Genomic DNA, 72,089 nt, shown 5'->3' with positions numbered 1-72,089 from the left:
AAATACATGACATTTTTTTTTTAATCTTCAAAACATTAAACATAAAAATGAAGAACATCATTTGTAACATCACTAAAGCAATGCAGACAGAATTAGAAATGATGGGGAAGAAAAAGTAAGGTAGAGGACAGACCACTTTTATTCAAGCTTCCTTTATACTACTGAGGAGGGAGCAGAAGGCTGGCTGAGGATAAAGCAAAAGGCTGACACCTGGCCATCTCCTCCTCACTCCCACTCCTGGGTGGGACCAATGTGACATTCTTTAAGTCCCAACTATGTTAATGATAATGGCTTGTTGCTGGCAAGACCTCAGGTATCAGGTACCTTGTGGATCCTCTTTAGCATATGAAAGTTTTATTGAAAACTCCCTTTCCCTTACCTTCCCCCAACCCCATGGTACATAACCTGCCATCCCTCACAAATCAGGGCAGCATCTCTTCTTGTCCGTGGGTCCTATCCCTGTGGCCAAAAGAGGAGGCTTTAACCCATTGAGCCACCCAGGAGCCCCTGAACACTTAATTTTAAGAAAATGGTCTTTTTCCATGCTACCAAAATTAAATTAAAAAGCCAGTCTGTAATTTTGTAGTCTGCCTAACAGTCCTGTACTCTCCTTATGAGTTACCACCAGCTTTGTAAAACCTCATTCTCCTATACCTTAACCCGGGTAAGTCTATACTAACTACATATATTTCTATTGATGTACTCAACATGTGCCTTACTACAAACTTACTTTACCTGATTCAGGTGAATCTAAAAAAATTGGAGAGATGCTAATTTCAGGGATGGGATTTTCTTCAAAGATTGGAAGCTGGAAAGTCACTGGCAGTCTAAAGATTTCACTATGTTCACATGTATTTTTCAAAAACACAAATTCTGTTTGTAATATACAATAAAGACTAAATATTGCTTTTTCTTACTCTTGTTTAAATCTGAATATACCACACCAGAAAGTATCATGCTTAAGATAACAGAATAAGTGTCAAATAGATCTAATGAGCCTAAAATAGGAGGTTATAAGTGTGATTACCTGAGCATCAGTTGTGCATGTTCTTCAGGTTTTCAGTTAGTCAGGAAAATGTCTTGGTCACACATATGCCCCCTTTAGTTACATAGTTTGTTTGCCCTTCACTGGCATTTACATCTGAAAATGTGAGAATACAAAGCACTGATTCAAACAAATCTCAGTAAATTCTCTAAAAATATCTATTATTATCACTTTCCTTGAATTTGCAGGAAGGAAGTTCCTATCCTTTTGCAAAGAGGGTGAAAATATAAATATCACTGCAAACTATCCTGATTCACAGAGAAATATGTGTCCACTTCACAGGAAAGTGATCTAAGATTTTAAATACAGATATAATTTCCTGACCCCCGTTCATACTTAGAAGTAAACAAGAGCATTTTGGATTGTCTGCTAGGGCATCCTACATATCTTTGCCCTAGAAGTCAGGTCTTTCAGGTTTATGCCTGCAAGCCATTTGCTCTCCAAGGGCCAAATACAAACTGAGAAGAGATCATAAGAACTTTTTTATTTTGAAATTTACAGACATTGTGTTCCCAGGAGTAGTTCTTAAAAGATTCTCAGTAAAGAACACTGTCCAAGTTTATATTCCCTAGCCTCCTGGGAATTGTCAGGCTTTCAATTTATTTCCATTTTTACATTAGCCAAGCTCTGGGCACTGTGTCTCTAGAGATCACTATTGTTATACAGATCCAGAGTAGTTAAAGAACTTCTGCCTGTTTGGGCTAATTTCTTCCTCTGAAAAGCCAGAGGGAAAAATTGGTAACACTATGAGAGCATTGGTTTGTTTTAGAGAAATCTCTATTTCTACAGTGGAGAAGGTAAAAGAAAATCAGAGAGATAATGTCCAGACAACAAGAGTCATTAACAAAAAAAACATGAGATGAATCACAGTGAACAAGTCAATGACTTGTCACACCACTTTTCTCCTGGACCAGCACCCACACCCAATAGTAATTAACTCTCACTGCTGCAATGGAGGGTTGGATTGTTAAGAAGAAGGGAAAAATAAATAAATAAAAAATAAAGAATAGATTAAAAATTAAAATAAATCCCCATTCTTATTTATCTATGAAAAGCACTCATAGGATTTGTTGAAAAATATTGGAGAGGATAACCAACCAAATAGGTACAGCTCTTATTCTCATTACTACCAGGCACTTTCCTTTGTGTGGTTGCAGTGCTGCAAGGTACACAGACTCAGAATCATGTGCACTGAAATTCAGGTGGCCTCCCTTCTTGGAAGGCAGCCATGCTCACCACTATATGACCAACGCAGGTGGCCTCCTTTCTTGAACAGAAAATCCATATATGTGTGTAGTCATATGACTTCAGATAATCAGTGTTTTATAGCATCCCATCTAGAACAACTCACATAGTAAACTAATCATAATATTTATAAGCATTTTTAAATTCCTATATGTTAATCACTGTATTAAGCATTTCAAATACATTATCTGATTTAATTATTAAAAAATTTTCATGGGACTTATTGCCCTTATTCCTCAAATGGGGGAAAAAAGGAATCTTCTAGAGATTAAATAGCTTGCTCAAGATAACAGAGCTGGTTTCCAAAATAATAACAATATATCTGGTCTTCATAACTTTTGTTGCACTAAAAGGTATGGCAACATTACATAAAGGTTGGGAAGAGAGAAATGGAAGGATATTATTGTAATGCTATTATACTATACATAAAGTGGTATCATGAGAATGCTCAATTGATTCAAGGGAAGAGAAGCAAAAAAAAAGAACAAATAGAATTAATAGAAATTTATTACAAGATGATAGACTTACACTCCAACTTATCAATAATCACATTATATGGGAATAGTCTAAGCAGTAAAGTTAAAAGGCCTCATAGGATATACAAACAAAACAAAGCAAAACAAAAACAAACAAAAAAGCCAGGCAACTTAACTATACTCTGGAAACAGAAAATTATGTATTTTACATAGGAAGATACAAATAATAGATTAGAGGTAAAAGGACGGAAAAGATAAATAATGCTAATGCCAATGAAAGAGGGAAAGGCTTTTCAATTATCAGAGAAAATTTAAGAGCAAAAAATATTATGAAAGATAAAAAAATTCATGTCATATGATAAAGGGGCCAACTAATCAAGGAGACATAACTACCTAAATATTTATGACCCTAATAACAGGGCTATCAATTCATAAAACAACAACTTACAGAATCTTTAGGAAAAATAAACAAATTCACAATATGGTTGAATATTTCAGAATACATCTATTAATAATTAATGGAACAAGTACACAGAAAATCAGCAAAGATATTAGTAGACTTGAGCAAAACCATCAACTAACTGGCTTGACTTGATTGTCTCTATGAAATACTTCATCTAACTCTAGCAGAATACATATTCTTGTCAAGTTAGCTAAAAGCTTTGACTAGGATACATCATTGTTCTGGTCCATCAAGTAAGTCTCAGTAATAAAAGGACTCTAACCCTTCTTAGTATTTTCTCTGACCACAGTGGAATCAAATGAAAAATATTAAAAAGAAATCTAGAAAATATCTGGAAATTATATAAGGCACTTACTTCTAAGTAACTTCCTGGATCAAGAAGAAATCAAAAGGGAAATTAGAAAGTAGCTTTATATGAATGAAATTGAAAATAAAATATATCAGAGTTTGGGGTCCTGGTAATACAGAACTTGGAGAGAAATTTATTGCATTAAACATCTAAACTGGAGGGGCACCTGGGTGGCTCAGTTGGTTAAGCAGCTGCCTTCGGCTCAGGTCATGATCCCAGCATCCTGGGATCGAGTCCCACATCAGGCTCCTTGCCCCTCAGGGAGCCTGCCTCTCCCTCTGACTCTGCCTGCCACTCTGCCTGTGCCCTCTCTCTTTCTCTCTCTCTCTCTGACAAATACATAAAATCTTTAAAAAAAAAAATCTAGACTGTAAAAGAATAAAGGGTTCAGATTAATGTCCTCAGCCTCCAGGTTTAAATTAGAAAAAGAAGAGCAAATTAAGCCACGTGAAAAGAAGGGAATAATGAAGATCAAAGTAAAAATCCATGAAAAACAAAAGAGAAAAACAATAAGGAAAATTGAAAGCAAAAAAATCTGTTTGAGAAATTCAATAATGTTGATAAACCTCTGTCCAGAGTGATGGAGAGCAAAGGGAAGAAGACACAAATTACCAATATCAAGAATGAGAGAAGTGATATTACTACAAATTTTGCAAATACTGAAAGATTAATCAGAGAACAATATAAGCAATTTTATGTCTAAAAATTCAACAATTTAAGGGTGCCTGGATGGCTCAGTCACATAAGCATCTGCCTATGGCTCAGGTAATGATCCCGGAGTCCTAGGATCAAGCCCCGCATCAGGCTTCTTGCTCAACAGAGAGTCTGCTTCTCTCTCTCCCTCTGCCTGCACTCTGCCTTCTTGTGCTCTCTCTCTCTCTCTCTGTCAAATAAATAAATGAAATCTTTAGAAACATAAAAATAAAAATAAAAATTCAACATCTTAGATGAAAATCTTTAAGATGGGCAAAAGATTGAAAAGACATATCCCCATAAAACACTGCACTCTTTTCACCATGTCAAGTAAGTGCATGAGAATCTGCTCAATATCACTAGCTATTTGTGAAACGCAAATTAAAACTGCAATGAAAAGCCAGTTCACACCTTGTAAGATGGCTAAAAATAAGAAAATTTGTATAGGAAGAGTGGAAGAGAAGTGGGAACACTCATAACCTTCCTCTGGGGATATAGCTTTGAAAAGACAGTTTTGTGGTTTCTTCACATGTGAAACATACAGCTGCATATGATCAACCATTCAACACCTTAGGATTTACCTGACAGAAGTGAAGCATACAATTCACACAGAAACTTGTGCATAAATGTCTGCAAGCAGGTTTGTTTGGAATAGCCTAAACTTGGAATGAGCCAAATTCCAAAGAGCAGAACTGTGGAATTTGCAGGGTAGAATCCATGCAGCAATGAACATGGAATGCCCATCTGATGTGTGTAATGATATGGATTAATCTCCAAATAACCATATGGAAAGAAGCTAGTGAACATAGATTATATACTGCATGATAAATTTATGTAAAAATCTAGAGAACACAAACTAATCTATAAAGACCCAAAGCAAATCACCAGGTATCAGGGAAAACTTTTCAGAGGGCTGGATACTCTCCCAGTCTTGATTATGGTGATGGAGTCACAGGTTTATGCTTGTGTCCCAACTTGATCAGATTGTACATTTTAAATATGTGCAGTGTATTGTAGAGCATTTATACTTCAATGAGAGTTTTAGAAGTAACCTAGGACTGAAGAAGAATACCCAAAGAATGAACTTGGAAAAGGGGTACCCTCCCCAAAATTGGGATTGGAAGAGTAGAGTTTGAAGCCATGGCCAGAACAGTCAGTCACCCAGCAAGTGGGAAGTGCTTTGGGAAAGCAAGAGCACAAACTGTTGTTTTTCTGATCATTTTCTTCCAACCACAACCCATGATGTTGTGGACAGGATCTTTCTTTTGTTTTTCTAGGCTTTATCTCACATGTTAGATAAGATGGCCTAATTTAATGTAATTTTAGGCTTACAAATACGCCTACTACTTCTCTCATTCTCCCTTCTGCCTGGCATCTATCTTCCTTCTCAGACTTCCTCCCTTTTTAATGAAAACATTCTGCACAACTTCTTTTACTGAGCATAGATTTGTAGTCAGATCTTGGTTATTTTTCATTGTTGTTCCATTGTACTGAAAAATCCTAATTTTACTCTTCTTGAAAAATTCAGAAGTCAAGGATAACGTTTTCCTTTTAGTGCTTTCATGAAGCAATTCCATTTTCTTCTGTTTTCTACTCATATTATGATTGAAATATTGACTGGACATAGTGTTTTCTATGATTCTTGTTAAGAGCAAATCTTTTTGTGGGTGCCTGGATGGCTCAGTTGGTTAAACATCTTCCTTTGGCTCAGGTTCTTGGTCCCAGTGTCCTGAGATCAAGCCATGCATCAGGCTCTCCCTGCTCAGCAGATAGCCTGCCTCTCTTCTATCTTCCTCTGCTAACACTCTTGCTATCTCTCACTCTCTTTCTCTCAAATAAATGAATAAAATCTTTAAAAAGAGACAAATATATTTCTTTCCTGCAATTTTGTAAAGATTATTTTCATCAGTTTTCAGAAATTCCCAATTATTATATTTCAATTTTTTTTTTCCTGTTACCAAAATCCTGGAATCCGATAGATACATGTTGTTTTCTCTTACTTCATTCATAATGTATCTACTTTTTTCTATCATTTCTTCTTTTGAATTCAGTGTTCTGGTAAATTGTTAATATTAACATTCCATTCACCCTATTTTTCTTAAAATATAGCCGCTCCTTTTTATCCATCAAAGTACTAATTAGAATATCCTATATTTGTTTCTTACTTTGTCTTTTAACATGTTGGAGAACTTTCAGATTCCTGTTCCAATATCCTGCTTTTATTTGTTTATTTTTAAAATATTGTATGTATTTATTTGAGAAACAAATATAGGGAGAGAAAGCACAAGCAGGGGATGGGGCTAAGAGGGAGAAGTTGGCTCCCCGCTGATCTGGGAGACTGATGCAGGCTCCATCCCAGGACCTGAGATCATGACCTGAGCTGAAGGTAGATGCTTAACCATCTTAGCAAACCAGGCACACCTACAGCATACTTTTAAAATTATTTCTTACTTTTTCTAATAAATATACTCATATTCTGTCTGTGTCAGAACAACACGCAAAGTTGCCATTGTATGACATATTCTGCAAAGCTGTTTTCACAATATAACTTCCTCTTTGTAATTTTTGCTGTGTTATCATATGCTTTGCACAGAAATTAAATATTTTCTCCCTCTTTCTACATGGTCTACTCAAGTCTCTTTATTCTGATTACAGGAGACATAGAAACTCAAGGAAGATCTTATTTCCTATACTGTGTACTTCTGCACATGTGTGTGAATGTGTGGCAATCCAGTGTTGTATGTACAACATTCCTTCTTCACCTAAAACCACTGCCCTTATTTGAAGCCTACCAAAATGTATTTGTTTTTCTTCCTAGGAGCTAAGTAAAGAATTTTATTTGTTTTGCTTATTAGGACAAACAACTTCATATAGTGCAGTGAATACCCTATGTATTAAAATTTCCCAATTGTGATCACCAAAGTGTTCATCTTGCTAACCTAACCTAATGCCCTGTTCTGGGAAGTTTTTCTGAGCTGCGCTGTAGGGACTATCTTCTTTCATTTTTTTTTTTTTAATATATAACTTTTTAACCTATTTACCATCACAGTGAGATGTCCAGTGCATTAAATTCCATAATAACTTTTTAACCTGACCTTTTAATCATATACTGGTGTTTTGCTTTTGCTTTTCTATTTTTTTAATTTATTTTTTAAATTTTATTTTATTTCAGGTTAGCTTATTCTTTTTTTTTTTTAATATTCATATAGAGATAAGCCTCAAGGTAGTCCCCTTTCCCCAATCAATGCTACCCCTATAGGTAAACCAGTTTTTAATCCCCCTTTATCTTAGGAAAGTTGAGTCCTTTAACAAAGATATCAAGATACATCCAGGAAGAATCAAAACAACCTTCCTCGCACACACTGAGAATTTATAACAACTCTCCCATCTTCTTCTTCCACCAGTGTTTCTGTGTTTTTGTGTTTGTCCTAATAGCATATAAATCTTACACGTGGGGTTCTTTTTGACGAGGTTCTTCCTTTATTTGCATATTTTTTTTTCTCTTGTCATATACTTGTATCAGTCTTTCTGTTTGTCTGTTATTGTTTGTCTACTTCATAAATCATACCTTGGGGCCCATCTGGGCTGAACCTTCTCTTTCATCTTCCCTTTATTTCCTGTATCTCTCTCTCTCTCTTTTTTTTTCTTTTTCTTTTTCTTTTCTTTTGTCTCTCATTTGGGTGGGGAATCCTGATTGCTCAGAAGTGTTCCAGGGTGCACCTTGACTGCACCACGGTTGATACATCCAGCTACATCTGTTCAGTCATCTCCCACCAAAATGACTAGGACGAGGAATACCCAACAGAAGAAAAATACAGAGGATAGACCTTTTGCAACAGAGCTAATGGCTATCAACATAGACAATATGTCAGAAAGAGAATTCAGGCTAACAATTATCCAGGCAATAGCTAGGTTGGAGAAAGCCATGGATGACCAAATGGAATTGATTAGGGTCGAACTGAAAGTGAACAGACAGGATGTTCACAATATTAGGGCGGAGCTTAAAGCTACCAGAAAGGAGGTTCACAATGCTCTCAATGAGTTCCAATCTAATCTAAACTCTCTCAAAGCTAGGGTAACTGAGACAGAAGATAGAATTTGTGATCTGGAAGACAAACAGATAGAGAGGATCAGGAGGAAGCCTGGAACAAACAGCTTAGAAACCACAAAAACAGAATCAGGGAAATAAATGATGCCATGAAGCGTTCAAACATCAGAATTATTGGAATCCCTGAATGGGAGGAGAAAGAAAGAAGTCTAGAAGATATAGTGGAACAAGTCCTTCATGAAAATTTTCCCAATCTCGCAAATGGAACCAGCGTTCATGTACTAGAGGCTGAACATGCAGCCAAGAATGCTTCATCCAGCAAGACTGACATTCAAAAAGGTTGGAGAGATAAAGAGTTTCCACGATCAGCAAGGCTTAAAAGACTATGCAACCACCATGCTGACACTGCAGGAAATATTAACAGGTGTTCTATTAAAGAGTAAAAATCCTAAAAATAGCATTGAACAGAAATATAGAGAAAGTCTACAGAAAGAAAGACTTCAAAGGTAACTCAATGTCTATAAAAACGTATCTATCAATAACCACTCTCAATAAGAATGGCCTAAATGCGCCCATAAAATGGCACAGGGTTGCAGATTGGATAAAACGACAGGACCCATCCATATGTTGTCTACAAGAGACCCATTTTGAACCTAAAGATACACCCAGACTGAAAGTGAAGGGATGGAGAAGCATCTGTCATGCCAATGGGTCTCAAAAGAAGGCTGGGGTAGCGATTACCATATCATATAAATTAGACTTCAAACTAAAGACTGTAGTCAGAGACACAGAAGGACACTACATAATCCTTAAAGGGACTATCCACAAAGATGATCTAACAATTGTAAATATCTATGCTTCCAATATGGGAGCAACCAATTACTTAAGAAAACTGTTAATCAAGATAAAGAGTCATATTGATATGAATACACTAATTGTAGGAGATCTTAACATGACTCTCACAGAAATAGACAGATCATTGAAACAGAAGATCAATAAACAAGAGCATTGAATGAAACATTGGACCAGATGGACCTCACAGATATATACAGAACATTCCACCCTAAAACAACAGAATACTCATTCTTCTCAAGTGCACAGGAAACCTCCAGAATAGACCACATACTGGGTCACAAATTAGGGCTCAACAAATTCCAAAAGACTGAGATTATTCCTTACATATTCTCAGATCACAATGCTTTGAAACTGGAGCTCAATCACAAGGAAAAGTTCAGAAGGGACTCAAACACCTGGAAGCTGAAGACCACCTTGCTTATGAATGCTTGGATCAACCAGGAGATCAAAGAAGAACTGAAACAATTCATGGAAACCAATGAGAATGAAGACACTTCGGTCCAAAACTTATGGGATACAGCAAAAACGGTCCTAAGGGGGAAATACATAGCCATCCCAGCCTCCCTCAAAAAAAAATTGAAAAATCCAGAATATATCTGCTGTGTCTATACCTTAAAGAACTAGAGAATCAACAACAAATCAAACCAAGTCCATACATAAGAAGGGAAATCATCAAGATTAGAGCTGAGATAAATGAGGTAGAAACCAAAGATACAGTAGAACACATCAATGAAACTAGAAGGTGGTTTTTTGAAAGAATCAATAAGATCAATAAACCATTGGCCACACTAATCCAAAAGAAAAGAGAGAAAGCCCAAATTCATAAAATTATGAATAAAAAGGGAGAGATCACAACTAACACCAAGAAAGTAGAAACAATCATCAGAAGTTACTATCAACAGTTATATGCCAATAAGCTTAGCAACCTAGATGAAATGGACAAATTCCTGGAAAACTATAAACTCCCAAAATTGAACCAGGAAGAAATTGACAACATGAATAGACTGATATCTAGTAATGAGATTGAAGCACTGATCAAAACCTCCCAAAAAACAAGAGCTCAGGACCTGACAGATTCCCTGGGGAATTCTACCATACTTTCAAAGAACAAATAACACCTATTTTCCTGAAGCTATTTCAAAAAATTGAAGCAGAAGGAAAATTTCCAGACTCTTTCTATGAAGCCAGCATTACCCTGATCCCCAAACCAGGCAGACCCTAACAAAAAGGAGAATTTCAGACCAATATCACTGCTGAATATGGATACTAAGATTCTCACAAGATCCTAGCAAACAGGATCCAACAGCACATTAAAAAGATAATCCACCATGACCAGGTGGGATTCATCCCTGGGCTACAAGGATGGTAAAACATTCACAAATCAATCAATGTGATACAACAAACTGATATGAGAAGAGAGAAGAATCACATTGTCCTCTCAATTGATACAGAAAAAGCATTTGACAAAATCCAGCATCCGTTCCTGATTAAAACGATTCAAAGTATAGGGACAGAGGGACCATTCCTGAACCTCATCAAATCTATCTATGAAAGACCCACAGCAAATATCATCTTCAATGGGAAAAAACTTGCAGCCTTGCCGTTGAGATCAGGAACAAGACAAGGATGCCCACTTTCACCACTCTTGTTCAATATAGTATTAGAAGTCCTAGCAATAGCAATCAGACAACAAAGAGAAATAAAATGTATCCAAATTGGCAATGAAGAAGTCAAACTCTCTCTCTTGGCAGATGACATGATTCTTTATATGGAAAACGCAAAAGACTCCACCCCCAAACTACTAGAACTCATACAGCAATTCAGCAACGTGGCAGGATACAAAGTCAATGTACAGAAATCAGTGGCTTTCTTATACACTAACAATGAAAATACAGAAAGGGAAATTAGAGAATCGATTCCATTTACTAAAGCACCAAGTACCGTAAGATACCTGGGAATAAACCTAACCAAAGAGGTAAAGGATCTGTACTTGAGGAACTACAGAACACTCATGAAAGAAACTGAAGAAGACACAAAAAGATGGAAGACCATTCCATGCTCTTGAATAGGAAGAATAAACATTGTTAAAATGTCTATACTGCCTAGAACAATCAATACTTTTAATGCCATTCTGATCAAAATTCCATTGGTATTCTTCAAAGAGCTGGAGCAAATAATCCAAAAATTTGTATGGAATCAGAAGAAACCCTGAATCTCTAAGGAAATCTTGAAAAACAAAAATAAAGCTGGGGCCATCACATTACCTGATTTCAAGCTTTATTACAAAGCTGTGATCAGCAAGATAGCATGGTACTGGCATAAAAACAGACACATAGACCAGTCGAACAGAGTAGAGAGCCCAGATATGGACCCTCAACTCTATGGTCAATTAATCTTCGAAAAAGCAGGAAAAAATATACAGTGGGAAAAAGACAGTCTCTTCAATAAATGGTGCTGGGAAAACTGGGCAGCTATATGTAGGATAATGAAACTCGATCATTCTTTTACACAATACACAAAGATAAACTCAAAATGGATAAAGACCTCAATGTGATATAGGAATCCATCAGAATGCTGGAGGAGAACATAGGCAGTAATCTCTTCGATATCAGCCACAGCAACTTCTTTCAAGATATGTCTCCAAAGGCAAAGGAAACAAAAGCGAAAATAAACTTTTGGGACTTCATCAAAATCAAAAGCTTCTGCACAGCAAAGGAAATAGTGAAAAAAACAAAGAGGCAACCCACAGAATGGGAGAAGATATTTGCAAATGACAGTACAGACAAAAGGTTGATATCCAGGATCTATAATGAACTCCTCAAACTCAACACACACAAAACAGGCAATCATATCAAAAAATGGGCAGAAGATATGAACAGACACTTCAATCAAGACATACAAATGGCTATCAGACAAATGAATAAATGTTCATCATCACTAGCCCTCAGGGAGATTCAAATTAAAACCACATTGAGATATCACTTCGCTCCAGTTAGAATGGCCAAAATTAGTAAGACAGGAAACAGCATGTGTTGGAGGGGATGTGGAGAAAGGGGAACCCTCTTCCACTGTTGGTGGGAATGTAATTTGATGCAGCTTCTTTGGAGAACAGTGTGGAGATTCCTCAAGAAATTAAAAATAGAACTTCCCTATGACCCTGCCATTACACTCCTGGGTATTTACCCCAAAGATACAGATGTAGTGAAAAGAAAGGCCATCTGTACCCCAATGTTTATAGCAGCAATGGCCACGGTCTCCAAACCATGGAAAGAACCAAGATGTCCTTCAATGGACGAATGGATAAGGAAAATGTGATCCATATACACTATGGAGTATTATGCCTCCATCAGAAAGGATGAATGCCCGACTTTTATAGCAACATGGACAGGACTGGAAGAGATTATGCTGAAGTGAAATAGGTCAAGCAGAGAGAGTCAATTATCATATGGTTTCACTTATTTGTGGAGCATAACAAATATCATGGAGGACAAGGGTGTTAGAGAGGAGAAGGGAGTTGGGGGAAATTGAAGGAGAGGTTAATCATGACAGACTATGGACTCTGATAAACAATCTGAGGGTTTTGAAGTGGCGGGGAGGTGGGAGGTTGGAGTACCAGATGGTGGGTATTATAGAGGCCACGGATTGCATGGAGCACTGGGTATTGTGAAAAAATAATGAATACTGTTATGCTGAAAATAAATAAATTAATAAAAAATAAAATAAAAAAGAAAAAGAAAAGAAATTAAAAATAGAGCTTCTGTATGACCCTACTATTGCACTATTGGGTATTTATCCCAAAGATACAGATGTAGTGAGAAGAGGACTATCTGTACCCCAATGTTCACAGCAGCAATGGCCACAGTCTCCAAACTGTGGAAAGAACCAAGATGCCCTTCAATGGACGAATGAATAGGATGATGTGATCCATATACACTATGGTTATGATGCCTCCACCAGAAAGGACGCATACCCAACTTCTGTATCAACCTGGATGGGACTAGAAGAGATTATGCTGAGTGAAATAAGTCAAGCAGAGAGAGTCAATTATCATAAGGTTTCACTTATTTGTGGAAGAAAAGAAATAACATGGAGGACATGGGGAGATGGAGAGGAAAAGGAAGCTGAGGGAAATTGGAGGGGGAGATGAGCCATGAGAGGCTATGGGATCTGAAAAACAATCTGAGGATTTTGAAGGGGCAGGGGGGTGGGAAGTTGGGCCAATCTGGTGGTGGATATTGTTGAGGACACGTATTGCATGGAGTACTGGGTGTAGTGCATAAACAATGAATTCTAGTACAGTGAAAAGTAATTTTAAAAATTTTAAAAAGAATTTAGAAATCACATTATTGTATTTTAAAGGATCGAATCATAACTTTTTTCTTTGTATTTTTTAAATTTTGATGACATTACTATATTGAGAAAAAACATTATTTTGGATATTAAAAAAAAAACATGGATCCAGGGGTGCCTGGGTGGCTCAGTCGTTAAGTGTCTGACTTCGGTTCAGGTCATGATCCCAGGTTTGTTGGATCAAGCTTTGTATTGGGCTTTCTGCTGGCACGAATCATACTTCTCCAGCTCCCTCTCTCACTCCCCCTGCTGGTGTTCCCTCTCTCACTGTGTCCCTCTCTGTCAAATAAATAAATAAAATCTTTAAACAATAATCTCTGTCTCTTGCTCCTTCTCTCATGTTAACTAGATCCCATACTTGCAAGATAAGCAAATATTACAATGACTTCCCTTGCTACCCTCAGCTGAATTTCTTCTTGGTAATTCTCCAAAGTATCATCAGATACCCAAAGAATTCATAATCATGCTATTTAAATTAGAACATTTCCAAACCTTCACATTATTTACAATGTCTCCTTTATTAATATTAAAGTTACTGAATTTGAGATTTATAAGATCCTGATTTTACATCTGTGTGATTTAAAGACAGAATTTATCAGAAGCTACAAGGACTAATTCCACTATTAAGGAGGATAGCAATGGGGCCATATGGCCTGTAGTAAAGTAATTAACCTGTCTGACAAACAGTTTCTTCATTTTTAACATGGGAATTCCTAAGATTGATATTCCATAGATGTGTGGATTGAATAATATGGTGCAAAGTATACAATAGGCACTAATTAGTTTCTTTTTCACATTGCTCTTGCTCATATTATTTGGTATAAATTAGGTACCCAATATATAAAATGAAAAATAAGCAGAAGTACACTAAAGTGTTAATAAAGAAAAATACAGGCTATTAAATTTATATAAAATAGGTTGCTATTATCAGCAGTCTTAAACAGACATGAGAGAAATAATGATAATTTCTAATATTATTTAGTACTCACCATCCTCTGCAGACAGTTCTAAAACTTCTATGTGTATTAAACTGTAAAACCTAAAGAGGGCAATGATTCTTCTGTTATTTATATTTTGTAAAAAGGAAACCACGTCTCTTTAAAATTTGAATAAAATACTGATGTTCTAAACACTAATTTTATGCACATTTTAGTTATTTTTTATTAAGTGATACTGATAAATTTGGTTAGTAAATCCACATTATTCTGAGAATTATTCTAGGGGCATATTACCCTTTTTTTGTTTTTTTTCTTTCTGTAACCAAGTTGGCTCTCCCCAAGTCAAGGTCCAGCTAAATCTTTGCTGACAGCCTCAAAGTTTTCTCCTAGCACCAGCACCCAGGCTTGCCTAAACTAATTCTATTTCCTTTCTTTTTGTTTACCCTTTTCTCCTTCCTGATCAGATTTGCCCCACATTGACGTGCAGGATCCTCTGATTGAGGTTTTCCAAATCACAATGCATCATACTCTTAATTATTCACTGTACTTACAGAGTAGCAAAGTAGAGAAGGAACCTATCTCTACTCTAGTGCATTCTTTTCATTATATTTAATTTGTACCTCTTTCCTATTTATTTTTCTTTCAACTGCTTAAAATTCAGGTTGCTCACTTGATTTATCTATCAATTCTTTTTCAGATACACCCTATATAGGCCATGAATAATATTATTATTTCCTTTATGAATTTCCCAAAATCAAGCCAAAAAATGATTTACTTCATTTTGACATCTGCTGAGGGACATAATATTAATCAGTCATTGAATTGTACTAATGTAATGGACTGTTATGTTATAAAATTTTGCAAAACTTGAAGAGGGATATGCACCTATAATATCAACAGACTTAAACATAAAAATTTAATATATATATATAAACTTATTATATCTGTGTGTATATATCTGTATATATACTTTTTAATATATATAGTTTTTTTTTTAATTTGAAAGTCATTTGTTAACTATGTGTTGGTTGGATTTTTACTTAACAGGTGATTATCTCATTAGATAAATTTTATTATCTCTGAGTAAAGGGTAGAATCTGGTGTTTTCAATGGTCAAAATAAGTGCTTAATTTTGCTGCTGAAGATTACTGAATTTCATTGGGAACATAGCCCATGTAAGTCCTGGTTCTGGGAATTCCCTATTTCCCTTACAAAAAGAAGCATTTTCTTCTGATTTTTGAAACTAGAAAGAAATAAAATCATCATTGGCATTTATTTTGAAAAATGCTTTGGTTTGTTTTCTACCCAAAAGTTGTATATTCATTGGTTTTAGTGTTGGAAATATATACAAGTTTTCTGTTTAAATTCCAAGTATCATTTAAAGTAGATTACATGGGAGAATATAACCCCAAACCTCCCTCTCAATCTTTCTATGGGATGATACATTTCCCAAAAGAAAAGTAGGGCAATGTATAGCTGAGCAATACATTTCTAGTAAATACATTTCTAAAGCAATCCTTTCTAGTCTTAAAACAAATAGCTATGAGCATCAGAGGAGTCAAGATGGCGGAGAAGTAGCAGGCTGAGAATACATCAGCTAGCCGGAGATCAGCTAGATAGCTTATCTAAAGATTGCAAATACCTACAAATCCATCGGCAGATTGAAGAGAAGAATAGCAATTCTGGAAACAGAAAAACAACCACTTTCTGAAAGGTAGGACTGGCGGAGTCATGAATCCAAAGTGACGGGAAGATAGACCCCGGGGGGAAGGGCTGGCTCCCGGCAAGCGGCGTAGCAATGGAGCACAAAATCAGGACTTTTAAAAGTCTGTTCCGCTGAGGGACATTGCTCCAGAGGCTAAACCGGGGTGAAGCCCACGCGGGGTCAGCGTGGCCTCAGGTCCTGCAGGGTCACAGAAGGATCGGGGGTGTCTGAGTGTTGCAGAGCTTGCGGATATTGGAATGGGAAAGCCGGCTACAGAGACAGAGCCGACAGTAAGCTCACAGCTCAGGGTGACCTTGAACCAGCCACAGGCTCGGTGAGCTCGGAGCCCAGATGGAGGTCAGGCAGACAGGAGTAACTGGGCGTTGTTCTCTGAGGGCGCACTGAGGAGTGGGGCCCCGGGCTCTCGGCTCCTCCGGGCCAGAGACCAGGAGGCCGCCATTTGTATTCCCGTGCTCCAGGAACTCTATGGAAAGCGCTCAGGGAATAAAAGCTCCTGAAAGCAAACCTGAGCGGATTACTCAGCCCAGCTCCTGGTAAGGGCGGTACAATTCCGCCTGGGGCAAAGACACTTGAGAATCACTACACCAGGCCCCTCCCCCAGAAAATCAACAAGAAATCCAGCCAAGACCAAGTTCACCAACCAAGGAGTGCGGTTTCAATACCAAGGAGAGCAGCAGAATTCCAGAGGAGGAGAAAGCAAAGCACAGAACTCATGGCTTTAACCCTGTGATTTTTTTTTTTTTTTTAAGTCTTGCAGTTAATTTATTTTTTTTTCTTTTTCTTTCTTTTTTTTTCTTTTTTCTCACTTTTGGGTAAAAATTTTTTTTTAAATTTTTACCCTTTTCTTTTTTAACGTTTTTAAACTAGTTTATCTAATATATATATTTTTTCTTTTTTATATTTTTCTTTATTCGTTTTCTTTTTTTTTTAATCTTTTCTTTTCTTTTTTTTTTTTCTCTTTTTTTTTCTTTCTTCCTTTTGAACCTCTTTTTATCCCCTTTCTCCCCCCTCACGATTTGGGATCTCTTCTGATTTGGTTAAAGCATATTTTCCTGGGGTTGTTGCCACCCTTTTAGTATTTTACATGCTCCTTCATATACCATTATCTGGGCAAAATAACAAGACGGAAAAATTCACCACAAAAAAAAGAACAAGAGGCAGTATCCAAGGCTAGGGACCTAATCAATACATACATTGGTAATATGTCAGATCTAGAGTTCAGAATGACAATTCTCAAGGTTCTAACTGGGCTCGAAAAAGGCATGGAAGATATTAGAGAAACCCTCTCGGGATTTATAAAAGCCCTTTCTGAAGAAATAAAAGAACTAAAATCTAACCAAGTTGAAATCAAAAACGCTATTAATGAGGTGCAATAAAAAATGGAGGCTCTCATTACTAGGATAAATGAGGCAGAAGAAAGAATTAGTGATATAGAAAACCAAATGACAGAGAATAAAGAAGTCTGTAATATACAATGGTAAAAATATTAGATTGGCAGCTGACTTACCCACAGAGACCTGGCAGGCCAGAAAGAGCTGGCATGATATTTTCAGAGCACTAAACGAGAAAAACATGCAGCCAAGAATACTATATCCAGCTAGGCTATCATGGAAAATAGAAGGAGAGATTAAAAGCTTCCAGGACAAACAAAAACTGAAAGAATTTGCAAACACCAAACCAGCTCTACAGGAAATATTGAAAGGGGTCCTCTAAGCAAAGAGAGAGCCTACAAGTGGTAGATCAGAAAGGAACAGAGACCATATAAAGTAACAGTCACCTTACAGGCAATACAATGGCACTAAATTCATATCTCTCAATAGTTACCCTGAATGTTAATGGGCTAAATGCCCCTGTCAAAAGACACAGGGTATCAGAATGGATAAAAAAACAAAACCCATCTAATATATTACCTCCAAGAAACTCATTTTAAGCCCGAAGACACAACCAGATTTAAAGTGAGGGGCTGGAAAAGAATTTACCAGGCTAATGGACATCAGAAGAAAGCAGGAGTGGCAAATCTTATATCAGATCAATTAGATTTTAAGCCAAAGACTATAATAAGAGATGAGGAAGGACACTATATCATACTCAAAGGGTCTGTCCAACAAGAAGAACTAACAATTTTAAATATCTATGCCGCCAACGTGGGAGCAGCCAACTATATAAACCAATTAATAACAAAATCAAAGAAACACATCAACAATAATATAATAATAGTAGGGGACTTTAACACTCCCCTCACTGAAATGGACAGATCATCCAAGCAAAAGATCAGCAAGGAAATAAAGGCCTTTAACGACATACTGGACCAGATGGACATCACAGATATATTCAGAACATTTCATCCCAAAGCAACAGAATACACATTCTTCTCAAGTGCACATGGAACATTCTCCAGAACAGATCACATCCTCGGTCTTAAATCAGGACTCAACCGGTATCAAAAGATTGGGATCAATCCCTGCATATTTTCAGACCACAATGCTCTAAAGCTAGAACTAAACCACAAAAGGAAGTTTGGAAAGAACCCAAATACATGGAGACTAAACAACAAATCCTTCTAAAGAATTAATAGATCAACCGGGAAATTAAAGAAGAATTGAAAAAAAAATTATGGAAACAAATGATAATGAAAATACAACGGTTCAAAATCTGTGGGACACAACAAAGGCAGTCCTGAGAGGAAAATATATAGCAGTACAAGCCTTTTTCAAGAAACAAGAAAGGTCTCAGGTACACAACCTAACCCTACACCTAAAGGAGCTGGAGAAAGAACAAGAAATAAACCCTAAGTCCAGCAGGAGAAGAGAAATCATAAAGATCAGAGCAGAAATCAATGAAATAGAAACCAAAAAAAACAATAGAACAAATCAAGGAAACTAGGAGCTGGTTCTTTGAAAGAATTAATAAAATTGATAAACCCCTGGCCCGAATTATCAAGAAGAAAAGAGAAAGGACCCAAATAAATAAAATCATGAATGAAAGAGGAGAGATCACAACTAACACCAAAGAAATACAAACTATTATAAGAACATACTATGAGCAACACTACGCCAACAAATTTGACAATCTGGAAGAAATGGATGCATTCCTAGAAACATATAAACTACCACAACTGAACCAGGAAGAAATAGAAAGCCTGAACAGACCCATAACCAGTAAGGAGATTGAAACTGTGATTAAAAATCTCCAAACAAACAAAAGCCCAGGGCCAGACAGCTTCCCAGGGGAATTCTACCAAACATTAAAGAAGAACTAATTCCTATTCTCCTGAAACTGTTCCAAAAAATAGAAATGGAAGGAAAACTTCCAAACTCATTTTATGAGGCCAGCATCACCTTGATCCCAAAACCAGACAAGGATCCCATCAAAAAAGAGAGCTATAGACCAATATCCTCGATGAACACAGATGCGAAAATTCTCACCAAAATACTAGCCAATAGGATTCAACATTACATTAAAAGGATTATTCACCACGACCAAGTGGGATTTATTCTAGTGCTGCAAGGTTGGTTCAACATCCGCAAATCAGTCAATGTGATACAACACATCAATAAAAGAAAGAACATTGGGCGCCTGGGTGGCTCAGTGGTTAAGCCGCTGCCTTCGGCTCGGGTCATGATCTCAGAGTCCTGGGATCGAGTCCCACATCGGCCTCTCTGCTCAGCAGGGAGCCTGCTTCCTCCTCTCTCTCTCTCTCTGCCTGCCTCTCTGCCTACTTGTGATTTCTCTCTGTCAAATAAATAAATAAAATATTAAAAAAAAATTAAAAAAAATAAAAGAAAGAACAAGAACCATATGATACTCTCAATAGATGCTGAAAAAGCATTTGACAAAGTACAGCATCCCTTCCTGATCAAAACTCTTCAAAGTGTAGGGATAGAGGGCACATACCTCAATATCATCAAAGCCATCTATGAAAAACCCAACGCAAATGTCATTCTCAATGGAGAAAAACTGAAAGCTTTTCCGCTAAGGTCAGGAACACGGCAGGGATGTCCATTATCACCACTGCTATTCAACATAGTACTAGAGGTCCTATCCTCAGCAATCAGACAAAAAAAGGAAATTAAAGGCGTCCAAATCGGCAAAGAAGAAGTCAAATTATCACTCTTCGTAGATGATATGATACTATATGTGGAAAACTCAAAAGACTCCACTCCAAAACTGCTAGAACTTGTACAGGAATTCAGTAAAGTGTCAGGATATAAAATCAATGCACAGAAATCAGTTGCATTTCTCTACACCAACAACAAGACAGAAGAAAGAGAAATTAAGGAGTCAATCCCATTTACAATTGCATCCCAAACCATAAGATACCTAGGAATATACCTAAGCAAAGAGGCACTGAATCTATACTCAGAAAACTATAAAGTACTCATGAAAGAAATTGAGGAAGACACAAAGAAATGGAAAAATGTTCCATGCTCCTGGATTGGAAGAATAAATATTGTGAAAATGTCTACGCTACCTAAAGCAATCTACACATTTAATGCAATTCCTATCAAAGTACCATCCATCTTTTTCAAAGAAATGGAACAAATAATTCTAAAATTTATATGGAACCAGAAAAGACCTCGAATAGCCAAAGGGATATTGAAAAAGAAAGCCAACATTGGTGGCATCACAATTTCGGACTTCAAGCTCTATTACAAAGCTGTCATCATCAAGACAGCATGGTACTGGCACAAAAACAAACACATAGATCAATGGAACAGAATAGAGAGCCCAGAAATAGACCCTGAACTCTATGGTCAGCTCATCTTTGACAAAGCAGGAAAGAATGTCCAATGGAAAAAAGACAGCCTCTTCAATAAATAGTGCTGGGAAAATTGGACAGCCACATGCAGAAAAATGAAATTGGACCATTTCCTTACACCCCACACGAAAATAGACTCAAAATGGATGAAGGACCTCAATGTGCAATAGGAATCCATCAAAATCCTTGAAGAGAACACAGTGCAACCTCTTCGACCTCAGCCGCAGCAACATCTTCCTAGGAACATCGCCAAAGGCAAGGGAAGCAAGGGAAAAAATGAACTATTGGGATTTCATCAAGATCAAAAGCTTTTGCACAGCAAAGGAAACAGTTAATAAAATCAAAAGACAACTGACAGAATGGGAGAAGATATTTGCAAACGACATATCAGATGAAGGATTAGTGTCCAAAATCCATAAAGAACTTAGCAAACTCAACACCCAAAAAACAAATAATCCAATCAAGAAATGGGTAGAGGACATGAACAGACATTTCTGCAAAGAAGACATCCAGATGGCCAACAGACACATGAAAAAGTGCTCCATATCACTCGGCATCAGGGAAATACAAATCAAAACCACAATGAGGTATCACCTCACACCAGTCAGAATGGCTAAAATGAACAAGTCAGGAAATGACAGATGCTGGCGAGGATGCGGAGAAAGGGGAAACCTCCTACACTGTTGGTGGGAATGCAAGCTGGTGCAGCCACTCTGGAAAACAGCATGGAGGTTCCTCAAAATGTTGAAAATAGAACTGCCCTATGACCCAGCAATTGCACTATTGGGTATTTACCCTAAAGATACAAACGTAGTGATCCAAAGGGGCATGTGTACCCGAATGTTTATAGCAGCAATGTCCACAATAGCCAAACTATGGAAAGAACCTAGATGTCCATCAACAGATGAATGGATCAAGAAGAGGTGGTATATATACACAATGGAATACTATGCAGCCATCAAAAGAAACGAAATCTTGCCATTTGCGACAACATGGATGGAACTAGAGCGTATCATGCTTAGCGAAATAAGTCAAGCAGAGAAAGACAACTATCATATGATCTCCCTGATATGAGGAAGTGGTGATGCAACATGGGGGCTTAAGTGGGTAGGAGAAGAATCAATGAAACAAGATGGGATTGGGAGGGAGATAAACCATAAGTGACTCTTAATCTCACAAAACAAACTGAGGGTCGCTGGGGGGAGGGAGGTTGGGAGAAGGGGGTGGGATTATGGACATTGGGGAGGGTATGTGCTTTGGTGAGTGCTGTGAAGTGTGTAAACCTGGTGATTCACAGACCTGTACCCCTGGGGATAAAAATATAAGTTTATAAAAAATAAAAAATTATAAAATAAATAAATAAATAGTTATGCCATGGTTAATAACTTTTTATACCCTGAGGAACTGGAGCACAAACTAAGAGTACATGTCTACTCACTTTTGATAGGCTATAAATCATGTGCTTCCTGTTGAAAAAGATTCTGAGGTACAGTAGGGAACAATGTCTCAGCAGAGGTTAAATTAGAAAATGGCAAAGATGCCTAAGGCCAGGTTTTGAAGTCTGCTTTAGCAGAGAATAAATGAATTGAACAGTGCATGACAAATATCTGTGTGCAACTTCATACCCCAATAGCCCTACTTCCTCCTAGATCCCCCACATTTGCAACTGGTTTTCACAGACTTAACTCTGAGAGCTGGTACAAATGTATACACTTCTTCCTACAAATACCACAATGAGGATTTTGTTCAAAAAAATTAATTCCTCTAAAAATGAGTTCCTCTAAAAGTAATAAGATGTGTTTGTAATCCAGGCAATCCAATTAAAAAAAGTAAATGTGGTTAAAATAGCTAGAAAGGGTCACATAACTGAGGGAAGCTTGAGTAGTACACGATAATACCATTGACCCTTGAACAGCCTGGGCCGGAACTGTGAGTTGTGTTACATGTGGATTTTTTTCAATAAGTACAGTACAGTACTGTATTTTCTCTTCCTTATGAGTTTCCTTCTATTTTGTTATAAAAGTACAGTATATAACACATATATCATGTATGACATACAAAATATGTGTTAATGAACTGCTCATGTTATTGGTGGGGCTTCCAGTCAACAGTAGATGATTAGCAGTTAAGTTTGGGGCAGGGCTCAAAAGTTATACACATCCCTAATCCCCACATGTGCAAGGGTCAACTGTAGATTATGAAAGGTACAACTGAGAGACTTTGTGACCTGAGTGAACAATATGAAGAAAGACTTGAGGCAGACAGAGAATGTCTGAAAATGATGCATCGATTATTATCAGGACCAGATAAGGACAGTATGCAGACTCATATGGGAGAGAAGTGAAGAATTTGGTTGTTACGAGGGCAACCATGGTCTAAATAACATTGAAAAACTTAAAGCTGGTCATCATTCTATGCAAGACAAAAATATTTTTTATATGGAAAAACACATAAGTTAGTAATCTGAGAGAAAACTCATAATGCTTGTATATAAACAACTTGACCTTATGTTTGGAAAGAAACATGTTTCCTATTTTCCACACAAAAAAATTTACCGATTTTCCATAAACAACATTGATGTGCTGGGATTTACAATGACTGTGGAGCTTGAATGGTGTGTGGATAAGACGCAGTTATAAGGATTGTGAAGTAAACTCACTTCTGTTGGTGACGTCAGTAGGCTAACATAAAGGATAAGGTAGTTACTACTTGGTCTACACAACTGCAGGCAGACCATCAGGATGAGAGCTTTTCTGTTGCAGTTCGGTCTTCAGAAGCCCAAACACAGACCCTGATGAAAATTAAGTCATGGGTTTGATCATAGATGTTGGAGGGCTATAAAGGGAACAGAAAACTCAGCCTCTAAGGTCCCTTATGTCAACAATAGAAACACAAAAAGAAAAAAAAAATAGATTGATTTGTCTGAGATGGTGAGGTCTGGGAATGAATCGGAGAATTTTGGGAACCCAACTTCCCTGAAACCTCTGCTCAAATAGAATTCCCTCCTCCGTATTTCTAGAGGAGAACAGATTCTCATGACCTGGGATGATATAATAACATCACCTGAGTTATTTCCTTACAAAACCATGCTTTTTTTCTGATAGGCTCTGATAGCCCAGGTCTGATAGGCTCAAGAGATTTTGACAAAATTCCTGTGAAATCATCTTCCACTCAGTCATCTTCTGTTACTTTAGAGGAAATTGGCTGAAGAGGAAATATATGATTGCATCTGATTATATTTAGTTCTTTCTGGCACTAACTGAAATGGAATGTTGCAGCATTAAAAACCCAAATAAAAAAGTACTAAAAAAGATGGGGGTTAAGGAAAATATTATTAACAAATCCTCAACCAGTGCATGGATTGTCTGCCTTGCACAGACCAAAGATAACTAGAGGCCTAGATCTATTCCAATTTGTGACAGTTGCTAAAGGTTTTACTTGTGTTTAGGGTCTTTGTGTGGGTAGAAAGTGTGACTATATGGGTAGACCTTATGGGTAAAATATAAGTCATACAAATGTTCACTACCTGTTGTACACTGTGGAGGAAATTCTCAGTGGTGCTAGATGAGATGAAATGTTTTGTGGATACAGCCACCCTCTTTTCCCAACTACCCAAGTTCTAACTAATTTGGTCTAAGGCTAAAGCAGCCATGGATGGGGCACCTGGGTGGCTCAGGAATTTAAGACTCTGAATCTTGGTTTCAGCTGAGGTCGTGATCTCAGGATTGTGAGATCGAGCCTGGCATTTGGCTCCGCTGTCGGTGCGGAGTCTGCTTGAAAATCTCTTGCCCACTCCCCCCGACCCTCGCCCTGCTTTCTCTAAAATAAATAATTAAATAATCATTAAAAAAAAATAATAAAGTGGTCAAGGTGGTTTAGAAAGTTTCCCTATGAAGGCTATTGCTAGGGTTGAACAATATTAAATTTCCCTCTAAACTTTCATCTGGCTTCTGTGACTACTGAGTACCAAATGTTTGTAGTTATTATTACTGCAAGAGATAACCGCAAATTTCATGCGTAAAACAAGTAATTTACTATAAACTTAGGCTCAACGGATCAGGAATATAAACATAGCGAGGATGGCTTCTCTATGCCACATGATGTCTGAGGTCTCAACTGAGAAAACACAAGGACTGGGAATACCCACTAGCTAGCAACTGAAAAGATCTGGAGTCATCTTGACTTACATGTCTGGCAGTTGCCACTGGTTGTGGGCCCAGACATCAGATGAACTGTTGGCCATAAAAGTCTACGTCTGGCCTCTATATACAGTACCTCCATATGGGCCAGTTAGGAAATATTGCTATGGCCTTGTTTGGAAGCTAATTTCTTTCTTTTTTTTTTAATTTTTTATTTTTTTATAAACATATATTTTTATCCCCAGGGGTACAAGTCTGTAAATCGCCAGGTTTACACACTTCACAGCACTCACCAAAACACATACCCTCCCCAATGTCCATAACCCCACCCCCCCTCCCGACCCCCCTCCCCCCAGCAACCCTCAGTTTGTTTTATGAGATTAAGAGTCACTTATGGTTTGTCTCCCTCCCAATTCCATCTTGTTTCATTTATTCTTCTCCTACCCACTTATGCCCCCATGTTGCATCACCACTTCCTCATATCAGGGAGATCATATGATAGTTGTCTTTCTCTGCTTGACTTATTTTGCTAAGCATGATACGCTCTAGTTCCATTCATGTTGTCGCAAATGGCAAGATTTCATTTCTTTTGGAAGCTAATTTCTGTCACACCAGCATTGAATGCCCAACATATTCGCTCCCCAGGGAGTCCACTCACTGCTGAGATAGCAAGTTGATTACACTGAAAACCTTCCATCATGGAGGAAACCAAATTTGTCTTCACTGAAACAGACACTTATTCTGGATATAGATTTGTCTTTCCTGCTTATAATACTTGTACCAGCAGCACAATGCATTGAATTCTGGAATGCCTTATTCACCATCATACTATTTCACTTAAGATTGATTCTGATCCAGTAATGTATTTCTTCCAGTAAAGATGCTTGGTAGTGGACATACACATTGAAATTCATAGATCCTACCACATACTCTATTCTAGGCCAAATTGAGTTCCTGAAATTTCATATATTGAATACCTAGATCCAAGTAACTCAGAAGATGACTATTTAGAGATAGGCCATTAAAGGGGCAATTAAGTTAAAATGAGGCCTTTATGGTGGGCCCTAGTCCGCTGTGGTAAGCATCCTTATAAGAGAAAATTTGGACACAAAGAAAAGAACGCCAGGAATGTGTGTTCACAGAGAAGACCCTGTGAGGACATATGGAGAAGGCAGACCTTTGAAGAAACTAAACCTGTCAGTAGTTTGACCATGGTCTTTCAGACCCCATAAGTGAAAGAAAATATATTTTTGTTGTTTAAGCCATCCTATCTATGGTATTATTTTATGGCAACCTCAGTGAACTCATTCATATCCCATTTATCTTAGGTAACTGCTTAGATACAGTGAACAAATGACTTCCAAACAGACCACCAATTGAGAAATAGCATCCTGAAAAGCTTGAGCTATATTTTCAAGGATGTGTTGGCCAACATATCGTTATATCTCTCCCAAAGCCATCATAAACAGTTTTAGAATCCTATGGAACTGAAGAATATATATGGAAGTGCTTCCTTTATTATTACACTAAAGTCCTTTATAATTCTGCTTCCTGTACCAACAGTTTTGAGCTCATCTGGCTTTTAGGTTTTAGTTATAGATGTTATGGTTTCATGAGGGGCCACAACAATTACTTTATTGAACTGGAAATTGAAGTTGCCACCTGGATACCATTTGGGGTCTTCATACCTTTACTAAACCAAAAGATAAAATGGCGCTGGAGGGGGCACCTGTGTGGTTCAGTGGGTTAAAGCCTCTGCCTTTGGCTCAGGTCATGATCCTAGGATCATGGGTTTGTGCCCTACATTGGGCTCTCTGCTCAGCGGGATCCTACTTCCCTTCCTCTCTCTGCCTGGCTCTCTGCCGACTTGTGATCTCTGTCAAATAAATAATAAATGAAATCTTAAAAAAAAAAGGGGGGGGGAGTGGTGGAATTGGTATTGATGATGAGGTGACATTTGTTTGTTTGACACAATGGGACATGAATGATCACTATTTGGAACACAACCCATTTCTTAAAATTTCTATAACTAATAGTAAGTGTTCATTTAAAAAAAATGAAAAGAAAAACAAGAAAAAATGGCAGGACCATTAAAGATTCAGAATGTCAAGAATGAAGATTTGGTACACCTTAGTAGATAATGAGCCCCAATATTAAAGGTTAACCTTAAATCAAAGGGAAGAGTGAGTAGGCAGTGCAAGAAAGAAAGGGATAAATGTTAACTTAAATCTAATGACCAATCATAGAAACAAGGACCCTTGTAGCAATGTAACAGTGTATTGAGTGATTTTAAAGCCTGTTCTTAATGTTACAGGTCTTTCCGGAAGGATTATAACCTGAACCAGAAGAGAAACTAACACAAAATGAACTTTGTCCAAATGTTGAGGATATTATGTTTCCTTTCTGAAAGGGAGAGAGGGAAACTAGGCTCAAATATCATACAGAAGAGTGTTTATGAATGCTGAATAGCTCATGTACCTATTACCCTCAGCTCAAAAACCTACTATATATGCTCTCTTCTGAGATGCTGGAAGTAAAAACTACCTATATTTCTAATCTATCAGATGATTTCCTATTGTTTCTATCAACAGGGGTACACACTCCAGTGATAGTGGAAGTCAAGAGGAGGAGAAAAAAGACTTCATTACATGTTGAAGATAAAGTATTTAATCAAGGAATACTTTGGACTAGCATGTGAGAAGATTAGAAGCAGAATGAAATGAAAAAATAAATGAAAATTGTCTAATCATCAATAATATTATAATAATGTTGTATGGTGACAGATGATAATTAGACTTCTTGTGAGGATAATTTCAAAGTGTACAAAAATGTTGAATCACTGTGATGTATACCTGAAATGGACAGATGCTATATGTCAATAATACTTCAGTAAAAAAGAATAAAAAAAGTCTTTAGAAAATAATAAATTTATCCAGTCAGGAGAGGTCTGAGGAAATGCTAAAGATTCTGAGCTCCAACTGTGGCTGGCTTTTGCAGTCATGATATACTCTGTGTATATCATTTCTTCTTACTTCTAAGGCTCAAAGTAGAACCCTAAAATGAAATTCTAGAATGTTCTTAATACAAGTTACTTCCCTCCCCAAAATAAATGATGATACCACATTTTCTTCACTGCATTCTTCATTTCCATGTTTCTCAGTGTGTAGATCAGAGGGTTGAACATGGGGGCAATGATGGTGTAGAAAAGAGCAAACACTTTGTCTTCTGGGAAAGTTGTGGCAGGCCGAATGTAAATGAAGAGAATAGGCACAAAGAACAGAACCACAACTGTGACGTGGGAACTGCAAGTGGAAAGAGCTTTGGAGCGGCTCTCTGCAGGGTAAGCCCTAAGGGTGTATAATATCAGAAAATAGGACACCATCAAAATCACAAAAGTCACCAGAGCAATCAGTCCTGAATTAACAACGACCAAGAGACCAATTCTGTCCGTGTCCGTGCAGGCCAGCTTTAGTAAAGGATACACGTCGCAGAAGTAGTGATCTATCTCATTGGGGCCACAGAAGGGTAGGAAGATGGTGAGGAGGAACTGACTGGCAGAGTGGATTAAGGCCCCAGTACAGCAGGCTGTGATGATTGCGTGACACCTCTCTTTGCTCATGATGACGGTGTAGTGCAGGGGCTTACAGATGGCCACGTAGCGGTCATAAGCCATCCCTGTGAGGATGAAGATCTCCACACCTCCAAATAAATGTGTGGTAAAAAGCTGTGTCATGCAGTTACTGTAGGAAATGGTCTTCCTTTCTGCCAGTAAATCAGCCATTAGTTTAGGTGTCACTGTTGAGGTGTAGCAAAGGTCGGAGAGTGAGAGGCAATTAAGGAAGAAATACATGGGTTGGTTCATTAGTGGACTGCACGTGATAGAAATTATTATGAGTAAGTTTCCCACCCAAATAGCAATGTAGCAAAATAAAAATAATACAAAGCAGAGGATTTCAATGTTCTCATTTTGAGAAAGTCCCATGAAAATAAACACAGTGACGTTATTCTTGTTTTCCATGATCCAGTGCCATAAAAATGCTTAACAGTCTCCTGAAAAGACATATTGCACAAGTTAGTGCCGAACATGTGCATGGAGAATATAGATGATGACACTGACATCATGAAGCTCTATTTAATGGATATGATACGATATGATATAATTTTTTTCTGATTAGTCTCATGAAGATTTCCATAAGTCAGTTTTTCAGGATATTATGTTCGATCTTGACATTACGTTTTATGAATGAATTCAATCAGTAAATTAAAAAAGTTTAATAATTATTATTAGTTGCCAAATGTTTTCTATTCTAAAGAAATATACAACAAAGTCCTTATAAAGGAAATTTTTCTGGATCCTTCCAAACACACATTTGTTTTTGTTTTTGTTTTTGTTTTTTTTAAGATTTTATTTGACAGATCACAAGTAGGCAGAGAGACAGGCAGACAGAGAGAGGAGGAAGCAGGCTCCCTGCTGAACAGAGAGTCCCATGCGGGGCTCCATTCCAGGACCCTGGGATCATGACTGGATCCTTAACACACTGAGCCACCCAGGTGCCCCCAAACACACATTTGTTAAAGAGGCAAGTATAAGTCATTAAAGTTGCTGTTAAATGATATCGAAGCAAATGTTAAGCTTGGCAATGGTCACTAGTGGACTTATATGCTTCCCCAAAATAGTTTCAGATTGAGGTAGAAAATGAACTTAGAGATTTATATGATAGAAATATATGTACAAAGTGGAAGATAGAAAATCTCTGCAGGAGGCCTCTGAGTTGGTTTGAATAATTTTTTGATTGCTTGTTTATCTTACTTAGTGATTTAGGACAGTAGGATGCTGATCTTTTGTATCAAATGTTTATTTTTATATCAGATATCAATACAAATCATATATTTAAAGGAACCACAGAATAAAGAGAGAGTTAAAACTAAAATGATGAGGCACCTGGGTGGCTCAGTGGGTTAACCTCTGCCTTCAGCTCAGGTCATGGCCTCAGGGTCCTGGGATCTAATCAGCTGTTGTGTTCTCTGCTCAATAGGAAGCCTGCTTCTCTCTCCACCTCTGCCTGTCTCTCACCCTACTTGTGCTCTCTCTCTCTCTCTCTGCCAAATAAATAAAATCTTCACAAAAAATAAAGCTAAAAAGAAGAACTGAAGGCAGTTTACCTTTGTGGTTTTTCTCCGACTCAGTGTACCATAATTCACAAGTCAATTTCTTCCCATCAGTCCAAATTATAGTATGAAATTATTTTCGATATTCATCCAAAACATATCTTTTGCCAAAACCTTAAAGAATATTGAAACTTCATAACTCAAAGAAAAAATGTATAAGAAAATGTTTATATGAAGACAAACATTTGGGACCTAGACCCCATTACTAATTATACCAGTATATAACTTTGGATACCAATTTTTTTTTTTTTTAATTTAAATCATCGTGTTTGGGGTGCCTGGGTGCCTCAGTGAGTTAAAATCTCTGCAGTCAGCTCTGGACATGATCCCAGGGCCCTGGGATCAAACCCTGCTTCGGGCTCTCTGCTCAGCAGAGAGCCTGCTTCCTCCTCTCTCTCTGCCTAATTGTGATCTCTATCTGTCAAATAAATAAATAAAATCTTTTAAAAAGTCATCTTGTTTGTAAAATAAAAAAAAAAATGACTGAACTTTGCCACAAAATGGTTGAGAAACTCAAAAAAAAATCAAGAAATGACCCTTGCTTTATTAACCATAAGAGTGTAAGTGCTAGTGTTACCTAATCAGTAAGGCTGTCAATAATGAAGTCTCATAAATATGATTCCATGTAGGAAATAAAATTTTAATGCCTTAAAATTATTTTGAGCAAGAAGGTAACATCGAGATTGGCACTAACTTAATCTCCTAGTTCTAAATAGAAGGGATTTTAATTAAAGGTATGTAGAAAATACAGGGACACCTGGCTGGCTGGCATACTGGAGCATGAAACTCTTAATCTTGATTTGTGAGTTTGAGCCCCATGTAGGGTATAGAGATTACTTAAAGAAATCTAAAAAAAAAAAAAAAAAAAGAAAAGAAAAGAAAATCTTAAAAAATTTAAAAAAATTAAAAAGCATATAGAAAATACATATAATAAATGAAGATAGCTTCAATCTCTTCATTTACCAGTTATATTAAACCTACAGGATTTGATATGTGAAGATACAGGCAATTTAGTTGCGGTTGACCATGGCTTCTGCTAACTTAGACTCTCAGTGCTAACGAAAAAATAACATTGAATTGGTAACCCATGATCCAATTGTTTTTCTATAAATTTTGAACTCAAAAGGCATCATTAATATTTACCATCTTTCTTTAGAAGTTGTGATATATCTTCTGCCCTAAACTTGTTGCTACAGTTTCTCATCAATTATTTTTTAAATTCTCCCCTTATCACTTTCTTTTAGAGGTTAATTGTATCACACACCAAACATAAAATTCCTTTGTAATGGGGCCTTAAAACAAATGAGTTTATTTATTTGGTACAATTTTAAGATTTAGAATTAGTGTAGCAAGAATCACTGAAAAGTTAGATTTCATGCCTCCAATGATGCCATGAAAATTTCTTCTTACCTATAAATAAGCACCCCCTATTTTTGAAATAATATTTAAAACATTTGTTTGGTCATTTTTTAAAGTAATTGCTTGTTCCTTTAAATAGACAGAAATAAAAACATTATCTTAATCATGTGCATAGAAATAAACAACCACCTGAGTTGTTTTTCTTTTTCCCCTTTCCCAAAATTAAACAAAATTTTACCAAAACCTGAAATTAATCCCCTATACAAATTAGTTGTCAGAATATGTAGGTAAAGCCCATCATTCTGTCTTCATCTGATAAAAAATTAATTTTCCAACTGATGAAATGTGGTTTAACCTCATAACAAAACAATAATGTTAAATATGTGGTAGAATTTTCTATTTTCTCCAAACTCCAGTCCATAGATAATGCTTCATTTCACTCTTTTCTTTCTTTTTTTTTTTTTTCATTTCCCTGTTCTGCAAACTTCTGTGGTTTATCAAGTATGAACGACCACATATATTTCTAGCTTTTCAATATTATTTAGTTAAAGATTTATTTATTTATTTATTTAAGAGCACAGGAGCAGGGGAGGGGAAAAGAGAGAGGGAGGGAATCCTCAAGCTGAATTCCCACTGAGCACAGAGCCTGATCCTAGAACCTGAGATCACTACTTGAAGCCAAAACCGAAGAGTTGACGCTTAGCACTCTCTGAACCATGAGGCGCAACTCTAGCTTCTCAATTTTAGAGTGCAAGAGGACCTCTGATTTCTATTGTCAACTTAGTCATCAATTTTCAGTGTGATCCCCAAACTTCATTACCCTCAACACATTTGTTTGTCTAAAATAGAGGCAAATTCTTTGTTCCCTAAATAAATTAGAGAGTTGTGAGTTTCAAATTTAGAAATAGATGTATGAGTACTTTGAAAAAAATACTATCTAAATGAATATGTTATTAAGATCAGTTTGATGCACGTACAAGAGTAGTAATACCTTACGGATATAACAATTAGTTAAAAATGTCCTGATAAAGTATATATAGATCACCTAAATAGTATTTAGCAAAACAGAATTTGAAATCAGAGTTTTCTGAATCTAGAGCTTGAGTCCATGTCCATACCTGGAACAGAAGAAATTTAATGTTAAAGACCCCTTTCCTCCAATTATTTAATTATTTCATGCAAAGCCAGATAACCTCCAAAATCGTAATCCTTAAACCATTTCAGATTTCATGCAAAGCCAGATAACCTCCAAAATCGTGATCCTTAAACCATTTCAGCCATTCTAATATCGATATGCAGATGATAAAATGAGATAATAAATTACAACAAACTATCTTAGTCTATAAAATGCAGAAAATATTCAAACAAAACTGCAATCTCAATCTGTTCCTCTTTCCTGCATATGTAGCCCAATTACAAAGAGTAAGAGTAGAGAATAAAAATCTGTTATTTTAGAGAATGCAATTTATTCTTAGAGAATACAATGCGCTGAATATTGTCATGTCCTTGGATACGCTTCTCCAGCCACAAATAGCTCCTCTGTAAGAGCAGTGGTTAGAAGAAAGAGGTCATCATTTACTCCCTGCTGTAGTTCTCCCCTCACTGTAGGAACTTGTGTTCACTTGTTCTAGAGGCCCCTTCTTAAAGAGGATAAATCTAGTCTTGAAAATTTATATGTTTCAGTTAAGATTTTGCTTAAACTTTGGGCTTTCTGCTATTGTCAAAATTTTGAAAAAACCTTGATCATAATGAACATAATAAATTCGGGGTTTGCTATGAATCATCATATGGCCTCAGTTCATTACTTTACTACACCATCAGTAGGTTTAAAGTCTAATGGAATAATTTGTACATACACATATAACATAAACTTTTTAAATTCTCCTAATAATTCTGAGAAGTAAATAGTTCTAATAAGCTCATTTAAGAAAATGAAACTGAGGGGCGCGTGGGTGGCTCAGTGGGTTAAAGCCTCTGCCTTCACTAGGGTCATGATCTCAGGGTCCTGGGATCGAGCCCCGCATGGGGCTCAATGCTCAGCAGGGAACCTGCTTTCCTTCCTCTCTCTGCCTGCCTCTCTGCCTAATTGTGATCTCTGTCTGTCAAATAAATAAAATCTTAAAAAAAAAAAAGAAAATGAAACTGAGTTATAGAGAAAATAAGTAATTAGCCCAAACCCATAGACATAATTAGTAGAGTTTGACAATCTTAAACAACATGTCTCATTTGCTAATATATTTAGCAAAACATTATGTACTTACCATACTAATTTGATACTTAGTGTATACTCAGTGAGTATTGGATAATCTAATAACTTAAAAAAGTGCCTCACTGACCCCAATATTTCCATTTTTAACTTGTGCCAAACTAAACCTAATATAGTCTTAAGTTTTGTGATCCTAAATTCCCAAAGGACACAGAGAAAGTCTTAAATTCTGTCTTGAAATACTAAGAGTGTTTGCACAAATTTAGCTCTCAGTTCTCACCAAGTATTCCTGATCTGTATAATGCTTGGCATGTACTGTTTTTTTTTCTCGGATCATCATATTGGCAATGGATAAGTACATCATTGGTGGGTACATCTATCTCCTGAGACTGTTGTGGGATAAAATGTGGAAGTTACCCAGTACATTTTAGGAACTTCATAAATATTTCTAATTATTTTATCTTTGTTCTATATCTTGTTAAATACAGGTTACTGATTATTTAACCAATAGTCAGCAAATGTTTGTAAATAATTACAAGAAAAAGCTTCAATGATTTCAAATGGTCTGTAAATAAAATACCCCATAATTGAAATTATTGTCCTAAAGCTTATTCCCAGAAACAAGGGCAGGCAACAAAATTAACAGAGAGAAGAGAAACAAAAAGAAGATAAACAGAGACTCAAGTTTTGAGATATTTGCTTTGATTTTTTTGGCGACCTGAGTAAGGTCTTAGGTTAACGTAATTCTTGAATTATTGGAGCTTGTTTGTTTGTTTGTTTTGAGGAAGGAGTTATCAATACTCATGATAGGGTTAGTGCAGGGAGTTTATTTGTCCTTTCATTTTGGGCTTTATCACTTTCCTAGCAACCTGTGAATCACTTTTTCTTAATCAATGCTTTTTCAGCTTCCCCCCCACAACTTATAATTTTTTTTTTTTTAATTTGAAATTTGTTATCCACCTAAGCATCACTCCCCGTTGCTGTCTGCCTGTATCTTAGACTGTTGTATGGCACTTTCAATGGGCAGTACTTTGAATTTATCACCGCCTCAACCTCAAAACAAGCTAGTCTATAAAATTCAGAGAAGATGCCTGTATTCAACTTTAACTGAAAGTCAGTCAGCTAGCTATACAATGGAGGCAAAATATACTTAGTGGATCTCACACAGTCAGGCAGGATAATGGGAAGGGAAGAGAAATAATTCACCTCATGTTCTTTCACTTTTTGTGGATCCATTCCTACTTCTTCCTTCTGGTGTCCCCCCTTTCTTCACTGAAATTCTGTGAAGCAGGCTCACTGAAAGAAGGCTCCCCACTGACCAGGGCTTGATACTGTCCAGAGCATTTCATGTCAGCTTCTTGAATTCACATGTCACTCAGTGCAACTCATCAGCCATTCACAGAAAGAAAGCTGGTATTATTTTAAAGACAACTGACATCGCTCAACCAACATTCCCACAATGAGACATATATTCAGAGCAACAGTTGGAAGTCAAATGGAATAATTTTATATCCAAAGGAATCAAATCACAATCTATATTTTCATCATTAAAATTACCCCTAGAGATGCCCAAGCTCACATGATTAATTAATACTTTATAGAGAGTACATTATAAATTACATTTCTCTTATCCTAGAGCACTCTTCTTTCCAAGAAATTTGGGTTTACCTTCCCAAATAGAAGTTCACCAGGTTGATTTCCTTTAGATATAAGTTGACAAAGTGCAGCTAGGATTGGATCCGGATTATAAACAGTGTGCAAGCCACAATTAATGTTGCATGCCATTTAGGAATTTGTCATTAGAAATTCCTCCAGGGCACCAGGGACCATATTCTCCTGCACTTAAGGAATTCTGTGATGAAAACAAACTTGAGGTCCTAATCCTTTCTCTGATCTCCATAAACTGACAGAAGTTTAGACATCCTTGGCCCTCATGGTAACAAATGGTCTTCATCTCTGCTCAAAAACTGTCTTTATTGTAGTTTCTAAGAGAATGACAGTGAGTTATAAAGTCCTTCCAAGTATATAGGTAAATTTCTGGGAAAATTATAAACTAATAAAGCTTAATATTATTTTGTATTATTTTTGGTTTAGAGAAAAATAAAGATTTATTTTTAGAGAAAGACTGAAAAAGAGCACTAGCAGAGAAACAGGCAAAGGGAGAGGGAAAGAAACCTCAAGAGGCTCCCCACTGATACAGGGCTTGATCCCAGGACCCTGAGATCATGAGCTGAATAGAAATCGGGAGTTGGACCCTTAAGGGACTAAACCACTGAAGTTTCCCTGATTTAGAACATTTTTTAAAAGTTATATGAAAAAGAACATTTGCATTTGAGCAAAACTTTCATTTGAAAGTCTTTAAATGAGGGTTTGTTGCGTGTTATACACTAAGTGCTCCTGTTTAATCTTCACAAAGACTCACTGTGTTTTTTTTTTTTTTTTTTTTGATCCAGAAGAAAACTCTGTAACAGCTAAGATAAATACTGACTAAGGTTGCTAGACAAGGAGGAGATTGCATGTCAGGGTCAAGAGAATAGTTAGTTCTTAGGAAGGGGAGCGGTGAGGACAGGATGGTTGACTGTGGAGATGTGGCAGTGTTCTATTTTTTTATTCATATGAAGATTACAGGGGTATTTCCTGCCCAGTTCTCTATCCCAACCCCAGCCCACAGCTCTCTCTTTCTAAGTATCTTTATGTATTCTATTTCATAAGTTAAATATGAAAAGAATATATAACAATACAACCCTAAAACCATATTCAAGGCACTGAAGCGACCCAGGGTAGAGTGTGAGGTTGGATTTGCCTTCAAAGAATTAACTTGAAAGCAAGTCCAGGTGTTTCATTTTGGTCCAGTCTATTGCCACTCTCCTCGGGAGATCTGGTTTTTGTGTTTGTTTGTTTGTTTGTTTTTGGTATTTTTTTAACCTTATTGAGGAATCATTGACAAATGTATTGAGGTGGACAGTGTGATGATTTTATATGCATATACATTGTGGAATTATAATGAATACATTATTACCATCACTTTATATTATAGTTCACTACTGTTTGTTTTTGTGGCAAGAATGTTCCACTCTCTGTATTATTAACTGTCATCACCATATTGTGGTTACCTCTTCAGAACTGACTCTTCTCCTAACTGGAAGAATTCTAACACTTAACTCAAAGAAAACTTCCCCAGTCTATGTCATGTTTTCACCAGTATTCTATTCTTAGCCCAGAACGTCCATGGGTGCCCAGGCCTCCCAGTCCTCTCCAAACCATGCCGTCATCTCCAGGCTCTGATGTGCAGCCCCTACCCCTGAATCTTTCTAGCTTTACTTCCCCACCAAGGAAGAGCATTTGCTCCCATAGACTCACTGTCCTCCAACATGGAAGTGTCATTACAAAAGTCTTAATAGTTATGGTAGCACTTAAAAGAGATCAATGTACCATAAATGGGTTATGACTTAGAAATGATGAATGAGTTAATATTCATTCATAAAGCACAGCAGAAAGAAAGTTGTTGAAAGAAGACTATGCTCTTGATAAAGGCTGCTTTGATGTATTGTAAAAAGTCTAGCTGGGCTTATTCACAAAATACATTTTGGATACGCTAAGTTTGGATAGAATCTGGGCAACTCCAAAGATAATTAAATGTGCATTTGTTAGCTGCCTATCTTGTATAGTTAAACCTTGATTTTAGCAGTCTGGAAGAATTCATTATAAATTATGTTTCTCTAAATAACATAGTGTCTTCTCTGTGGGTTTCTTACTTCTAGAAGATGGTCAAGAAGAGAGCATCATGAAGACAGTGCCATTGAGAAAAGAATATGGAAATAGTCATAGGACTTCTTTTGTAGATGATTAATGTCTTAAGTAATAGCTATCCCATGTGTCCTAGCCACTAGTCAATTTCTCAAATGCCATTTCAATTTATCATTTCATATTTAAGTGACACTAATAACTTTACTTATCAGTTTTATATTGTAAATGAAGAATACAAGATGCTAGTTGTTTGCTGATTTGACCAAGAGTCAGGCCATTCAAAAATGGTAGACTGACATGCAAATCAAAGTGTAGGACTCCTGGTTTGATGATCATTATTCTCCCTAAGTGCTATTCAGATGGCTCTTGAGGCTGAGGACAAAATATACCAATTATTTACATTCTGACTTACCTTTAAGTTTTTATACAGATTAATCACTTATGGTATTATGAAATTTTATAATGAAGTAAAACATTTGCTCAAAGAGAACTTGAGGGTAGTAAATATTAGGCTGATATGAAAGTATCTTTTTATTTTTTGCATTAATGAAAGACAACAGGACTAAGAGTAAGATTTATCACTCTCATTCTTTTTCTCTCCAAACCTGTAGATATTCCTACACTGTCTTTTACGATGTGGTACTAGTGATGTAGTTGTAGTTTAAGCCACCACAATATTCATTTTTTTTTCTTAATAATTTGTCTAAGTTGTAACTTATGTGATTCTTCTCGCCCATGAATGTGCTACTGTTTGCACTTCTTATCATTTTTTCTCTCTTTCCTGCCCCTTCATATTTAAAAAAAAAGATTTATTGATTTATTTTAGAGAGAAAGAGAGCACAAATGAGAGGGACAGAGGGAAGGGAGAGAGAGAGTTTCAAGCAGACTCCATGCAGAGTGTGGAGCTTGAAAGCAGGGTTGATGTCCCACCCCAGAAATCGCAACCTGAGCCAAAATCAAGAGTTGGGTGCTTAACCCACTGTGCCACCCAAGTGCCCCACTTTCCCCTTCATTTTATGTAGCTGTTGAAATTATCTTTTTAAAATTCTATTGCATTTTGTTTGAAAATTTTCTTCATGTTTTATTTTTTTTAAGTTTATTTATTTATTTATTTATTTTGATTTGACACAGATAGAGAGTACAAGTAGGCAGAGCAGCAGGCAGAGGGAAAGGGAGAAGCAGGCTCCCCACTGAGCAGAAAGCCCAATGAGGGGCTCGATCTCAGGACCCCGAGATCATGACCCGAGCTGAAGGCAGCCACTTAACCAACTGATCCACCCAGGTGGCCCTTCTTCATGTTTTAGAAATAACTCCCCTTTGTGGTATTACACAATTACTGATCTTCTTTTGAATCTCAATTCTTTTATATAAAGATCCTAATTATTTGCATTCTGTTGATGATAAAAAATACTTTCTTAAATTGTTATCTTGGGAAAATTTTCTCCAAAATACCTACAGACTATGTTCTATTCATGGGTGATGGTAGTATATCTTTTAATATCACAAAAAAATGTGTTTTATTTTATTACTTCCTTTCTCACTTTGAGATGAAAAAAATATATATATAGATAGATATAGATATAGATATAGATGATATAGATATAGATATAGATACACACACACAAGAATTATGCTGAAGGAAAATTTCTATCTTGATAAAGTTCAGTTGGCCCTATTCCTTTTCCATCAGGATGGAAATGGAATGAATTTTTCAGGTCTACGTGACACAGCAAGCAGATATGTGCAGTTTCTTCCAAATGCAGTTTTGAGGTCGCTCAACTAACCCAGCTCTACTGGAAGGGGATAAGCTCTGCTACTTTTCTCATCTTGTCTTTCCACATTGTGAGTATCTGTGATGCAATAAACATGACAACAGAAATGAAAATTTCCCCCTATCCCTTTGTCCCTATCTATGACACGTTAAGGGAGATCGGGTGGGAGGGGGTGCAGCAGCTCCCACAGGGCAAGTATAAGCACCCTTTTTTCTTTGATTTAGAACCAAATTATCTACATGGATTTTTTTTATCACATAATTTATTTCACATAAGATTTAGATGAATTTCCTACAGAAAATAAAGTTCAATAACAAGAAGAAAATTCTTTTTTTTTTAATTTCTGAAAACCACTTTTCATCTCCATTTCTACAGAATAACAAAATGTTGTCAAATCATCATGTATATATTTCATATGCAAATAAATATTCAAGTTTTACAAGCAGTTTCACAGCTTCAGAAATGCTTACTGTATGTGACATAGTCACCATCATTCCTTTAGCCTAGAATATTTTTAATATACTTATGTTCCTATCTGTTAGGGTCCGTGATCAAAGGAGCAAGACTGATACAAAGCGAAGGTCAAGCAAAGCTTTATTTCGCGCCAAGCATCAGAAACCAAACTAACTGGTAAGGGCTAGCTCTTACGAAAAGGTGATGATGACAACCCTGGCAAGGCCTCTCCCAACGTGGCCACTCTGGACGAGGCCGTTCCCTGACGGGGCTGCTCCAGACGAGGCCTCTCCCCAGACCATGCTGCTTCTGACTAGGCCGCTCACCAAGGAGGCCTCATGTCAAGGAAGCTGCTCCCGGAATGAAGCTGCTCCTCAGAATGTTGCTGCTCCCGGAAGGCCGCTTGGTGAGGCCATGGCTCTGGGCAGCAGGGCTGCTGGCGGCTCTGACAGCTCTGACAGCTCTGATGGCTCTGACAGCTCTGACAGCTCTGACAGCTCTGACAGCTCTGATGGCTCTCCCAGCTCTGAGGACTCTCCTACTCCTCTTCTTCCTCAGCCGTTCAAACTAACCTTTATAGGAGTGGTTGAACCCGGCCCACACACAGGTGGCCAGTGGGATTTAAACTCACCTCAGTAAATATATGTGCATCCCACTGATTGGGTGTCTTCACCGGGCCTGACCTGCCCTTGTATCTAGGCTTTGCAAGTAAGTTCCTCTGGGAAGGGCAGGGTCAATCTAAGTTCACTGCATAGGGTCAATCTAAGTTTACTACAACAAAATGGCTCCCTCTGGCCAACCAGGCCCTTACATGACCCAATCCCAGTTCCACTAGTAAAACTGTCACCTTACTCATAATTCCTCAGTTTATCATCTCCAACATTCATTAAGTGAAAGGTTTGGTTTCAATGATCTGAATGATCAGAGCTCTCTGATTTCAAGTTCATTTTTGCTCCTGCATGAAGATTTCAGCATTTATTGAGTAGGACAAGTCAATTGTGTTTTTCTTCTAAAAATATCCTTTGACACCAAACCCTTCTCATGGCTTTTTTCATCTCTGTATTTCTCAGGGTGTAGATTAGGGGATTGAACATAGGCGCAATGATGGTGTAAAATAGAGCAAATATTTTGTCCTCAGGGAAAGTGGTTGGAGGTCGAAGGTAGGCGAAGATTAAAGGTCTGAAAAATAGGATCACCACAGTGATATGAGACCCACAGGTAGAGAGAGCTTTGCGTCTTCCCTCAGCTGAGAGATTTCTTAAACTCAATAATATAACAACATAAGACCCAAACAAGAGAACAAAGGTTACTAAAGTGACCATTCCTGAATTGGCAACCACAAGGACCCCAGTGATGTAGGTATCAGTGCAGGCAACTTTCAGTAGAGGGAAGATATCACAATAGTAGTGATTGATTTCACTGGGGCCACAGAAGGGCAACCCCATTATCAGAGAAAACTGAGAAAAAGAATGGAGAGCCCCACCAGCCCATGCAGCCAAGACTAGGAGATGGCACCTTTTCCTGTTCATGATAAGCAGGTAGTGGAGAGGTTTGCAGATGGCAGCGTAGCGATCAAAGGCCATGACTGTAAGAATGAGGATTTCAATCATTCCCAGGAAGTGCAAGGCAAAGACCTGTAACATGCAGTTATCATAAGAGATGGTTTTTCTAGCCAGTAGCAGGTCACCAATCAGTTTGGGTGTCATACAGGAGGTGAAGCAAATGTCTATAAAGGATAAGTGGCTGAGGAAATAGTACATCGGTTGGTAAAAGAGATCACTGCATCAAACAGAGACAAGAATTAGGAGATTTCCCACCAAGACAGAAACATAACAAAATAAGAAGAAAACAAAGCAAAATTTTTGTATGTTCTGGTTATAGGAAAGTCCCAAAAGGATGAATTCTGAGATGTTTCTCTGACTTTCCATAAATTGTGTATTATGCACAAATAACTGAGTATCTGAAAAAGAAAAAAAAATTGGATGAAAACATTGACAATATATAAATCATAAAATCTACTAACAAAATATAAACCTAATTCAACAAATCACAATGGCTAATTTATAAATCAATATTATTACATTTTTTCCCTTTAGGAATCATAATTGATTTTGTGATGATTTTTTAATTTTATCAAATATTCACTTATTTTGAAGTACTAAATATACTTTTGATTAAATCTTGAAAATATAATGATTTAAAAATCACCATTTTCTAATAAGAAATTGTACCACTGTTATTTATAACCTTTAGATAGTAGGGACATTAATTTATGCACAAAATTTATTTTACATATCAATTTCCATTGTGTTATTCACAGCTGGCTTTTGTTCTAAGTAATGTTCCAGTTCCCCAAAGGATTATGGAACTTCCTCCTAAATTGGCTAGAGACAGAGGATGGAGGAAGGTAGTTGTATTTCAAAAAAAGAGAAACAAAAATCCTGAGCTTAAATTGTGAGTTGGGTGATTAGGATTGCAAATAGTATTCTTTGAACTATAAGGGTGGTTATGGGGTGTGGATTATAATTTGAGCTCCAGAAACCTGTCTTTCTAGCTATGTTATAAAGCAAAAATAGTTGTAAAAAGAAAACAAAAAGTAGATTTCTTTTGTCGGTAAATTTTGAAAAATAATTTGAAAAATATGTTTATTTCTAACTTAAATTTTAGTGTAAAAGAATGTTTGAAGGTAAACTCCATAGCCATTAAACTTAATAATGTAATAAGACACTAAATGAAATTGAAGACATTCTAGTCTCTTTTTTTTTTTTACTTTATTTATTTATTAGACAGAGACACAGTGAGAAGAAATAGAAGTAACAGAAGTAGGGGGAGCGGGAGAGGAGAAGGTAGACTTCCTGCCAAGCTGGGAGCCTGATGTGGGGCTCCATCCCAGGACCCTGGCATCATGAAGTGAGTCAAAGACAGGGGTTTAACGACTGAGCCACCCAGGAACCCCACTAGTCTCCCTTTTTAACATGAAATGATCAAGTTGTATCCTCAAAATTATATACAAGTTATAGTTCTCCCACAATTTAATGTTTTTCTTATACCTTCTAGTATATTGTCACAATTACAGTTGCAAATAATAACTAATTTATGAAACTACAATATTGCATTCCTTTAAATAAGTATGCATAAATCCTGGAACTGAGATAAATTTGAAAATACTTATTAAATAATAAGTAAGTCTAATTATGAGAATTATTTAAATATTAAAATATTCATCTATTCCCACCATAGTCTTTTCAGTGTAGAAGGAACAGATTAAGAAAATTCAAATGAATTTCCCAAATGAAAGAGCCAATAAACTAAAATATTTATAAATTATATGTCCTAATGCTTATTCTTTCAGTGTGGCTTCCCACAGGAAAGGGGCATGCATCAGAGAAGATAGCAGTGGAGGAATTACTACAGCTTTCCTCTCTTGAAAGATGACAGACTGCAAGGTCACTGTAAAATATCCCACAATAGTTACAGGAAAATATGTGATGTTGTCACATGTCTCTGTTTTGAAATCCCTTCACAGCATCAGGCTTTCAGATTCCCCACTACAGCTGTTACTGTTCCAATCTGTGTACTCATGGAAGTATCATCACTCTGGGAGGCACTAGTAGAATAGCAATTTGACCAACTTCCTGAAAAAAAATTTAAGCAAGGGAAATACATGACTTGAAAAGTAAGGTAGAGGACAGACCACTTTTATTCATTATTTATGCACTGATGAGGGAGCAGAAGGCTGGCTGAGGACAAAGCAAGAAGCTGACACCTGGCAATCTCCCCCTCATCCCCACTCCTGGGTGGGACCAATGTGACATTCTTTAAGAAAGTCCCAACTATCTTAATGTTAATGGCTTGCTAAAAGGAAAAGACAACCTTGTTGCTGGCAAGACCTCAGGTATCAGGTACGTTGTAGATCCTCTTCAGCATATGAAAGTTCTATTGAAACCTCCCTTTCCTCTACCTTCCCCAACCCCATGGTACATAACCTGCCATCCCTCACAACCCAGGGCAGCATCTATTCCTGCCCATGGGTCCTGTCCCTGTGCTTTAATAAACTGCCTTTTTGCACCAGAGATGGCTTAAGAATTCCTTCTTAGCCTTCAGCTCCAGACCTCGCCCCACTGAACCTCACCTATATTCTATAACTTTATCACTTCACTAAATTTCTAAGGCTGTTGGTCACTTGGAGGCTGTCAACATTCAGCTGTTTGCATCAAGTGAAATAAACTGAACTGAAGTGAGGTGACTTTTGGGTTTCAATCTTAATATATAAGATTTATTTAAAAGCTGACATCCAAATCTAAGCAGATTATAGGAAATAAAAATAAAGCATGAATTTAGATAATTACCACACCTTATTCCCAAAGTTTTCTACATTTTCCATTCTGTTACCATTTATAATAAAATTTTACCAGAAATAGGACTGCTTTGGATTTCTCCATTCACACAAGCAGTTCTCACTGGTACAAGACCCTAAACCTTCTCATCCTGAGCTTCAACCTCTGTAAACTCTAATCTCAACCCAACACCCGAGTGATGAGGGAGCAGGAGGCTGGCTGAAGACAAAGCAAAAGCTGGCACCTTGCACCCCCTCTCCACCAGCTCCCCTTGGCAAATAGTTAACTTGCAGAGATCACAATCCTGAAAGACAGGATTACAGATGTCCTAGAGATCTACAAACAAAGAAGTTACCTTATCAACAGCACAATTTCCAGAGGCAAATAACTCAGTTCCTCAAGCCCTAAGTAAAGTTAAATTTCTTCTAAACCCAAATCTTACTAACAAAGACACTTGATAGCAGAAATGTGAATGGCTTGCAAAAAGACAACATGGATCAAGCCAGCAAGGCCTCTGATATCCTGGCACCTTGTAGGCCCTCTTTAGCATATGAAAGTTCCCTTGAAACCTCCCTTCCCCTCACCTTCCCCCAACAGCAGGGTACATAACCTGCCATCCCTCACAACCTGGGGCAGCAGCTCCTCCTGCCCATGGGTTCTGTCCCGGTGCTTTAATAAACCACCATTTTGCACCAAAGATGTCTCAAGAATTCTTTCTTGGTCATTGGCTCCGGACCTCAGACCACCGAACCTCATCTAGGTTCTAGAACTTCATCACAAGGAAAGAATGATGAGCTTATGAAACAAAATGGCCAGGGAAAATTGAGACTATGTAACAATTATATATTTTTTCCTTAAAATGTACAATCTCTCTCTTTGAATGACAAGATTAAGAAGTCAATTGTCCTCCAAGCAGACATACATCTTGAATCAATTCTCTGGAAATAAACAAACACAAAATTGCAACAGAGATTTTGGAAGGACAACAGAAGAAAAGGTCAAATGGATAATGTTCTGGTGGCAAGATAAAATTGAACTGGTGAAATTGTTGGCTACCTGGGGGAGTTTCTTAACACTTAATTTTATTTTTATTTTTTCTAAATATTTTATTTATTCATTTGACAGACAGACATCACAAGTAGGCATAGAGGCAGGCGGGGTGGGGGGGCCACGGGGAGCAGGTTGCCTGCTGAGCAGAAAGCCAGATGCAGGGCTAGATCCTAGGACCCTGGGATCATGACCTGAGCCTTAGGCAGAGGCTTTAACCCACTGAGCCACCCAGGTGCCCCTTAACACTTAATTTTAAGTAAACAGTCTTTTTCCATGCTACCAAAATTAAATAAAAAAAAAAAAACAGTTTGTAATTTTGTAGTCTGCCTAACAGTCCTGTTCTCTCCTTATGACTTACCCCCAGCTTTGTAAAATCTCATTCTCCTAGGTCAACCAGGGTGAGTATATACTAAATATATACATTTCTATTGATGTACTCAACATGTGCCTTACTACAAACTTATTTTACCTGATTCAGGTGAATCTAAAAAATTTGAAGAGATGCTAATTTCAAGGATGGGATTTTCTTCAAAGATAAGAGGTTGGAAAGTCACTGGCAGCCTACAGATTTTATTATTTTTACATGTATTTTTCAAAAACACAAATTCTATTTGTAATATACAATAAAAACTAAATATTGCTTTTTTATTTTTACTCTTGCTTAAATTTTAATACCACACCAGAAAGTATAATTGTTAAGATAACAGAATAAATGTCAAATAGATGTAGTGAGCCTAAAACAGGAGGTTATAAGTGTGATTACCTGAGCATCAGTTGTGGATGGTCTTCAGGTTTTCAGTTAGTCAGGAAAATGTCTTGGTCACACATATGCCCCCTTTAGTTACATAGTTTGCTAACCCTTCACTGACATTTACTTCTGAAAATGTGAGACTACAAAGCACTGATTCAAACAAATCTCAGTAAAATCTCTAAGATGTTAAAGCTAAAACGTTTATTCCTGAAAATATGAACTATGAAGTTTATCTCTCCCAATTCTATCGAGGGTCTGAGTGCTGTAAGGATTGCTTTTTACAAACTAGAGAAAGAAAACCAGAAATAGGGATATGTGAGGGTGAATGGGTGGCTCAGTGGGTTAAGCCTCCACCTTTGGCTCAGATCATGATCTCAGGGTGCTGGGAGAGAGCCCCGCATTGGGTTCCCTTCCCCGCCTCTCTCTCTCCCTGCTTGTGATTTCTTTCTGTGTTAAAAAAAAAAAAAAAAGAAGAAAAAAAAAGAAAAAAAAAGGAAATAAGGATATGTAAGATATTATCAAACATGAAAGAACATTCATTTCTGTTCATTTGTACTTATCAAGTCCTAAATATCACAAATGTGCTCAAAGGTTATTATTGAAAAGCTGTATTTCTTGTTCCTCCTTTAAAGCTGCTATATCTACGAGAATATGTGGGAGAAGTGGAAGACTATGTATTGACAAATAACATACATTTAGAAAGATATGTGTGACAAATATGTGATATATAAATATATGTGTAAGAAAGACTTTCCTTATAGGATTGGGAGTAACATATGTTGCATTAATATTCCTGAACCTTCAAGAGCAGTCAAATATATCCTATAGACTGAGTGATGTGTTATACAAAACAGGACCCCAATATTTATTAAATATAAAAAGATGAGGGAAATAATAGAATAGAGCAACATATCTTAATTTTATATCGTTGCATTGGCAAAATTAGTCAGAATCATGTCAAATCTAGGGAGAGGTATATTTGAAGAGTGCTGAAGGAAGGTGTCACATTAGTAAGATACTGTGGGACTGACAGCACTCAATGAAGTGGTCATCAAGAACTGAGAACAGGGGTGCCTGGGTGGCTCAGTGGGGTAAGCCTCTGCCTTCAGCTCAGGTCATGATCTCAGGGTCCTAGGATCAAGCCCTGCATCGTGCTCTCTGCTCTGCAGGGAGCCTGCTTCCCCCACCAACCCACAACTGTCTGGTTCTCCTCCCCACCACTGCCTGCCTCTCTGCCTACTTGTGATCTTCCTTTCTGTGGAAAAAAAAAAAAAAAAAAAGAATTGAGAACATAATATTGCAGTGACATGAAAACACACACACACACACACACACACACACACAGAATATAGCTGATGAGGGGTATTTATTTTTGCTAAAATATCCCACTATATTACATAGTACCATGAATTAATTTGCTTAAATTATTCCATAACATTGCATAGAACATTGTAAATTAATTACTATTGTTTTTTGTGGATAAATCTTTTCACACCTTTCCTTCTCCTCATTCATGATCATGCAGCTGAATAATATGAATATATTTTTCTGCTTGGGTTGATCCAGGATCCTGTTAGGAAGGAAATAGTGTTTTTCATTTTCATGTACTTCTATTTGGGGATGATGTTGAGTAACTTTCTGATTATTACTACTGTCAAGAACAGCTGGACACTCTGGAGTCCAATATACTTCTTCCTTTTCCACCTATCCTAATCTGACATCTGCGTCTGTACTTCCATAGCCCCTAGAATGGTTGTAGATGCCCTTTTGAAGAATACCACTATTGCTTTCAGTGAGTGCTTGGTACATGTCTTTTCACTACATTTCTTTGGCTACCTGGGGATCTTCATCCTTATCCTAATGGCTGCTGACCACTATGTGGCCATCTGTAAGCCCCTGTACTACACAACCATCATGAGGCAAGTCTGTGCTGTGCTGGTGGCTATGGCCTGGGTGGAGTCCTCTGTGCATTCTTTAGCTCAGATGTTTCTGGCCTTGAGTTTACCCTTCTGTGGTACCATTGACCAAAGTTTTTGCAGTCCTTGTTGAAACTTGCCTGAGCAGACATCTATGTGATCAACCTACTCCTGGGGTCCAAATTGGGGCCAAATGCCCATTGAGTTCTGTCCACTGATATGCTCCTATGTTACATCTTGTATCTTGCCCTCTTCCACTTCATTGTGGTCATCCTGTATATTTATATACACACGTCCTGCAAACACCTTCTCCATGGGTAAATGATAGCGGTGTTCTATACACTTGGAACAGCTTGCTCAACACTCTGACACTCTGAGGAATCCAGAAGGGAAAGCTACCATAGGAAATTATGCAGCAAGAAGTGGATTTAAGATGACTAAAGATGAAAGGAAGTTTCAAATATTTTCTTCATAGTTTGGATTTACCTAGAAGTCCATAAAGAATATGATCTTAGTGGCGCCTGGGTGGCTCAGTGAGTTAAGCCTCTGCCTTGGGCTCAGCTCATGATCTCAGGGTCCTGGGATCAAGCCCTACATCTGGCTCTCTGCTCAGCAGAGCCTGCTTCCCACCCCCCCTCTCTCTGCCTGCCTCTCTGTCTACTTGTGATCTCTGCATGTCAAATAAATAAATAAAATCTTAAAAAAAAAGGAATATGATTTTAATGTGGTAGAGCTAATAGAATTCTGTCTTTGGAGATGAGCACTAGTTCCTTCAGGAAAATATCAATATGGACACACACACTGGTTGGGCTTAAGTCAGTTTTATGTAGAGGAATAGACAGCATAAACTACAAACAGGTACATAAGGTCTATAGCCTTAGATGTGTTCCACTATTCTGTCTCTGCCTGTCTCGCCTACCTTATTGCTTGTGGTTTTGATCTAGAGCTTGCCCTGTTCCTCTTCATGTGGACTCCTGGTGTTCTCTGCTGCTCTGTACCACCCTGAATGTTTGCATCCACATACTGGAGACTTTTGGTCTTCCAGTTTCCATTATCAGGCGCTTTTGTGTCATTGCAGCTGACCATGAACCTTCAATGTAGTTGTTCTTCCTGACTTGGTAGAAAGTATCAGATTCAAATAATTATAGGAGTTTTATGTTGTAAAAGACACTATGTAATCTAATAATTTCCATTCCAATTCTTGGAGTTATATTCTGAAATCCCTTCTTTTAAAGATTTTTTTTTTTTTTTTTTTTTTTTTTTTTTAGAAAGACAGAGAAAGAGAGAGAGTGAGATAGACAGCATTCTCATGAGCAGGAGTGGGACAGAGGGAGACTCTCAAGCAGAATCCCACTGATCATGGAGCCTGAGATGGAGATCCCTTGTTACTGAGATCATGATCTGAGCTGAAATCGAGCTTCAGATACACAACTGATCGAGCCACCCAGGCACACTTATATTCTGAAATCTTGTGATATGTTTAAGTACATACTTCTAGAACAGTAACTGAACTTGGTGAGAAAATTCATGTTTCTGAGATAGTTCTTTGATATTAAGAAGACCTTAGTGGCTTGGTTTATATGCCTAGTAGTATTCTTGTGGTAAAATCTACTTTATGCTCCTATATTCGTCCCTTCTAATTTTGGGGGTGCTAGGTTTCTTTTGAATCATACCAATGATAATACTTTGTCTATAATATTAATTATTATAATTATAGCTTAGATGACCCAAGTTAAGGATGATATATTTATGCAACAGAAGAAGAGTGGATAAGCAGTAAGTAATAGTGAATATTAGAATATTAATTACTAAAATAATAAGATAGTCCCAAGGATGATATTTAGCCCTTGAAACAGAAATATTTATATCACAGACATGAATTATGAATTATTTTTCCTGATAAAGACAAACAGGTCAATGTAAATAAAAAAATCATTGGTTTGCAGAAATTCAAGGATAAAGGAGAAGAGGTAAATAAGCAGAACATGGGATATTTTAGGGAAGGGAAACTACTCTGTATGATACTGTAATGATGGATACATGACATAATGCATATATCAAAATCTGTAAAACTTGGTAACACCAAGAGTAAATCCTAATGTAAACTATGGACCTTAAGAATACTGTACCCATATTGGCTCAGTAGTGATGAGAAATGTAGGGCCCCACTGCAAGATGTCAGAGAACAGAAATTGTGAAGAGCATAGAATGTATGTGGAAAATCACTGTACTTTTTGTGTAATGTTCCTGCAAATCTAAATCTGCTTTAAAAAATAAAATATATTAAAAAACATATTAGTGAGAAAGTGCCATTCTGCCATTACAGTGCTTAAAAATATTTTATTTGAATTTTTAAACAAATTAATTATATGAGCCACACATATTGATGCCCAGAAATCCTTTACAGTTTATGCTGGTATGCTATGCTAATCTTATTAGTGAATATAAAATATTATATTATCTGTGGTTATTTCTTAAAAATTGACATATTTTAACATTGCAAGCATGAATTTGAATGCTGTTATACCTCATGAAGAATTTTCAGCAAAATGCATTAGCTACATTACACAGGATAGTCTTTAATATTTTGAAGTTGTATGCTTTTTAATTTTACATTATGTTTTTGTTTCTTATAACATGCAAACTTTCTCAACATTTTCACATCAATAAACATATATGCTGAATTGCATATAGTTTTTGAAAATAGTTTGTGTCAACTAATACCAAATATGCTTGTTTTTTTTCCATTAAAATATCTATATGTATTTTAGATTCTGATTTGGAGTAATTCTGTAATCTACATCTTCATATCCTCAGGCAGGATTTTGTGTAATAAAAATGGCATCTAAGAAGTTATTGTTACATGAAAATAATTTGTAAGTATTTGTGGTGATGGAAGTTAGCTAGACTTATTGCAGTGACTATTTTTCAATATATACTTGTATCAAATCATTATGTTACATACAAGAAATTAATATAATGTTATACATCATTTATATCTCAATTAAAATAAAGACTATATTCTCAATTTATTAAACATGAAAGCCACAGTAAGAAGTCTGGTCATTTCTGTGAAAGTTGTTAATTTTATAGAATGCTAAAGCCTGGTTAATTTGAAATGTGTGTCTAGATTTGTAGCAGAAAATGTCCGTAGCCATAGGTCAGCATCGTGTGCAAATAATAGTTTCAATCACTAATAATATTCTAAGAGAGAAATTCATATTATTAAGGATGATAATGAAAACAAATAATAACCACTATACAAAAGAGGTCTTTAAATGAATCTGTTGTTTAATTTAATTTTCTGAACTACTATTTCATGTTCAGAGACAGCTTTCTTAGGTCCAGCTAGGTAATGATACAGTATAGAACATGCCTAGGAGAAAAAGTTTAATCTGGCAACAGTTATGTTTCTTTGTATATAACTGCAGAGGCCATCTGTCCATTTCCTCTCTGCTCTAACAGCTCTGGTAAATTTCACCTTCCTCATTATTATTGTTTTTTTTTTTCTGCTCTTTATACCTGGTTGTTATGGGCCTACAGACTGATTGCAGCTCTTCCATTTTACTTACATATTCTAAAAAGTTTTCCATGTTTTTAACATCTCCCTTTTAATAAAATCCTACTATCAAACATTCAAACATCTTCTCTATAATGACATTTGCTGTGTTTCTTAAGCAACCTTTATTTAAATCCTATCTCATGCAAAAAAGGTGTGTGTGTGTGTGTGTGTGTGTGTACATATATATATATATATATATTTTCTGTAGAAAATCTTTTTCAGATGTCTCTTATTCATTCCACTTACAAATTCTGGTATATTTCTCATGTCATAATGTATATTAGTAATTAATAAAATTTATTTTTTAAGGCAGCATTAGGTTCACAGCAAAACTGAGCAGAAAGTACGAAGATTTCCCATAATACTCCTGTCCTCACACACAGACAGCCTCTCCCACCAGAGTGGGACCATCAAAGGAAGCTACTCTCACAAGTTATTATCTCTCCAAATATTCTTTTCATTAAGCTTCACCCTTGATGTAGTACATTTTATGGGTTTCAATATACATAAGGACATGTATCCACAACTATACTAACATACAGATATGCTTCCGGTTCTAAAAATCTTCTGAGATCTGTCTATTCATTCTACCCTCCACACTGACCCTTGGCAAACACTGAAGGTGTCAAGTTCTCCATTGTTTTGCCTTTCCAGGATCCATATGGTTGCAAATCACATAATAAGCACCCTTTTCAGATTGCCTTCTTTTGCTTAGTAATACACATTTAATTTTCCTGCATATCATCTTGTGGCTTGATAGCTCATCTTTTTAGCACTGAATAATAGTCCATTGTCCAGAGAAATCACAATTTATTTATCTATTCACCAGTGGAGGGAGGTCTTGGTTGCTTCTGAGGTTTGACAATTATAAATAAAGCAGTTATAAACATCTATATGCAGCCAAAATATGCTTGCAAAATTTACTTTAATTTGCTTTGGTTGGTTGACCATATCTTAATCTGTCTTTTGCTAGGCTTCATTTTGTTTTATTTTTTTCTCTCTCTCTCTATAGCAGAGAAAGTCTTCACTACTGGATTCATTAACGTTCCCCTCATCAACTGGAGATAGGTAGGGTTTGTCAACAATTACATTTATTATTCAGTCCCTTAGGTTTTATCAAAAATGTTTTATATTCTTGTCAATGGTGAAAAAACAAGTAATTATGTTTTTAGCAGCCTGAATTATTGACTCTTGCTCTGTCTTAACTACGCATTACTATTATTTTTGATATGAATTCAGGAGAACTGATTACCAGGAGCTGACTTAAAACAGGTCTTTTATACGGATATCTTCATTGTACAGCTGATTTCTGAATGCACATAGAGGAAGTAGAAATGAATGTGCTATCATAAAGGTACTTGTGATGATTTAAAGTCATTATTTTAATTTTGGATTTCAACCTCATCACTAGTGCAGAATGTGTATCACTATGAGAACTGGCATATAAGCCCAGGATTTTTAATAGAGTTATCATTAAAGTTGTTTTGTCTTTATAATTCACTGACCAAATAGTGTCATTTTATTTGATTTGGCAGTTTTTTCTACTGGCGACACTAATCACACCTCCTTAATACTCCATAAAATTAAGTTTTCAATTAATTCTGGTATGTGAGAATTAGGATTCATTTAGCTATCCCTTTAAATTTCTTTATAATTCCTCTTTCTTTCATGAATTCCATTCACAATAGACACTGTATATAAAGATAATCAAATATTTTTTAGCTCGTTTAGTCACATCAAGCTCATTTTTAAAATAAACTTGCTTAGGTATATGTTTGCTCAAATTAATTGTGTACTTCTTTTGAAAATAATGTTTGACACAAAACTTTCCTCATGGCATTTTTCATCTCTGTATTTCTCAGAGTATAGATTAAGGGATTGAACATAGGAGAAATGATGGTATAAAATAGAGCAAATACTTTGTCCTCAGGAAAACTGTCTGGAGGTCGAAGGTAGACAAAGATCGAAGGCCCAAAAAACAAGCTGACCACAGTGATATGAGACCCACAGGTGGAGAGGGCTTTGCGTCTTCCCTCAGCTGAGTGATGTCTTAGACTAAACAAAATAATGACATAAGAAACAAACAAGACAACAAAGGTAACTAAGGCAACCATACCTGAATTGGCAACTACAAGGACACCAGTGATGTAGGTATCAGTGCAGGCAACTTTCAGCAGAGGGAAGATATCACAAAAGTAGTGATCGATTTCATTAGGACCACAAAAGGGCAACTGGATTGCCATCAATAATTGAGGAAAAGAATGGAGAGCCGCACCAGCCCACGCAGCCAAGACTAGGAGATGGCACCTTCTCCTGTCCATGATAATCACATAGTGGAGAGGTTTGCAGATGGCAGCATAGCGATCAAAGGCCATGGCGGTAAGAATAAAGATCTCAATGCCTCCAAAGAAGTGCACGGCAAATAGTTGTAACATGCAATTACTGTAGGAGATGGATTTTGTCCCTCCTAGTAGGTCACTAATTAATTTGGGTGTAATACTAGAGGTATAGCAGATGTCCATAGAGGATAAGTGGCTGAGGAAGTAGTACATCGGTTGGTGAAAAAGAGGACTACATTGAATGGAGATAAGGATCAGAAGGTTTCCTGCCAACAGGGCACTATAACTGAATAAGAAGAGCACAAAGCAAAATATTTCTATGTTCTGGTCATATGAAAGTCCTAGAAGTATGAATTCTGAGATGTTTCTCTGCTTCTCCATATACTTGTGTTTTCTATATATTCCACACAAATGAGTATGTTTCTGAAGGAAATAAACAGAAATTTGGTGAAAACTTAATAGTATGAACACAACGATATAAAGTTTACTAAGAGTAGATTGACATGAATATTAATATTAATTATTCTTGATTTCTTAAATTAAGCTGCTTTCTCCAGTTTTATTGTGTTTGATTCTATAGAAGTATTGTGGAATAATTTTATAATGGGAATGATTATCTATGTTGCTCAGTTTTACTGATAATGATTTTAACAATATTTAAATTATATTTTAAAAATTAAAGATGATTATTATTAATTATATTATTTAGATAAGAAAGAAAGTTTATAAAAATTCTGTCAAGTCAAAAAATACTTTGTTGTATATATCCTAAATGTGTGTGGCTAATACATGAGGTCAACTTTCCTATTTTCACCCTTTTCTGGTCAAATTCCATGAATTATCTGGCACTGAAACCTCAGGAAATGCAAACATGCCAGTCTGAACTGCTGAAGCTTAATTTGTATAAAGCACACTCTTTTTTTTTGCTATGTGACCAAATATTGCCAATGTGTCATGCTAAACCAATGGAATCACTGTTATTTTATAGAGTGAAGAGTGGGGAAAAAACTATACAGCAAATAGAGAATGTCTATTAATGACGGAAATTGTGGAAATAAATTAGCCATTTCATTCATTTACCTAGTTATATTTCATGTGTTAAAGAGAATTTTAAAAGTGTAAATACTGTGACTAATGGTCGTGATGACAATCATTAAAGGATAGATAAAACCATTAAGTTGCTCAAGTATGTTTCAATAGTGCATTTGTTATGCTGTTGTCAAAAAAAAAAAAAAAAATCCTGTGTTTTTATACAATCTAAGGGACTAGGATCAAAAAAGGGGATGATACACAAGGTAACATTAGTCAAACTTAATGGTCAGGTTGCACTCAGCAATATTTATTGAAACAAAATAAATGCAACATTCATGTATTTGCATCTTTTGTAACTGATGTGTTATTTAAAGACATTACTTAACTGATTCAAAATAATTTAAGAATAGAGAGAATGCACTTGGAGTAGTTACTTGCCTCAATGATGAGGAATTATCTGTCCCTAGTGGGTTTGAACAGCTAGTGTACTTCCTATATTTCTCTGGACCTGCTGGGACAGTCATAACTAGGCCTCCCAATGTCTATTTTTAAAAAAACTCAGAATGCATTTGTAGCAATGTTATATAGAAATCATCAACAGTAGGGAATCTCAAAATTAATATTTATGTGTTAAATAGTCCCAGAGACTATATATATAGATAATATATCTATACACATATATGTATTATATCTCTATATATTTTATATATACTATCTATATATGATATGATATAATATTACATTATATATCATATATAGAGAGAGTTAACAGAGAGGCATTCAGAAAATGGTCCATAAGGTAGGAGAGCAATTCTGCTTTGAATTATTATTCTAAATTCTAACTTCAAAAAGGAGTAAATTTTAGTGTTTTTCTACATTTTTTTGAAAATAATACTGAACTACAGAGTATTCAACGTTTAACCTTAACTACTCTTTAGTTGAAAAGTTTTAGGGAGGTAGAATTCATTGATCTATTTTCTACTCATTGCAAGTGATGTTTACTCTTTGTTAATGAGGTGGGAAATGTTAATTTTTCAGGAACAGTTATTTACCTAAAACAATTTGGTTTAAGAAGAATTATTACTCAAGAAGACTACAAATAATTTAAAGGCAGACTTCACTTGACTAATCCAGATCTCTGATTTTAAAAAGAAGAAACTCAGATCAAGAGAATCTAATCATTTCTCACGATGCAGGAGTAATACTCTGTGAATGTCTAGAGCCAGAAATCCCAATTCTCTCTCAGTCTGGGATGAAAGCTGAGTGGGAAGATGATGGGTGTCATGAGAAAAGCATGAAAAATTATCCTGAATCCATAACCCGAATAGAAAAGAATATGCAAGATGATGGGTGGACAGACATGGAGTCAGTCTTCTTGAGTATTTATGGAGATAAAGATATACGGACTACTTAACATAAATCTTGTCTGGCATTCCCTCATTCTAAAAAAAATTAAATAATTTTCCTTCAGTTTTACGAACATACAGATTGTTTAATTAGGATTCTTCCTTGTTTCTCGACCATCATTGGCACTGAATCCACAATAGTACTACTTACCCATCTCACCCTGTAACCTGAGGGGCATTGCACATGATCACTGCAGACAGCAGATGTAAAAGGGAAAAAAGGGAGGAGATTTATTGCCATAAAAATAACATTTTGATGGCTGAGATATTATAGATACCTCTTAGGTTAAAAACTGAAGTTATAGTTGATGTGTAAAAAATGTCAGACAACCACCGAACAAGTGGTTAGAAGAGCACAACACAGGAAGAGGGAGAAACACTGAGGCGTCTTAAGGAAACCGACCAGTGCAGTCCTTGAGTGAATTCCTTCATCTTTCTAAACTGCATCTTACTCCTTTTACAATGAAGATATCATTACGATATTCAGAATTTTAATGAGGAATTACATGAGCTAATAAGAAATAGCCCATGACACTTTGGCTCAAATCAGATTAGTTTAGAACCACAGAAAGCATCATGCACCTCCACACAACCAAGGCCAGTAGAAAAATAAAGGAAAAAGAATATCATAACATGGACTTCATAACCATTCAGGTAAACTTCAGCTTCAACAATCTGTTGGGGAAAACATTTAGGTTAGTTGGATGCCTCATTGGTCCTCTGAGGGAATGCTTAACCTTAATGCTTAGAGTGATTTCTTTGCACTATAAAAATATAGCTAACTGATTACTTCACTTCCTTGGTTATTCTAAATAAAAATTTTGAGTGTGCTTTTAGTTAAACTATCATATAAGAATAGAAGCTTTTATGTTTAAATTAAAGCTTCCATCATGGGTGTCTGGGAGGTTGAGTCAGTTAAGCTGCTGTCCTTGCCTCAGGTCCTGATCTCAGGGTCCTGGAATCAAGCCTCGAATCCTGTTACCTACTCAGCAGAGAGTCTGCTTCTCTCTCTCACTGTGTCTCTCCCCACTCCGTGCTCAACCCTCACTCATGTTCTCTCCCCACCTCTCAAGTGTATGTGTATATGTGTATATATATATATATTTCCATCACATGTTCATGTTTTCCCTTAGTGTAGCAGAATAGCATGTTATAAATTTAAATTAGTTGACTCAGATGAAACTATTCTAGGATGACAAGTGCTTAAAATATTGGAATTTCTTATCACTGTACATATTCAAGCATACAAGGCTATTTCTTAACAGCAATTATGTACAAACAGAGGTTTGTACATAAGTACAAGAATGGGACACAATGAAATTCACTCAGTGAAATTCAATGAATAATACACAATTAAAACTAACATTTATAAAGCATTTTTATAGGAATGGAATTAGCATATATTTCAAGAGAACTTATAGTATTGGAATGAATTTATATGGAATAAGACCAGATAATTCGTCTAGATTGTGCTTGGTGGAACCCTTCCCAAACCAAGATGACAAGGATAATTCACTAAGCATAAGATCTGAGAGTCTGGCAGGTTAGTTCTAGGCTATATTCCATCTCCCAGATACTCACTGTGCCAAATCATCCCCAGCATCAAAATCTGCAATAAAATGAAGAGAATTATCAATCAGTAATTCACATACTTCCAGATTAATTCTCTACAAATATTTTGAAAATTTCAATATGACTTACTCCTTCTACAGTTTCACAAGGGACGTGGACTTCAAATATTTACTGAATCTATCAAAGATGAAGAAAGGTGTTGTTCTGACCCAGGAAAGTAGACTAGGAATTTCAAATGCTGATTTAAGATCTGAATGCTAGACCACTAAAAAAATAAAAGTATTTTTTTTTATTTTCTGCAAAAGGTAATGAGTACTTAGGTCCTGGAAATCATCGAGCTTCTGCCTACTCCTGAAGAAAATTTGGTTGGGACTAATGAAATATAAACTTTAGGAGACACTACAGTAATTAATAGTTCTTTGAAAGTTGTAAGTAATTACATTCCCAAAGGCATTTCTAGAGAGACCCTGGCCAACGTGCTAAACCACTGCCCAGAATATGTCTCTCTTTGCCCTGGGTGGTGCTTTCCTCCTTTGCATTAGCGTGCCTCAGGCACTACTTCTCTGGAGACCCAGAAAGGCCATAGTCAGAGCAGGTCAAGAAATTTTGACTGTTCTGTAAGTTCATCCAGCTTTCTGAAGAATGAGAGGGAAAGCAGTGTAGTCTGTAATAGTACCCGGTTAGCCACGAGGAAAATGCGAGATGAGATAGAACAAAGAGAACCACACATGAGCACTGACAGTCCAAGTATGCCCCATTACTAAGATGTGATGTGTGTAGAGTCGATGAATCAATACAGTCAACAATCTGCAATATGAGAATGGGTGCAGAACTATCCATGGTTCGGGACTAACTTCGCTGGAAGGGATGGTTGCAGGATAGGAGAAAAAGAAAAGGAACGATAAAACAATAAACACTCTTTCCCCATGAACATGGAAGGTAGGATAAATAAAAAAGATGAAAACTTTAAGAGGAAGTACGCACCTTGATGGATCAATCTTTGAAAGCTCTAACTTTGGCTTAGGTCAGATCTCAGTGCCCAGGAATGATGGAGTCCATCATCAGGGAGTCTGCTTCTCCTTCTCCCTCTGCCCTTATGCCCCACTGCTTCTCTCTCTCTCTAAGATAAATAAATAAAATCTTATGAAAATTCATTAGATGATTTAAAACTTAAAATTTTGCATATTTTGACATAAGTATTATTACCTCTATTATGCATAGAAGAACATAAAAAGTTTTAGAGTTTAAATAACTAATTTGCATAGGCAAAAGTAAGAAAGTGGTATTTCTAAATCTAATGCTGTTTCCAGGCTTTGAAAGTTTTGTAACCCTGAGTAAATGAAGGAGTCTATCTGATGGAGTTCAGGGCAGGCTGTCTCAATGTGCCACTTAGATATGTGGATTGTTTTGAGCTGAAAACAATCAGGCCCAAAGAGTTCAAGAGGAGTTTTTTTCTTCCCCAGTATCTACCTAAAAGAGTTTAGACAGAGGGCCTGGTCTAGGAAGAGAGATACCACCAGGAAAACTACAAAGAGTGTGCGGTAGGCATGGCAAACTTGGGGGTCTCTGCAGGGCTTGCTTGTTCAAATGCCCCTCTGTGTCCATTGAATCCCTACCCCCTTCTCCTTAGCTCAGGAGAACATATACACAGTTGCCTGATTATTAGGGAGTTTCATTTCTTTGGGGTTCCCATATATATGAAATCAAAGTTTTTCTGTTTTTTTGTTTTTATTTTTGTTTTATTTCCCTTGGTTAATCGGTCTTATGTGAATTTAATTGTTAGGTGAGCCAAAGAGCAGAAAAAGGGAAAAGCTTTCCTCCCCTACATAGCCCTTCGGCACAGAGGATATCAAAGCTTGATGATTTTACATTTGTCCATTTTAATACCATGCCCAATGTTGACCAAGCTTTACCCAATCTAGCCTGTATCAATCCACAAAGAGAGCCAGTCATACCTTGTGTATCCTCCCCTGACAGACACTTTAGGACTCCCCTCAGAGACATATACAGGTGTCCCAACAACATCTTCAAATCTTGACTTTGCCCCTCATCATAAACTTGTTCTGCTGAAAAAGTTTTAATCTTAATGAAGTGCATTTTATCTTTTTTTTGTTAATATGGACCACACCATTGTTATTATGTTTAAAATTATTTTTCTAATCCAAGGTCACAAAGATTTTCCCTCTGTTTTATTCTAAATGGTTTATGCATCTCCATTTTATATATTGGTCTACGTTACATTTGGAATTGAATTCGTACAAGCTGTGATGAATGGATATTTGTGGTGTTCTTGCTGTCGGTACATATCAATATCTAACATTCCTACTGTCATTCATTGTGAAAACGATGTTTTCTCCACTAAATTGCCTACAGACCCCTGTTGAGAATTAGTTGACCAATGCACGCAGGTCTGTTTCTGGACTCTCTAGGCTGGCCCATTGATCTGTTTGTCCAGCTTCATGAGAACAACACACTGTTTTGAACACAGCAGCTTTGTAATAGACCTTGAAATGAGATAATGTAAGTTCCCAGCTTTGTTCTTTTTAAAGTTGTGTGACCTAATGGGGTTTCTTTACATTGCTTTACACATTTTTTTTATTTTTTAAAAGATTTTATTTATTTATTTGACAGACAGAGATCATAAGTAGGCAGAGCAGCAGGCAGAGAGAGAGGAGGAAGCAGGCTCCCTGCTGAGCAGAGAGCCCAATGCAGGGCTCGATCTCAGGACCCTGGGACCATGACCCAAGCCAAAGGCAGAGGCTTTAACCCACTGAGACACCCAGGTGCCCTGCTCTATACATTTTAGATCACTTTGGAAAATAATAAACTTGTGCCTATTCATATTTTTATGGGATTCCTTAAATCTAAACACATATTTGAGGATAATTCACATCCAAAGACTATTGACTCATCTGGCTCAGGAGCACAATATTTGTTTCTATTTATTAAGTTCTTCATATATTCTCAACAGAGTTTTCATAACATTTTCAATGTATGTCTTGTCCCTATCTTGTCATATTTTTCCTTAGGTATATTGTGTATTTGATGCTATTAGAAATGGATTTTAAAAATCCAATTTCTGTTTTGTAGTCTCCAATACAAACTATGCAACTGATATTATATATTGTTCTTGTATGGCACAACTATTCTAAACTCACATAAAAAAAAAAAAAAAAGTCTCTCATCTTGAACAAGAATTTGGCGGAATCGGCAGTTTTCACCATGACACAATTGTAGAGAAAATTCTAAGGAATGTATAGAAAACGTCACACTATTTAGAAGATTCAAAGAAATGCTGGACCAATGAAATGAGTTAAGATGAATTCACTTCTGTTTTATTATTTTGAGTTTTGTATAGAATAGAAATTATTTTTTCTCTAATGTTGGGTAAAATTCACTACCAGAGCTATCCAGACAGGGGGTGTGAAGACAATGTAATAAATTCAATTACTTTAAGATGTAAATAAAGACCACTGAGAATATGTATCTTTAACTTTCAGGAGCTTGTGTAGTTTATATCATTAAAAGACTTTTTTGTCCAGTCTAAGGTGTTGAATTTATTGGCCTTAGTATGAACACTATATATTTTGTTATTATTTTAAACATGTGTAGAATGTATAGTATTATCACATCTATTATTAAAAACAGCAATGTTTAGTAATGAATGAGTTATATGTATCTCAGGAATCAAAATCCCAGAAACTAAACCAAAGTAAAATCCAAACAAAATAGAGGTAATGATGTAACAAACTAAGGAACGAAATGGCTGACATAACTAACATTCTTGGGGTGGCACCTGGGTGCCTGGGTGTCTCAGTTGGTTAAGTGTCTGTCTTCGGCTCAGGTCATGATCTCAGGGTCCTGGGATGGAGCCCCATGTCTGGCTCCTTGCTCAGCAAGAAGCCTGCTTCTCCATCACCCTCTGCCTGCTGGTCCCCCTGGTTTGTTCTCTCTTTCTTTCTCTCTCTGTCAAATAAATAAAATCTTTTAAAAATAAAATAAAAAAAAAGATAACTAACATTCTTAAATAGAGAAAGGTTGATCCTCCAGAAGAATTAAGAAAATTCCAAAAATGTCATTGAGATCAATTAAGAGAAAAGAGAAAGAAAAAAACCCTGCAAATTACTAATAGAAGGAATGGAACTCATGTGTTGATGAAAAGTAATGTTCGGTTTTACAAAATATTTGAAATACAGCTGATGATATCTATTCAAGCTAATCATGAGCTATTTTCTAGGGGAACCTGGGTGGCTCATTTGGTTGAGCATCCCACTCTTGGTTTCAGCTCGGTCATGATCTCAGGGTGGTGGGATCGAGCCCCACATCAGGCTTTGCTCTTTGCCTCTGCTTCCCTCCCTGCACCTCTGCACCTCCCTACTCCAAGCTTACATAGGCAAAACTAAATGTTACTTTCACTTAAATTGAGATTACAGAGCATTTCAGAATCAAAAACCAAAAACTCTGAGGCCAGAATTCTTACAACATGTACCTACTTGGATGGGACAGATAGGGCAGGAATCTCAGCAAAATGGGCAGAACTAGCATTCTGGGAGTCTTAAGGGACAGAAGCCTACTTTTAATTGCCCTGATGGTTATTGTGTGAGACATTTTCATTTAGATTCAGAGCGGAATCCATTACAGTTTGCTTATTTGGGTGCGCTGAATGAAGAGCCCACAGAAAGCATATTTGCATGAGGAATAAGAAGCAAGTTGATGAAGAATTATAAGCAAAGAAGGAGCTCTAAAGATAGTCTCAAAATAATAAGCAAACTTACTCAGTTGAAAGAAAAAAAAAAAACAGGTTTCAGTAAACCATATGATATGTAAAAGGTACAGTGAAAGCATTATACGAATATTCTCCCACAAGTTTATCATAGAATTTATAATAGGGGTGGACAGAACTAAATAATACTGAAAGCAAAATGCTAAAGATAAAGAATTTGAGGAGCGTAATATGTTAACGGTGCTTGAGAATCCAATCAGAAAACCTTGCAGCAGCAGAAAGAGACCAATGGCTGTCTTTGAGGATGTTTAGTAAATAGAGGCAGGCCATTCAAAAGCTTCCAAGGTTTTTCCTTCCTTCAAAGGAAAAAGTACAGTGAGGGGCCACCCTTGCTCTCCAGGAAACAAGTTCTAGTCAAGTGAATAGTTACCCACACAGACACCAGCATCACCACCTCCCTTCCTCATCAGTGGGTAGCCTCAGATAGAAGGAACCAAGAAGCATCAGTGCTTTTTTAACTAACATAACGAATTAGAATTTTTGCTGCTGTTAATAGACAGGTAAGGAACACAGTTTTTGAAACTTGAGAGTTCAAACTCAGAGAGCCTGGATATAACCTCTTACTGGCCATACTATTTAACCCCTCTAAACAAAGTCTTTAAATTCTAAAATCCTGAATGTCATGCCAACTATGTTCAAAATCACACAGCTTATGGGTTCTAACAAAGATTTCCTAACTGAGACCACACATTCCTGGCCACCATAATGCATCTGGCACACCATATCCCCTCAGAATCACCTGCATGTGAGAATTTACTCAAACCATGGAGGCTCTATTATATGAACTACACAGAAATGGGTAGGGCCAGAGTTGAAGACAGGCCTTCCATCCTTCTCCTGCAGCCCTGAAGGTTGATTTCAGCTCTTCCGGTATTCTCGTCATCACCAGAGAGCCCCATGATTATGGTGTCACATAAAATAGATATTTCAAAGCAATTAATTCTAAATACTTCATCTTCCACTCTACCTAAACCATCAGCCTTTTGAGACCATTTCAATTTTACTAAATATCTCTTAGTGGATGATTTAGGTACAGTATCTGAATCAGTCCTCACGATGGATGCCTTCGGACAAATATAGGGTTGAGCACAAGGTGAAGGATTAGGAGAGGGGGCTGGGCAGGGAGTCATATAAAATTCTTACAGCCACAGCTAGTTTAGGCCTCCGGTCTTCCGCTTAGGCCCCTGACAAGGTATCTAAGCTTCTTCCAGCCTGGTGTTTTCTGATAACTCTGGGGCATAAAGAAAAAAGCTGTGTAATAGATTTCTTAGTTGATGACAGATATTCCTTTAATTAAAAATGAGATTTTAAATAAGCAGTAATTTCTTATGTAGATGAATAGAATCTATTAATAAATTGATACATAATTTAATTTGTTATATTTTATTTGTCAGTTTTTTATACAGTGTACTCCGTTTTTGCCAATAAAACCTTTGGATCCTTGGGAAAAGAATAGAAATAAATTTAAATTTTTTTGCATAACATTCTTTTTGATGGGATAGGAATTTCCCTGACCTGTGCTAAAATATTCCAAGAGCCCCAAGAATCCCAAACAACACATACACACACACACACACACACACACACACACAGGCACATGGCATTTATATACTTAAAAAAAATTCCAAAACACTTTTGACACAGTCTACATTAAGCCATCAAACAGATAGATGAATAAGCTGTCAAAACCAATTTCCTATGGGACAGACAAAATATTTTCCCATCATATTGTGGAGGCTTGCATGGCTCTAGTAGGAAGAAATAAAATATTAGTTATATATGTAAAAGTTCCTAAGATTTGAAACATCCAAAAACTGGTGCCAGACACTAAGATAATACCTACTACCTCCATGACTTATCTTTGATTTTTGCCTTGACTCTGGGGAAGAAGTAACTGAATCAAGCTAAGTTTGTATGGAAGCAATGTAATCATTCTGCTGAGAAAAGACAAATTCTGGGCTGAGAGAAACTGGAAATGATTGGAAGCATAGAGCTGAGATTAGGTTACAAGATCAATGGACAAAGAGGTAACCAATAATTGAGGGAGTAGTGTCGCCTTAATGCAGAAAAAAAATAAAAATAAAACTATTCTAAGCATCTGGTGGTCTGCTAATTTCATTATATCCTTTATAGGCACATGGGATTATATGATAAATTCTTAGCCTTTGACATCACTTATCTTATGGTTAATGCATGATTGTTTAAGACACAAGGACAAATTCTAGATATGTAAGAACAATGCATATAGTCACATAAAAAATAAAGTATTATCATAGAATTTAATTCAGCTACTATTTGTTTACATCTTAATTTGTCCTCAGTTTATTGATAGAAAGATAAAAAGAAAAATAAAGCTATACCACATACTCCTCCTTCTCAGACAAACTAGTGAAAGCACAGTTCATAAGAAGCAGCACTTAGGACATAGGGTTATGTGGAGAAAACATACTGCTGAAGAGCAACAAAAGAACAGGGCTGGAATCAGAATGACTTCTAGTCTGTTGGATCTGCCAAGTCTTCCTGAATAGGAAAACATGAGCAGTGTGAATTAGAGTTAAGACATGGACCCTCAAGCATGGCATGGGGACTCCTAAGCAGAGGAGATAGCTGTTATACAACCATTAAGTTGATAGATTGTAGGGTGTGTTTGGAGAATGTAGATGGACCCAGTGTAGCTGGATGAAAGTATCTCAGAGGGGCGCCTGGGTGGCTCAATGGGTTGGGCCCCTGCCTTCGGCTCCAGTCATGATCTTGGGATCCTGGGACTGAGCCCCGCATCAGGTTTTCTGCTTGACCGGGAGCCTGCTTCCTCCTCTCTCTCTGCCTGCCTTTCTGCCTGCTGGTGACCTCTGTCTGTCACATAAATAAATAAATTAAAAAAAAAAAAAAAAGTAACCAGGAAATGGGACACACAGGAGGAAAGACAGGGAAGGAGAAAATTGCATAACTTGGCTTTTCAATGTGTCTTATGCTGTTTAAATATTTCACATGTGTTTGTCCAAGTGATAGTATATCTTCATGAGCTATAATATTACCCCATTTCATAGCAATACACAAATAAATCAAATTGCCAAAACCCAAAGATAAAAACTTAGAGTCACTATGTCACCCAACTTTCCTTGACCCCAAAGCCTGTCACTGTAACACCATACTTTCTTCCAGTGTGATGACCTCTGATAGTACCAGTTAGAGCTGAACCCTGAACCAATGTGGGGACATTTATGATAAACAAATGAGAAGGTTGGATTTTGTTGTAAGGAAACCAGGGATCCATATAGATGTTTTTTTGAGAGGCAATTGATTTGATCAGAGATGAGCTGTGGAAGGTTATTTCTTGATTTCCTCAAATCCAAGTGCTCACACCTGGAACTAACTGGACTCTTTCAAGTGTGGATTACAATCTAAATTAGAATTACTTGCTTCTTTGGCTCATACTAACTTCAGAGGCTCTTTAGCCCAGCTCCCCAAAGAGAACTCAGATGCTTTTATAACATCACAAGTGATCAACTGTCTGGGGACAACGGATTGAATGAAAGCACAATGAAAATCAACCTCTTGACTTGAATTCTGAATGTGCCATTTTAGACCACACTTTCCCCATGGCGATTTTCATCTCCATGTTTCTCAGGGTGTAGATGAGAGGATTCAGCATGGGGGCAATCACAGTGTAAAACACAGAGACTTCCTTATCCTTGTTCTCACTCCCGGCAGGTAGAACATAAGTATAGATACAGGGCACAAAGAATAAAACCACCACCATTATGTGAGAGCTGCAGGTGGAGAGAGCCTTGCGTCTCCCTATGGAGGAGTATGTCCTAAGATTCCATAATATGAGAATGTAAGAAACCACCAGGACAAGAAAAATGACAACCACCACCATTCCTGAATTTGCAATCACTAAGATACTAACAGCATGAATGTCTTTGCACACCAGTTTCAAAAGAGGCTTCACATCACCTATGTAGTGATCGATCTGATTAGGACCACAAAAAGGTAAGTCGAGTAACATGAGCAATTGAGTGACAGAGTGCCAAAACCCCACACCCCAGGCCATGAAGACCAACGTGTTACACCTCCACCGGTTCATGATGACCATGTAGTGCAGGGGCTTGACAATGGCAACGTAGCAGTCTAAAGCCATGGACACCAAGATGAATATCTCCACACCTGCCAGCAAGTGGGCAGTGAAGAGCTGGGTCATACAGCTGTTATAAGAAATGTTTTTTCTTGCTGTGCCTAAGTCCCTGATTAGCCTGGGGACCACAGTGGAGGTGTAGCAGAGATCCATGAGAGAAAGGTGACAGAGAAAATAGTACATTGGTTGTTCAATTAGATGGCTGCAAGTGATGGTGAGTAAGATGATGAAATTTCCCATTAAGACAGCCAGGTAGCACAGCAGGAACAAGAGAAAGAACAGTAGCTCTAGTTGCTTATTTTCCCATAGTCCCATGAAAACAAATTCTGTGACATTGTTCTGATTTTCCATGAGGCTGAGGTGAGTCCAGAGACACAACAGAAACTTACTTCACCTGAAATGATATGGAACATATGACATTTTTTGTAGCACTGTAAATATTTGGAGTATTTTTGTATGAAAAAATATGTAGATCACAGAGGAATTTTTGCACTTAATGTTTACAGTTTTTCTGGTGTAAGACATATCATTATTCAAATGATGTTTGTGAGAGCATACTAAATCCTGGGAATTTAATGAACATTTTGAATGCATTTAACTCATAATGACCCAGGAGTGACTCTGCTGATTTTTATACATGGGGGAACGCAACTGGATGGCTTCCAACAATAACACCAATTCATTCAGATAGTAAACAGTAACATAAGATATGGACCTGTATCAAATGCCAAATTCTGTGCTCTTGAGAGTTATGTCACATTATCCACTGACCAAAAGGATTTTGTTCTGTTTTCCACCTCCTGTCTCTGCCATTAACACTCAGATAAACTTAAGCAATTCTCCTCCATTCCATATGCTACTGACAATAACTTACAAAGCCCCAATCCAACATCATATTCTATACATTCAGAAGTAAATATTTATTCAAGATATAAAATCACAATCAAGATGCTTAATCATAGCAGATAAATAAACTGAATTAGTTGACCACAAATTCAGTGACTCACCTTCTTGGTAGTTTTGTTGAGGTTCAGTTTGAACCAGATTTTGTCATAATTCAGGAGAGGCAGGAAATGGAAAACCAGGGGCACAATCTGGGCATCTGGATATAGGAACATGGTGCTGCTTTTATATAAAAGCCTTCCATTTTCCCAAATCATTCTGAAGACACATTTTAGAGGTTGCTGTTTAAAATGTTAGAACACTGCAGAGAGCCAGTTGTTTTCTGTTGACATGTTGAAGAACCCTAGTGATGAAAGAACATCCTGCATGTTTAACCATGCAGTTAAGCAGCATAGCCACTTAGATGCAGTCGATCTAGGAGAAGAGAAAGAATATGTTGAGCCATCACATTTTACCCATTACCAAGTGTCTAGCACAGCAAAATCATGATTTTCCTAAAAGACGGTTAATGCCAATTCATTATTTTCATGGTACCAGAGGGGAAGAGTGTGTTGAGGAGAACAGATCTCTCATCTACTGCTCATAAAGTGGAGCATCCAGGGTCCTATGTCTTGTTACCTTTTCCTTGTTAATACTGAGAAATTCATTGTCTTATATCCTCCCTCCCTGGTTGGTAAGTGGAAGTAAAAACACTGGATCTATTTGTCTTGTTCTGAGAGCAAAATGGAGTTCATTGGGAATATACAGTGAATGGTCTCATGGTTCTAACTTGTTAAGTCCATAGATGAGTACTCCCAAAACTGTGTGGAGAGGAACACACAGTTGTATAAGAAAATAGAAAATAGGATGATCTTCATCAATTAATCGGTTTTACCTATTGGCTTTGTATTCTTCCATAATGGTGTGGGTTGAAGATTTTATGCTAGACATACATTTAGGATAAGGAAAAAACATTGGCATTGGTATAAATTTGTTCTGGTTTCAATATAGAACTTGGCATGTCCTTCCTTATGTTTCAGGCGAGAAGATCCAAGCCTAAACTTTATGTGGAAGAATAAGATCAGTTAAAGGACATATATAAATCCCAGGGTAGCTTTTCAGTAAAATCAGAGAACAAAAACTAGAGAATCTAAACAGTAGGAAATGCAACTCTTGGTTTAGAGTGTGTTCTGAACACTGGTGCAAACCTGAACATCTCTTCCCACTAAGTCCAGTGCTGCTCAACCTACAGCGCTTAAAAATAAGTTGTGAAAATACCAATTTATAGAAAAAGATGTGTAGCAGCTTTTATAAACTTACTGCTGGTAATCCCCTGGGAGGGGGGGGAAATCCACAGAACCTGCCTTTGCGTCTTTCCTTTCTTTCCCTTTTCCTTCATCTTTCTCTCCCTCTCTCTCTTTCAATATATCACAGTGTAGCAACCCTTATTGTACTCACACTTCTTCTTCTGATGATGTGAGATGATAAAATACCTACATGATGAGATGAAGTGAGGTGAATGAGGCAGGCATATATATATATATAGCAGCCTTAGGCTGCTACTGACCTTCTCACAGCACATCAAGTAAGGTCATCTGCTTTTGCACCATGGTTGACAGCAGGTAAGTGAAACCATGCAACTTGAAACATGGATAAAAAGCACTACTGTATTGTTGTCCTTGTTTTTCAAATAAGAAATCTTGAATTCAAGGTTGCTCAAGTACTAAGAGGGGGGGGGTCTACATCTAAATCACCAGTTTATACCATATGATTTGGAAGCTCATACTTTTTTTCATTGTGCTTAGATGCCTTCTCCCAAATACAAATGAAGGCACAAAACTTTTATCAGTTGCACTCCATATATTCCTGAATACCTTCTCTTAAAAATATCTACCAACACAATTATTACATAGGAAATTAAAAATTTAAATTAGGAGATCAAATTCTGTATAAAACGAAGACTGGAAATTACAATTATTTTCTCTCTATCCTATATATTCATATATAGGATATGGTGTGTGTATATATATATATGTGTGTGTGTGTTTATATCATATATATATATATATATATATATATATATATATATGTCTCAAAGTGATCCTTCAAGTGGTACCTCTTACTTTTTGTATCTCTGCTATGTAATAGCAAACAGATATAGAGTACCTCTGACCCTCCTGTTTATCTTTCATCCAAAGAGCCTTTCAGGAAACATTGTTGGGAGTAACATGAATTAAAGTATGTGCATGTCCTCAGGAGAAACCTTCCACAGGCGTTTTACATCAGCCAACATGTGTGTGATTAAAATTTGAAAAATAAAGCTCATATTATTATAGTGATCATATTGATGGCCTTGAGGTTTATTTGATTTATATCTTTTTTGGAAGATTTATATATTTGTTTGTTTGCTTATTGATTTATCTGAGACGGACAGGAATAGCCTAGGTGAGTCAGAGACAGAAAGAGAATCCTGAAGCAGACTCCCTGCTGAGCACAGAATCCAACTCCAGCTTGATTGCAGGACCCAGATAGCATGACCTAAGCTGAAATTCAGAGTTGGATGCTTAACAGACTGAGCCACCTAGGCACCCCTTGATGTATCTCTTGAGGGTGATTAGCTGAATTATTCAATACTTTTGTATTCTTCTAGCACTGATGTAATGTATTGTGAGAGAATATGTATTATTCTCTCCATCTCCTCCTAGAATAATTTCTGGGAGAAAGATTTGCTTTGCCAATAAACTTCTTCAAATTAACAATGTGTTCCCTTTGACAATAATGGTGGGTAACATAATTTTCTCATGTTTAATTTTCATCTCTGAATTTCTCGGAGTATAGATTAGGGGACTGAACATAGGAGCAATGATGGTATAAAATAGAGCAATTTTTTTTGTCCTCAGGAAAAGTAGTAGGTTATTTAAGGTAAATAAAGATTGCAGTTCTAAAAATAAGAAGATCACACTGATATGAGATTAACAGATGGAGAGAGATTTGTGTCTTCCCTCAGCGGAGAGAGATTTCTTAAAGTGAGCAATAGTATCCCTTAAAAAACAAATAAAGACAATGAAGGCTACGAAGCAAACCATACCTGAAAAAGCACTCACAGGAATACCAGTGATGTACATATCAGCACAGGCCAACTTCAGCAAAGGAAATACTTCACAATAGTAGTGATCAATCTCATTAGGACCACAGAAGGGCGAACTGATTACAGTAGAAAAGGAGGAAAGGCATGGATGGCCCCACCAGCCCAAGCAGCTAAGACTAAGAGATGGCACCTTGTTATTTTCATGATAATCACATAGTGGAGAGGTTTGCGGATGGCAGCATAGTGATCAAAGGTCATGGTGGTAAGAAAGAAGATCTCAGTGCCTCCAAAATGTTCATTGTTAAGACCCATAACACGCAATTACCATAGGAGATGGCTTTTCTTTCCACTAGCAGGTCTGTAATTAGCTTGGGTGTAACCTTACGGTGTAGCAAATGTCTGTAAAGGATATGTGGATGAGGAAGTAGTACCTGGGTTGTTGAAAAAGAGGACTGCATTGAACGGCGACAAGTATCAGAAGGTTTCCTGTCAAAAGGGCAACATAACAGACTAAGAAGAGTGCAAAGAAAATATCTGCTTATCTGGTCATACAAAAGTCCTAGAAGTATTAATTATGAGATAGTTCTCTGGCTTTTCATATATTTGGCATTGGTGTAAGCTTCCAAAGAACTTATATTTCTGAAAGAATAAAACATACTTCTAGGTGAAAATTAACTGTATGAACACAATAATATAAAATTTATTAAAATGCACGTTGACATAGTTAAGAATAATTATGCTTGATTTATTATATTAAGCTGCTTTTTATTGTCTTTTATAATTCTATCATGATTTAACTTTATAATTACATATATCCTCAAAAGTACTAGTAATTATTTAAAATACTTAAATATTATTCTAAAATGTATTTTACTACTATTATATATTTAAGAGATGGTTGATTATATTATTTAGTCTAAAACAAGGGAAGATTTTTTCCTTATTTACCAATTCTTTTAGTCACATGTAAAATCTACTTTCCTTCTTTTAAAATTATCTGAATAAGTTCCCTTAATTTTCTGGGAATGAATCCTGAAGAAACACACATTTGTTTGGACTACTGAAATATAATTTGGGTTAGAGCATACTATATTTCCTTTCCAGTCAGACTTTGTCAATGGGTCACATTAAACCAATGGAATTGCTGTGACATTAAAAAGAAAAGACTGGTTAAAATAATACATCAAAAGAAAGAATATCAATTAATGACTTAAGTCTTGAAATAATATTCAGGACGCTTATTCATTTGTCATTTTTATATTCATGAGTTAAAAAAATTAAAAATATATATGCTGTCTGATGCTCGTAATAGAAATTTATAGAAGAAACATAAGATTGTTGCATTTGCCTAAGCATACTGGAAATATGCATATGCCATGGCTTTTGTTGAAAATTTTATATGTTAGATACAATCTAAAGATCAAGTGCCAAAAAAAGGAGACGA

At 36.7% G+C, this 72,089-nt stretch overlaps 3 protein-coding genes and 2 pseudogenes across 3 annotated transcripts; all 5 read right to left on the bottom strand.

The window, feature by feature from the left end:
- Positions 1-28,174: 28,174 nt before the first annotated feature.
- Positions 28,175-29,104, bottom strand: LOC132010149 (olfactory receptor 4P4-like). Its single transcript, XM_059388113.1, has one exon. The coding sequence runs from the start codon at positions 29,102-29,104 to the stop codon at positions 28,175-28,177; it is 930 nt and encodes a 309-aa protein (XP_059244096.1).
- Positions 29,105-40,784: 11,680 nt separating this feature from the next.
- Positions 40,785-41,720, bottom strand: LOC132010352 (olfactory receptor 4P4-like; annotated as a pseudogene).
- Positions 41,721-53,192: 11,472 nt separating this feature from the next.
- LOC132010340 (olfactory receptor 4P4-like) lies at positions 53,193-54,128 on the bottom strand. Its single transcript, XM_059388235.1, has one exon. The coding sequence runs from the start codon at positions 54,126-54,128 to the stop codon at positions 53,193-53,195; it is 936 nt and encodes a 311-aa protein (XP_059244218.1).
- Positions 54,129-66,087: 11,959 nt separating this feature from the next.
- Positions 66,088-67,026, bottom strand: LOC132010043 (olfactory receptor 4P4-like). The gene has a single exon (XM_059388051.1). It carries the CDS (start codon positions 67,024-67,026, stop codon positions 66,088-66,090), a length of 939 nt encoding a protein of 312 aa, XP_059244034.1.
- A 3,278-nt stretch (positions 67,027-70,304) lies between these two features.
- The window catches only part of LOC132009935 (olfactory receptor 4P4-like), a 4,877-nt pseudogene continuing 3,092 nt past the window's right edge, over positions 70,305-72,089 (bottom strand).

This window comes from Mustela nigripes, chromosome 1 (genome assembly GCF_022355385.1).
Source record: "Mustela nigripes isolate SB6536 chromosome 1, MUSNIG.SB6536, whole genome shotgun sequence".
Taxonomy (NCBI): Eukaryota; Metazoa; Chordata; class Mammalia; order Carnivora; family Mustelidae; genus Mustela; species Mustela nigripes.
Note: the sequence above shows the minus strand (reverse complement) of the source record. Positions and strands in the feature narration are given on the sequence as shown.

What these genes read in the sequence shown, in the direction of transcription:
- LOC132010149 (XM_059388113.1), bottom strand. Translation starts at nt 29,104, where the DNA reads ATGGAAAACAAGAATAACGTCACTGTGTTTATTTTCATGGGACTTTCT.
- LOC132010340 (XM_059388235.1), bottom strand. Translation starts at nt 54,128, where the DNA reads ATGGAGAAGCAGAGAAACATCTCAGAATTCATACTTCTAGGACTTTCA.
- LOC132010043 (XM_059388051.1), bottom strand. Translation starts at nt 67,026, where the DNA reads ATGGAAAATCAGAACAATGTCACAGAATTTGTTTTCATGGGACTATGG.